Here is a 71941-nt window from a genome sequence, read left to right on the forward strand (position 1 = left end):
GGTTCAAGTTCCACTCCTTCAACCTCAACATTCTGCTTAGGCACTCAGAGACACTTCTTCAATTGAGAAACATGAAACACATCATGTACAGCTAAAAGATGTTCGGGTAGCTTCAAGCGATATGCCACTTTTCCATACCTTTCTAAAATTTGAAATGGCCTAATATATCGAGGTGCCAACTTGCCTTTAACACCAAAATGGGTAACTCCCTTCATTGGTGATACCTTTAGATATACAAAATCTCCCTTGTTAAACACTAAAGGCCTACGTTGTTTATCTGCATAACTCTTTTGTCGGGACTGAGCTATCTTCAAATTACTTTGTATTTGCCTAACCTTGTCTTCTGTTTCTTTCACAAGGTCAACTCCAAAGAACCTTCTTTCCCCGGGCTCAGACTCAGTGATGTTCTGCATCTATGACCATAGAGTGCTTCAAATGGAGCCATTCTAATGCTCTCCTGATAACTATTGTTGTATGAAAACTCAGCCAAACGCAAACATTCATCCCACTTCTTGGAATAGTTAAGAACACAACATCTTAACATATCTTCAAGTACTTGATTGACCCTTTTAGTCTGACCATCAGTCTAGGGATGATAAGTTGTACTATATAGTAGTTTGGTACCTAACAAAGTATGCAAGTGTTTCCAAAAGCTAGAGACAAACTATGTACCCCGATCTAACACTATGGTCTTTGGTACCCCATGTAGACTCATGATTCTTGCAAGATACATCTTGGCATACTAGATAGTAGGATATATACTCTTGACTACAAGAAAATGTACTGACTTAGTTAGTCGATCTACAATGACCCATATTGAGTCAAAACCTTTTGATGTCTTGGGTAGACCAACAATAAAGTCCATACTAATATCCTCCCACTTCTAAGCTGGGATAGGTAATGGTTGTAACTCTCCAGCAGACCTCAAATGTACAGTTTTCACCTTTTGACAAGTATCACACTTGGCTATATACCGAGCAATTTCTATCTTCATTTTGGTCCACCAAAACCTTTGTTTCAAGTCATGGTACATCTTATTACTTCCCGGATGAATAGATAGCCTAGTAGCATGTGCTTCTTTAAGAATTGACTGTCGCAACTCAGGAACCTTGGGTACCACTAAGCGATTCTTTAACCATAACACACCTTCATCATCTACTTTGAAGCATTCCGCTTTCCCATTCTTGATTCTTTCTTTGATATGGGCTATACCCTTATTTTCTTTCTGAGCTGCAATAATCTGATCTCGAATAGTGGCTTCAACAGTTATATTGGCCAAACTACCTTGTTGAATTACCTCTATACTCAACTTTTCCATCTCTTGGCATAAAGTCAAACCCATTGTTCTTACTGTCAAACAATTGCAATGGCTCTTTCGACTGAGGGCATCTGCAACTATATTTGCTTTACCAGGATGGTAATGTACTTCCAAGTCATAATCTTTAATCAATCCTAACCATCTTCTTTGTCGCATGTTAAAATCTGATTGAGTAAAGATATACTTTAAACTCTTGTGATCTGTGTAAATATGGCATGTATTACCAAGCAGGTAATGCCGCCAAATCTTTAGAGCATGGACAACTGCTGCTAACTCTAAATCATGAGTGGGATAGTGCTCTTCATGTTGCTTGAGTTGCCTGGAAGCATAGGCAATAACTCGGCCTTCTTGCATCAATACACATCCAATGCCAATACTCGAAGCATCACAATAAACGTTAAATGACTTCTCGATATCAGGTTGGGCTAATACTGGTGCAGTGGTTAACAATCTCTTCAAAGTCTAGAAAGCTTCTTCACATTTAGACTTGGATACTCTAGAGAAATCTAGAATAAAGCGATGGTAATACCCCGCCATTCCTAGAAAACTCCAAACCTAATGAACAGTGGTTGGCGGTTTCCAATCAAGCACATCCTTAACTTTGCTTGGATCAATAGTAACTCCTTCAGCTGACAAGACATGTCCAAGAAACTGTACTTTCTTAAGCCAAAAGTCACACTTATTGAATTTGGCATATAGTTGATGTTCTCTTAAGCGGGTTAGGACAATTCTGAGATGTTCCGCGTGCTCCTTCTTGTTCTTGGAATAAACTAGGATATTGTCAATAAACACTACCACAAACTTGTCTAGCTCAGGCATGAACACTGAATTCATCAGATACATGGGCATTTGTCAAACCAAAAGACATTACTAAATATTCATATAATCCATATCTTGTGGTAAATGCCATTTTGGGAATATCTTCAGGCTTAATCTTGATTTGGTGATAGCGTGACCTTAAATCAATCTTGGATAAAACTTTGGCTCCAGTCAGTTGATCAAAAAGCAAGTCTATCTGAGATAAGGGATACTTATTATTAATGGTCACTTCATTCAATGGACGATAGTCAACACATAACCTCAGGGTCTCATCTTTCTTTTTCACAAAAATTGTAGGGCATCCCCAAGGTGATGAACTAGGTTGAATAAATCCCTTTCTCAATCAACTCTTGCAACTGAGTCTTCAACTCGGCTAATTCCTTGGGAGGCATCTTATAAGCTCTATGAGAGATCGGAGCTATTCCAGGCTTTAACTCTATGTTAAACTGAACATCCCTATCTGGTGGTAGACCGGGTAAATCCTCAGGAAAAACATCAGGGAATTCACAAACTACTGGGATATCTCTAATCTCCTTAACAAAAGTTGCACAAACTCTTTCCACTGATCTCCTTAAGGTTGGAAGTTGGATAAGAAGCTAAGAATTACTATCAGACAAACTCACCCTTAATGTCCTATGCAAAGCATCTATAACAGCCTTATGCTAATACATCCAATTCATTCCCAAGATCACATCTATATCTTGATCCTTGAGAATAATCATGGTAGTAGAAAAAATATGCCCACCTAGGTTTATGGGTACCTGGTATACCATTTCCTTAGTACACAGACATCCCGCAGGTGACTGTATAAAGAAATTTTCCTTTATTTCCCTAATTGGAATTGCATGCTTTACGACAAAGGTTCTATTGATGAATGAATGAGATGCACTAGAATTAAAAAGCATAACAGCAGGGTGATCGGTGATAGGAAACATACCCATCATCACTGGCTCCCCTTTCGGAATTTCCCCAGCTTGAATATAGAACACCCGTCCTGTCTTCCTTTCATCTTTGCCCTTCTGAGCATTCTGATTGTGGTTCTTGTTCTGTGCTTGACCCTGTTGTTGATTGGCAGGGGCCTTCTGATAATTTTGATTAGCCTACTTGGGATACGGACATTCCCTAGAGAAATGACCGGACCTTCCATAATTGTAACATGGATAATTATGACCCTGGGACGTTGGAGCATTACCACCAGGAGCATTTGTCTATTGTGCACTCGGGTAAGTGATAGCAGGACGGACATTTGACTATTGCCCGACTTGAAACTACGGCGGACGATAAGGAGGATGATAATGGTTGACTAGATGATAGATTATCTTTTGCCTCTTTTGATTTCCACCAAAAGATCCAGATGGCACACTCTTCTTTTTCTTGATCTCCTTATGCTGCCGATACTTTTCCTCAGAAGCAATTGCAATATTCACTACCTCATGATAAGTAACATTGGCACATGCAGTCATCATTGTCTGTAATTTGGTATTCAGTCCTCTCATGAACCATTTCTTTTTTTTTTGGCATCTGTATTGACATGTTCAGATGCATATTGTGATAGGTGATTGAATCTACCCACATATTGCATAACCATTTGATCCCCTTGCTTCAAAGCAAGGAACTCATCCAGCTTCATGGCCATCACCCCTTCTAGAATATAATGAGCTTTGAAGGTAGTATAGAACTTAGCCTAAGTTATTGGAATGCCAGTTGGTTGCATAGCCACTAGATTTGCCCACCAAGCACCTGCTGCACCTCTAAGTTGTTGGGCAGCAAACACAGGTTTCTGCATCTCCGTGCATGGAATAAGATCAAATTTCTGCTCCATGGTCCGAAGCCAATCATCAGCCTCTAGTGGCTCATCTGCCTTAGTGAATACTGGTGGTCTTGTATCTGTAAAATCAACATCCATAGCCTCCTGCCTGTTATGATTTCGGCCATGGTTTCCTTGCACCATATTCTGATTATGCACCATATTCTAATTACTCTGAGCTATCTCTCAAAGCAATCAAGCATTTTCTATGGTCACATGGACCAATGCTGCTATAGCATCAGCTAAAGTTGGCAGAGCTAGTGGTGGATCAGGAACACCACCCTCTTCATGCGAAGATCTAGGAATATCCGAAGCACGAGTACGAGGCATCTGTTCATAACAAACCAAACTTTACTCACAAGCTTTTATTGAGATATAAAAGAGCTCAGTGCAAACACATTACATTGGGTTTACTTATTTAAGCACAAGCCCGCACCTAAACAAGACTACTTAACTTAACTAGATTCCCAATTTTACAACTCTACTCTTCTCCTTGACCACATCAAACCTCGTGATCGGTATCCATTCCGGAAATATTTATCACTTTCATCAACCATCACTAATTCTTCTGGATCTTCTTCTTCTTCCTCCTCTTTAAGTTCATCATCATCAGCAATGATGACACCAAGGTCCATTGCATCAGCTTGAGGTTCATGATTTGGATCCAGGAGGTTGCTCAGCCTATGAACTTCTTCATGCAAAGTAGTATTATGTTCTTCTAAATCTTCTACATAAAATTCTAGCTCATGCGTTCTAGCTCTAGCTACATCTTCCCTATGCCAAGACTCATTTCTCCCTTCCACCATATGAACTAACATACGCTCACAGTTCTTATGAGCGGTGGTGAGACACTTCAATTGATCCTTTAACTTGCCCATCCGGATAGTATCCAAGGCCCTATCTCTAGTAGCCTATGCTAATTCTGTTGAAAGCCTCTGTATCTCTACTTGGGGATCAGGCCTAGAGCTGCTACTGCTAGCACCATCATTTCTAGGGGCAAGCTAGTGACGAGAAACTCCTTTAGGTCCAACAGACTTATGGGGTGTTACCTTGGTGCGAGCCATACTGTAGGAAGCAAGATTAATCCAATTAAGACAATCTGATCAAAATCTAAAGAGCAGCCAGGATGGATTACATAACTCAACCCAAACTCACTACCCAACCCAGGCTCAGGGTGAAGGAAGTAACAAGTGAATTAATCATGATGCATGAATCGTTCTTACGAACAAAAACATCAAAGCTTATAAGGTACATAACCATAGTTATGTTTATATAGGGCATAATAAGATTACTACTCCACCACATAAAGCCTTTTTAATCAATTAAGGAATGGTGAGAATGAAATAAGATAAGCCAAAAGCAATTTGGACCAAATTACAAGTTATATTTATTTGTCCCAAATCATTTTGAAGTTTTTGTAAAACAATACAACAAAGACTTTGTAATGATGGCTCTGATACCATTCTATGGCAGAACCTCCTAAGTTATAGGACTCGCATGCACTTGTCACTGTCCAATGACCTTTGACGACTATGCATATGTTCCTGGTAACTTACGAAGTCTATCGGGTGTCCTCGGGGAACCCTGAATCATCCATGATTTCCGAGCAGGATCACATTACAGAGTCATTAAAGTATTACAACATTTATTCAAATATATACATCAGAGTAAAATAGCGAAAGTCTTACAATAACATAATTTACAAACCAGTTGTTTCAAACCTTACAAACTAAGTTCGATAATTATTACAAACCATAGTAGTAGTAGAGTGGCATAATTAACATAAACATAACACACAAAATAAGTATCCTGCCCAAGGATCACACATTCACTTATCATCATCGACCGGAACAACAGTCATGCAGCAAGGTCCAAAACAGACCTGCTCATGAGGCTCACCTGCAACAAGGGTCAACAAACCCTAAGTATAAAAGTACTCAACAAGACTTAACCAAAATAAAACTGAGAAGACTCAGGAATGCAGGCTCAGGGATTCAAGGTATGGCTTTAGCAATACTCAAAGTTCTTTTACGTAAAAGCTCTTTAGCAAAATTTTAGTATTTCAACATTTAAACTTCATAAGAACCATATATGAATTTGCCATGATCCGTAATGAGATCATGAACTTCATATCAAACTCTTTCTCAAATCCAGCTCAAGTTTCAGTTATTAACTACGATGATGAACAGTGAGTTGAGTCTCCATAACCGAGGAGCAACGATGATTCGAACCGATTATAAAACCCAGCTGGGGATTCCAGACCACACGACATATGCAGGTCCTTGACTTACATATATCAACCTACCCTCGGAAATTCTAAAACAAGAATGGGTCCGCGCCACTCGAGAATGTAGTACTCCACCAATCTAGCCCATTGCCACATGGGTACAAGCTATTCCCGCCATCTCTCCACTCCTAGTGCATGAGTAGCCATTCTCGTATTAGAATAGCCGAGTTAAGGCTTACCGGAGTATGTGGTTAGTACTACAAAGTCTCACCTCATGCAATTCAACAACGGACGGATCTTAATCGACACAGGCGGAAAGAAGCCGCTCATAAGACCTCCATGTCTTGTGGCTCTCACACACCAAGTCCGCCCGGTCTAGATTTATTACTTCCCATGCTCATATCTCATGATAACATAAGTAACCAAAGATCCATTTAAAACTCTCAGGTGACAGGTAATCACCCGACTAAGCATGACTAAGCATATCTAGTCATTTATGAATTAAAACTAGTAACAAGGTAGATATGGAAAAACATGGATGGTAATGCACCAATTAGGTTTCCACATGACTCCTAATCACTTAATGCAATATATAAAAGCAAAAGCGATAAAATTTGTAAAACACAAGGTAGGGTTAAATGCATCCGGGACTTGCCTTCGTTGACAGAAAAGTTAGGTTCCTGCGACGTTCCACAAGTATCAGATCCGACCTCAACAGATGGATTAACCTCCTCCGCAACTTGATTAACTACCATGTGTTCACCTTCGTTCACTACACGTAGTAACAATGCCATGTTTAACATGATGCGGAATACGAAACATGATGCTTGATGATGGATGTAAAATTAACAATTCGAATACAACTTTCCTTCGCGGTACAGTTGCAAGTCAACCGAACTAAACCTTTTTCGTAACACATACATCAATTGCCAAGGATCATTACCAGCTAGTGATTCAAGGTCATCACTCAATCCAAAATTTCAAACAAAACCTAAATCATTAAAGGTTACTATTTGCTTTTATGAATTAATTATTTAATTCAAAATTATGAAATAAATCAACTTATTCCAATTGAGCTCAAAATTTTTGTAAATGTTCATCACATGATAACTAAGTGGCAAAACAATTTTCATAATTTTTGGATAATTAATTAAGCCTATAAAAATCATGGGAACCCATTTATTAATTAATTGAGCAATTTTCATCACATTAAAAAAGTACTAAAAACAACATTTCATATTTTTCTTAAATAATATACATCACAGAGAGGTCACACAAAAATTTTCATAATTTTTGAAACTCAAAATGATTCTACACAAAAATAACAAAAACTATCACTATTCATTTGAATCTAAAAAACAGAAATTCATTTTGAACGGTGAGTCACTGACAAGGTGACCCCACATGTCATCTTCAACCTCTCGCGCTGACCACAGCGACGACAACGCTGACCGATGATTTCTCGCCTATGATGAGGTCACTAGAGACAGCCAAGGCACCAACACACTCCCCTCGTCACCCCGCATCAATTGAGTGCACTATCGAGACTAATTATAGCGGCGTACGAGCTTGCCGATGGCCATGGCGAGCACGGTGGCGCGGCTATGCTACGCCGGCAACATGAGACCGGTAGTAGTTAAACAAAGGGTCCAGGAAGCATCAGTAGCTCACCCCAAACGCGTTAGAGCAAAGAGCGAGGTCGGAGGAGCAACGGTGACGCGGGTCGATGCTCACAGCAGCCACGGCGGAACAAGCGACGACAACGGTGGTACTCTGGCGACTATGCTAGACAGAATGACCAATCAACAAGGTATTAAGCACCACGACATCGAGACGAAGCTAAGGTACACAGAGCAAGGACAACGGCTCACCGGAAAGCGCTGGCCACGGAGATGCGCTTGCGACGGTGGGGTTACCGGCAGCGAGGAAGAAAGGTTCGCACAGCGAGTTCCAGGCAAAATCAGGCAACCAAAGCTGGTGGGATGGATGCGCAAGAAGAAGACAGAGCTAGAACTCGCTTGGCTATGACGGTGGAGGCACTACAGCGATGGTGGGAGCTCGCCGGAGTTGAACGGTGGTGACAGGAAAAGCAGAGCAAGGGAAAACAAAAACGAACGGCGACGACGATGGCTGGCTTTATAGGACGGCCAAGGGAGCAAGGAGGCGACACGCAGTGGCCTTCTCCACGCCAGCGCGAAGCTAAGAGCAGCCACAGGCACATCTGGAACCGAGCAGAAGGACGCCGGCGGTGGGGCGGTGGTCGTGGCACTGTTCCACTTATTTATAAAATTGCCATTCGTTTTAAAATCCAAATTACTCCCAAATTTGTATAACAACTCAAAAATATCCAAAAATAAAAGTTGCTCAAAATTCAAAGTTCTACAACTTTACTTTTATAACCAACCCCTAATTCAATCTACATTTTGAAATGACATTTTGAATTTAAATAGGGGGCATTTAAAGAATTTTGCCTTTTCAAATTACTTAAAATTTTTCATAACAACTTTGAAAACTCCAAAAACAAACTTTGTATAACTTGCCAAGCTCTACACTTTTGCTTTTAGGCTCAACCCCAAAATGTGCTTAGATTTTAAAATGGGTTTTCAGGGTTGGATTTAAATACTAAAAATCAGCGTTTTCTCGAAAATTCAAATCCAACCAAAATTTTGAACTTGATTTAAATAATACAATTCAACACATACCACATAAAGGTAAACTTGTTTTAGTGTATGCATATCAAAATTTTCACTAAATGCCAAATGCTTTGCAATGCATATGATGACATGGCAGGTTTTAGTATTTAAACACCCGAGGTGTTATAGAGTAAAACTGGTCGGACCGTAAGAAACCTATGCCCCAGCAGCTACGGTGTTTTTGCTCACCAGCATAATTAGAGTTTTTGTCCCTGTACCCCAAGCTTTAGCCTCTGCCTTCCTAAGAAGGGTTTGGAGGGGACCATCAGTAGAATCTCCATCGAGGAGAGGCCAGCAGGTCGCCAAAGTCGATCGAACTACTCGGGCCACTGCCGAGAGATGGGTAGGGAGCAATAGGATGCCCCATGCGGTTTAGGCTAACTCCATCATGAATGACGGACCTAGATTCCACTTAGACATGCCTATTAGCGAGCTCGCCGAGCGTGACACTCGAGCCATCAAGGCAAGTGTCGTTAGCTCAACCCCTCTAGTTATAGAAACCATGGATGGGGCGACGCATAAAACACAGCCGACCCCTACCGAGCCCAACGGGGCTTGGGGGCTCGAGTCGCCTGACCCCAACTTGGGAATCCGACTGACTGAGGTTCGAAGGCTGGCCCGTGAAGGGCTCGAGGCCGCCTCGCGTCAAACAGAGCTAGGGGATAAAATGTGGATGTGCCCCAGCGGCCTTTGCCCCACTGCTCAGAAGTGGATAGGGTAATCTTGACCTTCTCGTTCGATCCTAACCTCGAGCCAAGCCCATAGAATCTCCATCGAGGGGAGGCCAGTAGGCCACCTGAGTCAGTCTTTGGAATGACTTGGGCATCTGTCGAGAGGTGGGTTAAGGAGCAGTGGAATGCCATATGAGGGCTATGCCAACCCCGTCACGAACAACGAACCCGGATTCCACTCAGACATGCCCGTTAGCGAGCTTAATGAGCATGTCACTCTAGCCATCAAGGCATGTGACGTTAGCTCAACCCTTCTGGTTGTGGAAACCGTGGATGGGGTGACGATCATAAAGATGAGCTGACCCTCGATAGGACCCCTGCTATGCGTAGGGGCTCAAGGAAAGTTGGACTCGCAAGGAGACCGAATGCGTGGTCGCCATACAATATATCAGATCCTAGGGAGGGGATACATATGAAAAACTAAGGATAACATTTCTAAAACAAGAGACGCTTTCTCCTACTAGTTTCGCTATCGTCTCTCTCAATCTTCAGTGACACCCAACCCCGACAACGGCAAGGGGTCAGGTCTCACTCGGGGGCTAATAAGATAAGGGTATATATATACCCTTTCTAAAATAGTCATTGTGCCCGACCCCTTCCTCACCTTAAAAACCTAGGGGCAAGGTTTGAAGAAATGAACGACTAAGTAAGGCTAGTCGAACTACAAGAAACCTATGCCCTAGTAGCTACGGCACTCTTGCTCACTAGCATGATTAGAGTTTCCCACCCACACCTCGAACTCTACGGTCTTAACAATAGGAAGGGTCAGAACGCATTAACCCATTTTTACACATAAAAAGGGAGAAAGATCAAATCTGTTCAATAGAAACAAAAGAACAGATTTGATCAAACAAAACAAAATAACAAGCTTGGTTAAAACACAAGGGTCGGAACTTGTCTGCTTATTACAAAAATGACCGCCTGACCTATTTAACTAACTAGCCCCTTTGGGGGAGAACTATGCCTTCTATCCTGTCTGCCAGGTCCTGCGAAAGGGGAGCCACCGCCATTTCCATCTCCTCTAGCTCATGGACTTTATAACCGGGCGCATAGCCGTGGCTCATCACCTCTAGATTGATGATGTCTCCATAATGAGAACGAGCAATTGCAAAGGACTGATTGACCCTGGCGCAAAGGGTATTCCTCTTGAGCTGGCGCACCCGAGCCGTGATCTCGATGACACGATCCAGGAGCGAGTTGGTCCCCTTCGACCACACCACCTCAAGGTCATCGTAGACCACTTCGAGGGCGGCACTCAGGATACTGAGATCATCACTCTCCGCCTAAAGATTTCTCCTCACCTTAGTGAGATCCACAGCCAGCCTAACAGAAATGCTCTCGGCATCCAACTTCTGGGTCATCGCGCTTTTGAGCTTGGCCTAGAGGGAGCCGACCTTCTGCTACACATTGTCGTGCTCTTGGTAGACCTAGTCACGCTCCTCATGAGCCATGCCATGTTCTGAGTGGAGCCTCTCTATGGTTTGGATCAGCTCATCCCGCTCCTTGCGTAGTCGAGCGACTGCCGTGACATCTAGGCTCACCCTTTTCTCTAGGGCCATGAGTTTCTCCTCAGCCCCTAGCTTCAGATCCCTTTCCTTCTCAACCTCACCTAGAAGGTCAAGGATCCACTAGTGGGTCTCGACGTCCTACTGGAGCAACTCATCCCACTCCTTCCTAACTCTGGCGGCTTCTTCGTCATCCTTCCATGACCTTGCCGATAGGGCCTCGAACACCTTCTCGGCCTCGTTAGCATCTCGACAGGCCTCAGCCACCCATGACCGAAGATTGGGCGCCTCCATGATGAGGGGACTTAGCTCGACCACCCTCTGCTAGGCAGCAATGAGCTGAGCTATCACCTCCCCATGTAGTCGTGCCTCCTCGATGAGGTGGTCCCAAGCTTCCTTCTGTTGATGAAGGAACTATGATTTCCCCCGGCTGCGAGCTATAAGGGACTGCAGGGAGATGATGGTCAGGATACAAAAAGTATATAAAGGTAGAAAAACACAAGAAGCCAGACCAAACAATACCCAGCTAGAGGGAACAACAACGTCGCGCAATGTGCCTGTGGCGTAGTCTAGGGCCTTGAGCACGGACGTGATCCCTACATCGAGGCTCTCCCGCTCCATGCTCTTTGTGGCATCATCAAGGGTAAAAAGCGTCGATGTTGGGTCCTGCGGATCCGTCCACTATAGCAGGGGCTCGCCCCGTGTGGGCAAGCCACTGCCCACCGATGTTAAGGCCAGGGATGATTCCCCACTGGCCCCAAGCGCCACCGACCCCTCTCGCCATGACATCCCCACCGGTATGCCCCCTCTGGTGATGGAAGGGGCCAGCGGTGTGGACATGAACCTCTCTCCCAGCACCACAACTCCCAGGGACCCCTCAACAATGCCCCCCTCCATCTGTCCTGTGCTAGGCGCCGTTGCTTGGGCCGCCGATGGCCTAGATCATGCCAATGCCTCAGGCGATGTTGTGGTCGTGCCTGACTTTTACCCATCTGTCATGGCCACCGCCACCTCCACCTACGTCAATGGGGTCATGACCGACTGTGTTGAGCCCACCATGGTTGGCGCCATGAGCACGGTCGGCAGCCCCATCCACCCTGCCGTCAGCAGCGCTATCATAGCCATCACCGACTGCTCCACGACTTCTAAGGGTGCCCCTTGAACGCCCACATTTGCCCATCCCATTGAGGGCATAGGCGCCACCGTGGGCGACACCCGACTGGCCAGCGAGGCAATCACATTGGTGCCACTCTCGCCCAAAATGGGCGCGACACCAGCCGATGGCTGCCACCCTGATTAGAGGGCGATGCTCTTCTTCGACACCAGTGCCAAAGGATTTTGGCGCCTGCCGATGCTACAAGGGACAAAAAACATAAGTCATGATGAAATCCGACTAAAACAAGAAAAAACAGAGGAATTGATGGCTCGCCTCAGTGTCATTGGGCAGCAGACGTGTTTGGGGGATGAGCCCCCGGACCATTGCTCCTTCCTCATCGGAACAAGGCCATTTTGAGCTCGCCCCCTGCTCCTAGGCAGAGGGCCTCGCCCTAGGCGGCTCCTAGGGCACATTGGTGGAATGCCCTGCTCCCCTTGGCGCATGGGACACGATGGCGGAGCCACCCGCCTCCGTTTCTACCTCGAGCGTGAAGGCAGTGCCGCCCATCTCTGTTGGCTCCTAGGGTAGGCCGACGATACAGCCCACCTCCACTGGCTCCATAGATGTGCCCTCCCCTCCATGGAACAGGAAGGGTCCCAATGCCTGCAAGGATGAACCAACACTTGTTAGCGTGTCCTCATTCTCTAGGTTGTCCCACTCAATATCGTCGGCTACCTCCATCACCTCATCATCGTCAACATCATCATCATCATTGTTGTTGTTAGTGTCCTCCCCTCATTCCCACACCTACAACTTTTGTAGCTTCTTCCTCTTCTTGTCCTCCTTTGCCTTCCTCATCTGCTCACCCTCGGCATGATTTACCACCCTCATGGTTGAATCCCTCGATAGCAGCGCTGGGTGATCCATGAGGATGAGGTCCCTCAGCTAGTCCCGCCCCTCTCAAAGTTAGTCTCATGGGGTTAGGAAATCAATTGAAGAGAAGGCAAGAGAAAGGGAAACTTACGAAGACAACGTAGTCTAGCTCCAGCCGCATCGAAGGATGCCCCCACACCAGGTAGACGAAGTTGAGGGCAACACCGGTGTTGTCTCGCAAAGGCTCCATTGCCTCCTTGATGTGTTGCGTGACCATAGAGTTGGGGAGCGTTCCCTCGGTGAGCGTCGTTCCATCGAACAATGCCTCGGGCGCCATCGCGTATAGTGGGAGCGCGCGCATCATTAATGGTGCCACCCTCCTCGCATGGTAAGCCCCGATGACGCTCGACCCTTTTAGGCCATTCTCCTTCAGGATGTGGATGGCGACAATGTAGTCTCGGATCTTGTTCTTGTCCTTCTCCAGGATGCCCCACTTCCTCCACTCCTCCGGGGCCTCTTTGATCAAGCACCCGGTGAACTCCGACAGAAGGGCGGCGGCGTCATTCTTGAGGTAGAACCACTGTGAGTGCCACCCCTTGTTGGACATCGAGAGCCGCATGGATGGGTACTCGCCGACCCAATTGTTCTAACGTTGAATGCCAGCGCACCCCATCGGCATATGTAGCTCCTACCTACCACCCTTCTCCCTCTTCTTCTAGAGGCTGGTGACGAAGAAATACCTCCACAAGTCAAAATGGGGGTTGATCCCTAGGAATCCTTCACACAGCGCGATGAACGCCGCCATGTGCTGGATCCCGTTGGGATTGAGATGCTGCAGCTCGATCTTGTAGAAGTGCAGTAGCCCTTGAAGGAGTTTGTGGGTGGGGTCATGAGCCCATGCCCGTGGAAGTGGGCAAACGACACCACATAGCCATTGGGCGGTGATGGTGAATCCTCATCACCAGGCAGCAACTACTCCTTGGCCGAGGTCCGCGCGCAGAGAAGATCGTGATGGACGAGGCCCTCCATACGCTAGGAGGTGATGTTAGAATGGCACCACGGATCCATTGGAGGTGGAGGCAGATGGATGCGAGCTCAATGGCGATGGTGGAATGGAGGCTATAGACCTAGGGTTCTGACCTTGGACTAGCAAGCATGGCAGATCCGAAATGGTGGCGGCGGAGAAACAGAGAAGGTAAGGTTGCGGTTTTGGTGTGCAGAGACATCACGGGGAAGGCCGCTATTTATAAGGTGGAGAGGGGTGAGAAGGTGAACCGTCCACCTAGATTCACGCACCCACTGTGCCACGACACAACAACTCCCTCCAAAGATCGTGCATGCGCAATCTTTGGTCGTGCCCTCAAAGGACACGCTGGATAACGATTCGCCCAATCGATAAGCCGAGAACTGTCATAGATAAGAGGGACACGAAGCTAAAAATGCTCCTACAACCCGTCTAGGCCCAGGAGTTTAAAGGTTGGCCTACCGATGGGTTCAACAACCACCCTGGGCTCGCTAGTGGCTAGTACCCGGGCTCACGAGTGCCGTAGGCATCCTGGCCCATGTTTGAGTCTCGGCCAGATACAATCTATGGTTTTTCCTCGAAGAAAGGCAGAGAGCCCTTGGGACCGATCGAATGGACCCGAGAACTATATGGATTGAGCACTAAGAATCTAGAGTCAGTCACCAGCTGACCCAAGCTGAACCCTCACGAATAGGATGCCAGGGCCCACTCGGACTAGCCTGTTAACAGCTCACCGTGAACTATGATTTGTCCATAGAGGAAAATCATGGCATGGCTCAGGCCCGTTATTTTTATCAGAAAAAACGCTTGAGGGAAGACGATCACAAAAACAAGTTGACCCTTGACTAGACCCCTGCTATGGGCGGAGGCTCGAGGAAAGTTGAACTCGTAAGGAGACCAAACGCGCGTTCATAGAACAACAGACCCCCAAGGGGTCTGATCGCAATGAAAGGGAATCACCGTCCCTAGGGCACATCGTGGACGACGAAAGAAGGCCAAGGCCCTCAGAGTCCTCCTGTTTGGAAAAGCCTCTGAAGGAGTTTACTACTCCTCCGCAGGCTCGGAGGCTACTGCCGGGGACCAATACTAGGGTACCCAAAGAGAAGGAGCTAATGGTCATCAACATTAATTCATCCGAATAGTCAAGAGCACGACTACAGCTCCAACCGACCCCCAGGTGCACGGGCTCCGCCTTACCCGACCTCTGGGGGAGGGCTCCACCTCGCCCAACCCAAGTTCGCGGGCTTTGTCTCGCCCGATCCTTGGGTTTGCACTCCACCTCGCCTGATGGGGTCCCATACCGCCGCCAACCACTCTAGGTCCAGGCGTATGGGCCTGGATCAAAACTCTAACACCAAGGAAGAGACTGGCATGCCCCTACGTAACCCATGGTCATGATGGGCCATACCTGAGGATTCACATCAAGAACAATGTCGGGCATGCTAGTGTTGTTCTGCCTAACCCTCGTACGAACGCTGATAGGCGTGTCATCTCACCACGACGTCCGCTAGGACGGAATGGAGCACCATGACCGGTAGATGATGCCTGCGCATGGCGCCAGTGATGGACAGGGCCACGATGTGGAGCCATCCCTGTTGACATCTACAGGGTTGGCGGGACTCGCGTGAAGGAGAAGAAGGACCCGGCGATCCTGGAAGCCTTCCTCTCTCTCTCTCTCTCTTTCTTCCCCTTTCCCTTCGCTGTAACCCATGCTTTCCCTTGGCCTATAAAAGGAAAAGAAGGGCGTCCCATGAAGGAGGGGCGATTCAAGCCGGATAGACCCGATCGACAGATCGAGCCAGATACACACAAGCGCATGGCTGAGCAACGACCGAGCTCTCAGCACCCGTTCACTCCTTTCACCCTTTCACCAGAGACTTGGGTCATTTCCCTCTCTCACCCGTTTGTAACCCCTACTACAAACTTTTAGTGCTAGTAACACGAGCAGCAGCAACGAACTGGACATAGGGACTTTCTGTCCGAACTAGTATAAACCTCGTGTCCCCTAAGCACACCATCCGAGCCAGACGTGCAATACTAGAAATTTACTCGTCTGTGGTGACTCGAAACACCGACAAATCTGTTTGAGGACCTTGTTTCTTCTCATGTGAATGTGGTTAAAGACAACAAGAAAGCTAAAGGAAGCAAATTGAAGACACTGGCTATATCTAGACCTGTACAGGGAAGTGATAAAGAGGACACTGATGATGAAGGTTTGGACCTTCCAGAATCAGATGGGAAGGTGATGTGGGACTGAGGTTTACATCTTTCAGTGAGGAGGATATGCAAAACCCAACCTTTCATGTCGGCTTAGTGTTCCCAACTGTCAGAAGGTTAGAGAAGCTATCACAGAGTATAGTGTCAGGAATAGGGTTAGAGAATCTATCACGGAGTGGATTATTGTAAAGCATTAGTCTTCTTTGTCCCAAAATAAGTGCAGTTCTAGGATAGAGTTGAGAAACCAATGCTAATATAAAATTATATATATATCCTTATAAAGAATTATAGCACCATTAATAGTGACACCTTGGAAATAGATAAAGTAGGGACAAGTACTAGTGTTGGTCCAGGTCTAGAAATGTACTTATTGTGTGACAAATTAAAATGCTAGAGGTGTACTTATTTTGAGACGAAAGAAGCATGTGATGTTTGGTTAAAAGATTAGATGCATTGTGGGTAGGACATCGCATGAGGCATGGGATTCACTAAGTACAAAGAGGGTATCTCTATGGCTAATTAAAAGCAATATTGAACTAGAAAATACCCCGCGTGTTGCTATGAAACTTTTTTAGAAATAAAATTATTGCATGTATAAATTAAACCTATATATGTTCTTACAGGATGGCAAAACAGATAGCAATATATGAATGCCCTCTATAATTCTTATATATGATGTGAACAACTTGCATTAAAAGATTGAAAATTAGTGGATGACATGGATATTAGTGGGATGTGATGTGGATAGGTAGTGAGAAATGATGTGGATGTCTTGCATGTTGAGATAAGCTTATAGCGGGGTTTAGCTTTATAAGAGATATAGATTAAGTGAATGGTTGCGATGGATCAATTATATGTATAGTTACCGATTATAATTATGTTTCCAAATTATCCTCACATGTATTGGTACACAAAATTGCATTATTTTGGGAACATAGAGAGTATGTTATCATAAGTTGCTTTACGCCATTGTATTAATGGTAATTTTATGATGCATAAATATTTACTTGAATTTAACCCCTCGCCACATACCTACGTTATTAACTTTATTAGTTCACCACTTCTATTAATCCACAATTGTGTAGTAATTCATAGCATCTTTACTATCACTCATGCCAACGGCTAATATTTCTATATTTTTTTTTATCTCAATTCATATGTAAATTTTTATTATCAATTAAATAGTCAACCCTTTTGGATAATTTTATTTAATCTATGTATTGTTATCAATTATAATTATGTTTACCATATTACCCTTACCGCCTTGTTTTTCCTTGTTATTAATTTAATTTCTCAAGTTATTGGAGCTCATAAGTTCTCTCAAAAACAGAGGAAATACAATCCAAGCACAAGAGCACCATGCTACAGAACAATTGAAATACATATATTTTTTAATTCGGACAAATAGGACTTGCACCTCTTCATTTTCTACAAAATGCCTCATTTTTGTTGTAAAAAACAAAATTGCACATATATATGCACATGTTACAGAATTTTGTCTATTTCACCAAAACGTCATGAACAATACACTAAAAATATCCTATCTATCTACTAGCGACATAATTCCCAAATCCATTAGTTTTTACATCCATTGGACCCGACACAATATATATGAAACACGAGCAACACTAATCCTTCCATTGTCGAAGGCTGGATCCTCCACCAATAGAGTTCACTGCTATAACTTAGGAGCCATCAAGCTTTACATGAAATTTTGTAGAGCCCAAGACAAGCACAAGAAGGATTTTTGTAGGAAGCATTCATTGTGGCATCCACAAGATGTTCTGAAGTACACTCACGGCACACTCTCCAGCACCATGTTTTCAACCAGTGTAGCCTGTGAAAGAAAAATAAAGCTTCAGAACATCTTATCGATACTTTTCAACCATGTTGGCGAGTACTGTATAGAGGTGGCTTTCAGTGACAAACCATCACTGTCTACATTACGAGGGCCAAGAAACAGATTTACAAAATATATAAGTAGGACCCACACGCATTACCGGCTACTGCAAATATAAACTATCGAAAGTTCAATCATATATCAATGCATTCATTCAATGAAACAAAAAACAAAGTATAAAAATGGCAGCAGCCGAAAAATGATAGGAACCTAATAACTCCGTTCTTTGAAAAAAAAAACGACTAGCACTTCAAGCATCAGTAAGATTTGATGAAGTTTTTTTTTAAACGAGTCCAAATATAGCACTTCAACGATCTGTTCCATAGTAGCAAATGTCACTCGAAAAATACGAGGTCTCTCATGGAAATATAACAAATCTAATAGATGATACAAAAGAATCATCCGGTAACAGTAGCATTGATGTTGCTATATACAAATCCTTAGCAAATTGGAACAATTTGTACATTAAGGCCTAACTCTATTTTATACAAGTTACCATCCGTCATCAATTGATCAGTACCCTATTGTTTTTAAATACAAAACTCTGATTAACATGTGTTTTTAGCCTTGTAAATATTTAAACTATGCTAGGCCAACGCTGTAGTCCAGATTATAACTTTAAAGAAAAATCAATGGGCGTTACCCCAGGAAATCAATAAGTACATGTGCAGTCAATCAGTCCTAGTTAAGCATTAAGTAGGAACTTTAGATGTACTAACTCTACATGTACAAAGTTATTACTTCACTATAGAAATGCTCAAACAATTCACGTTATCAGAAATCTGTTTCTAAAAAGAATTACTAACTTACCGGGGCAGAGATTAGTGATAACTGCAATATAAACTCCCTACTTTTCAACGAAACCTCGTTGCATTGTAGAAAATCCAAATTTAGCACAATCAGTATCAGTTGGATACGAGTCACATCTATTACCAGTTTAATGCAGAAAAAATTAATGATCCATATTACGCAACAGATCAATATTTTAAGTAAACAAGAAAAAAAAAACTAGGTGAACAAAATTGAGGAAATGGTTAAAAAGGGACGTACCTGTCTGAAATTAACATATCTTGCGAAAGAAAAAGCCTGAGATCTGTTTTTGGCAAACAACGCTGGACTAGTTCATGGAGCCAGACCTGCACAAGATAACAATCATATAAGAATCATACCTAAAAACTTAAACTCGGGAATAAAAAATACCGGATCTGAAGATGACGGAGTACCTGAGGAAGCAGTTAAAACACTACCGGCGATAAAGCAAAATAAACCACAGTGAAGAACAGCGATGTAGTCCAGAGAGGGATCTGAAAATTTTGGCAAGTAAAGGTTAAAATATCAACAAATATATATTTAAAGACACCCAAAAAAAAAGACAAGGTGAACAAAGTAAGCATTGGGATGAAACCACGGATCTGTAAGCTGTTAGTCGCTGAATTCTTACTCTTAATAGTAGCAGAATTCTTACTCTCATCGACAGAGGATGACACTAGGAGTTGGGGCAATTTTCTTTGTTTCTCACACAAATGTCATACCCGCCTGAGGGGTTGGGGATACATATTTATAGGCTGCTAGCCCACCAAGCATATGACAAGATGCTAGTCTAAGATGCTAGTCTAAGATCCTAATATATTGTCCTAATATGTTGTCCTCTAAGATGTTGTCCTAAGATGCTGTCCTAACTAAAGACCAGCTGCAAGGATGTTGTCCTCTCAGTCAAGATGCTGCTGCAGCCAACCCCACAAAGACCAGCTACAGCCAGCCCCACAAAGACTGCCAACAGAGACTTATCCCATCATTCTCCCCCTAAGTCTTGTGCGTCGTCTTGTGGGAAAGTTAAACCATCCCGATCCTGTAGCAGAGCTCAAGGAACTTGATCCTCCCAAGGGACTTGGTGAGCAGGTCCGCAAGCTGGTTCTTGGTGTTGATGTAGCTCGCCTTGATGCTCCCTTCCTCCAAACAGCCTCGGATGAAGTGGTACCTCACCCGGATGTGCTTGCTGTGTTCATAGAACATGGGGTTCTTTGCTAGGACCAGAGCGGACTTGCTGTCCACCCTGAGCTCCACCGCTCTAGTGTCTCTGCCGAGGAGATCACCGGGCAGTCGACCGAGTCAGAGCGCCTGAGTCGAAGCAGTGGAGGCCGCTATGTACTCGGCCTTGTAGCTAGACAGGGCCACCACTTGCTGCTTGACCGACTGCCAGCTAACGAGGCACTTGCCGAGAAAGAAGAGGATCCCGCTTGTGCTCTTGCTGATGTCGATGTCGCCGGCGTGGTTGCTGTCGATGTACCCGACAAAGTGTGCCACCCCAGGGCACCTAGGGTAGTAGAGGCCGTGGTCGAGAGTCCCCGCAACGTAGCGGACGATCCTCTTCACAGCCTGTTGGTGCTCCGTTGTCGGTCGCTGCATGAACCGACTAACGTAGCCGACGGAGAATGCCAAGTCCAGCCGTGTGTGGGCGAGGTAGCGAAGGCTCCCAACAAGACGTCGGTACTGCGTAGCGTTCACCTCCTCCATCATGCTGTCGCGGCTCAGCTTCAGCCTCTCCTCCATCGGAGTGAGAGCTGGGTTGCAGTCGGTGAGCCCAGCTAGCTCAACGATGCGCTTGGCGTAGGCGGTCTGTCGAAGCGTGATCCCGGAGTCATCCTGGTGCACCTCGATTCCCAGGTAGAAGGAGAGAGGCCCTAGGTCACTCATTTGGAAGGTGGCCTTCATCTCTTCCTTGAATGCCGCCACCTCTGCATCCTTGGTGCAGGTGATCACCAAGTCATCAACGTAGACACCCATAGCAAAGCATTTCCTCCACTGCCCCGTCGGTAGATGGCCGCCTCGTGCGGGCTTTGCTCGAAGCCCATCCCCTTTAACGTGGAATCCAACTTGGCATTCCACGCCCTCGGTGCCTGCCGCAAGCTATAGAGGGCCTTACGCAGGCGGAGCACCTTGCCCTCCTTATCAGGGATCACAAATCCCGATGGCTGGTGCACGTAGACCTCCTCCTTCAAGTCGCCGTTAAGGAACGATGACTTAACATCCATGTGATGAACACACCAGCCCTCCTGGGCAGCTAGCGCAAGGAGGAGTCGCACGGACTCCATCCGTGCCACAGGAGCAAAGGCATCATCGAAGTCAACCCCCTCCTGTTGCACGAAACCTCATGCCACCAAGCAAGCCTTGTGCTTAACGATGGCACCGGCTTCATCCCTCTTCACCTTATACACCCACTTAAGGGTGATTGCATGGTGACCACGAGGAAGGTCAGCAAGCTCCCAGGTGCAGTTCTTCTCGACCGCATCCATCTCCAACTGCATCGCGGCGCGCCATGCCGCGTGTCTCTCGGCCTCTGCAAATGACTGAGGCTCGCCGTCATCACACGCAAGGTGCAACTGCGCCTCCAGGTCATGAGGCATCGGTCCCGGCACCGGCTGGTCGCCAAGAAGGTTCTCCATCATACGATACCGCAACGGCTCACCGTCGTGGTATGCGTCGATGCGCTCCTCGTCATGAGAGAGCGGAGTAGTGAGCTCAACCGGGCTGTGCTCGACACGAGCTGGTGTTGGAGTAGACATGCCCGGAGAGGTGTCTATCGGTGCTAGAGTGTGTGGCGATGCCGGCTGTGCTGGAGCCGGCGAAGGACTCATCGCAGCCGAGGTCCTAGCTAGAGAGCGTGGTGCTGTCGGAGTAACAGGCGTCGGGGTCGGTGGAGGCTCGGGGACTGGGGTAGATGCGCCCACCGAAGAAGAGCTACCTACTCCCCTAGCTCCCTCAAAGTGGACGTACTCGATAGTGAAGTCGTCGTACGTCGGAGCCGAGCCATCGTCCACCACCTTGGCCCACGCCCATCCTCGCCCTTCGTCGAACAAAACATCGCGCGCCGTGCGCACACGCTATGTCTTTGGGTCGAGCATGTGGTAGGCCTTCGAGCCCTCCGCGTAGCCGATGAACACTCCCAGAGTGCTCCTGTCGTCGAGCTTACTGATGTCGCCAAGCTCCTTGGCGAATGCGAGGCAGCCAAAGACCCACAAGTGGGAGACCGCCGGTTTGTGCCCATGCCAAGCCTCATATGGCGTCCTGCCGTTGAGTGCCTTGGTAGGCGAGCAGTTGAGGATGTAGATGGCCGCAACACTGCCTCTCCCCAGAAGATAGCCGGCATCCCCCTCTACTTGAGAAGGGCCTGAGCCATCCCCACAACAGTCTGGTTGCACCACTCGATGACACCATTCTGTTGTGGGCTGTACAGCGCGGAGTAGTGGCGTTGAATGCCCTCATCAGCGCGGTACGATGCGAATTTAGCCGCCGTGAATTCACCACCGTTGTCGGTGCGTAGCACGCGTAGCTTGTGGCCGCACTCTGCCTCCGCAGCAGCCTGTGAGCTCCTGATGGCGTCCACAGCCTCTCCCTTGCTACCGAGGACCATCACCCACATGTAGCGGGAGAGGTCATCGATGAGCAGCAGGAAATAGCGTCGTCCTCCCGGTGTGGCCGGTGTCACCAGGCCACACAAGTCCCCGTGCACAAGCTCAAGCCTCTCCTTGGCTTGAAAGCTCACCCGTTGGGGGAAAGAGGAGTCGCCTCTGCTTTGTCAACACGTAGACGACGCAGAGCTGCTCCACATGGTCGAGGCACGGCAGGCCTCACACCATCTCCATGGCACTAAGCCGCTTCAGGGCCTCGAAGTGAAGGTGCCCGAAACGCTCGTGCCACTGCCATGCCTTGTCGTCCCGACGAGCAGCGAGACAGAGGGGTTGTGCCACCTACACATTAAGGACGTAGAGTCGATTTGCACTGCTGGATACCTTAGTGAGAAGGCGGCGACGACGATCCCAAATCCTCATGACTCCATCCTCAACCACCACGCGCGAATCGTTCTCATCCAGCTATCCCAAGCTAATGATGGAGTTCCTCAACGCGGGGATATAGTAGACTCCGATGAGCAGCCTATGCTCACCAGACATGGTGGTGAAGATGACAGAGCCGACACCCTTGATATCCACGCCGGAGGCATCCCCAAACTTGACGGAGCCTCGGACGCTAGAGTCAAGCTTGGTGAAGAACTCTCATCGATCGGTCATGTGATGGGTGGTGCCGGTGTCGAGGCACCACCCATCAGTCTTGTCATTGTCGGAGCCATCACCGAGGAGGTCGTGTGCTTTTGGCTCGTCAAGGTAGAGGGGTGCTGCTATGGCCGGTGCCGCTAGAGGTAGCTCGATGCTTGCATGTGCCATGAACAGAGTCGGCTCCTCCTCCTCCGCCTGTGCAACATGGGCCTAGCTGCGTCGTGGCTGTCGACAGTCCTTGGCCCAATGGCCAAGCTGGCCGTAGTTGCGGCAGGCGTCGTCTCATACCGGCATGTGCCAGCCGGCGGCGCCGCCCTGGGCGCCTCCACAGGCATCACCCTTAGCACGTCCTTGCGCCCCGGCCTGGGCGTCTCTACGCGCTTTGCGCGGCTTGCCACGCTTGCGGCCACCTATCGCGGAAGAATGCTCCCCTTCTTTCGGTCACCTTGGCTGGCAAGCCACTACTCTCGAGTGAGAAAGAGCTTCCTGCCAGTGGTGATGGGCCTCGAGAGAGCCTATGGCTCATCGCTGTCGATGACCTTGAGGCAACCTATCGCCTCCTCAATCGATATCGTCGAGAGATCCAGAAGAGACTCGATTGAGCGAGCCATCTGCTTGTACTTCTTGGGGACACAGCGGAAGAGCTTTTCGACAGCTCTCTCCTCGCCATAGGTGTCATCGTCGAACTGCACCATCTTCTGCAACAGAGTGTTGAGACGGAGAGCAAAGTCATCAACGTCCTCACCTAGCTTGAAGGCCAGGTTCTCCCACTCCTTGTGAAGTGCCTGCAGTGTGGACTTGCGGGCACGGTCGCTGCCGATGCGTGCTGCAGCGATGGCATCCCAAGGCTCTTTGGCAGTCCGCTTGTTGGTAAGCAAGAATTGTATCTTGGGTGGGACTGCAGCGATGAGGGCATCCAGCGCCCGTCGATCCTGGTCATAGTCGACGTCGCCATACCGGACTGCCTCCCACATGTGCCGCACCTGGAGCTTTACCCTCATCACCACAGCCTACTTGACGTAGTTGGTCTTGGTGAGGGTAGGCCACCCACCGTCGGGGCCGACGTCCCTGACAATAGGCTGGAAACCGTGGTAACCATGGTATCGATCTGGGGAGAGAGCCACGCTGCCTATGAAGGTCACGCTCTCCATTGACCCGTCTGCCACCGTTGCGGTGCGCACCTCCTCCAGGAGCGCCACCACCGTGCGCGCCTCCTCCAAGAGCACCGCCGGCGCGTCCGCGCCTGTCTGGGCTGCCGCCATGCTCGTGGGCGTGCGTGGCTCCTCTAGGAGCGCCATCGCCGTGCACGCCTCCTCCAGGAGCGCCGCCAGCGCATTTGCGCCTATCTGGGCTGCCGCCATGCTCGTGGGCGTGTGCGGCTGCCCTAGGAGTGCCACCGCCATGCGCGCCTCCTCCAGGAGCACCGCCAGCGCGTCCGCGCCTGTCTGGGCTATCGCCACGCTCGTGGGCGTGCGTGGCTGCCCACTGTGTCGCCCGTGCTCATGCTGCCTCCCTCTCTAGCAGCTCAAGGTCCGTGTCAGCGGTGTCATCAGTGGAAATGGAGCTGCCAATGCTGCCGCGTAGAGCCTCAACCTCCGCTGCCGCCGCACGCGCTGCATCCGCCGCGGCCGCTGCTTTCGCCTCCGCTCTGGCTACTGCCAGCTCCGCCGCTGCCAGCCTCGACGCCCTTGCCGCCGCTGCAGCGGTCTCTGCCGTTGCTCGCTCACGTTCCTCTGCCGCGGCAAGTTCGACCTCCTGCCGACGCCGCGTGCTCGAGGCGACCGAGCGCTAAGACTGCCATGCGGACATGACACGCTACGGGGGGCTACTGTGTGAGGAGAGGGCTGCTTGCGCAGAGGGAGAGGAGTGAACAGGAGCGGCCAGAGGAGCTGCTGCTGCCAACAGCTAGGGTTGTTGTGGGGCTGGGAGAGAAGATGAGCAAGAGATGCTCAGGCTACAGGATAATACGGCTCCGATACCAGTTGTTAGTTGTTGAATTCTTACTCTTGGTAGTAGCAGAATTCTTACTCTCATCGAGAGAGGATGACACTAGGAGTTGGGGCAATTTTCTTTGTTTCTCACACAAATGTCATACCCACCTGAGAGGTTGGGGATACATATTTATAGGCTGCTAGCCAGCCAAGCATATGCCAAGATGCTAGTCTAAGATGTTAATATGTTGTCCTAATATGTTGTCCTCTAAAATGTTGCCCTAAGATACTGTCCTACTAAAGACCAGCCGCAAGGATGTTGTCCTCTCAGTCAAGATGCTGCTGCAGCCAGCCTGGTGGACCAAAATAAAAAACGCAGTGAAGAACAAGCATATAGTACCGAAAGGTACAAAACTGCTCTGAAATTTTTTACAACGAAAAAAGGCTTTGGTAAAAAAATCAGCAATTCGATAAATGCAACGACCGAACAAGAATTGCATTAAAGTGAAGTGACCTTTTTTTAGATTGAAGTTCTAGATCTGCAATGCCAGGACAAAGCTGGTGAGGATGCATACTAAAAAACAAAGAAAATGATGAGTATTCAAACTAGAAGTTATAAAGTAAAGAAAATAACAGAAACTATAATTGGGGATCTAGAGAGACGAGCGTACCTGATGACTCAAGAGGAAGTTGAGAGAGTGGAATCCGAAATAGGAAAAGTGGAATAGGAGAGAGAGAAAGATAGAAGCAGCAAAGATTGAGCGAAGAGAGAAATAGAGATTTCGAGAGATGGAGCGTGCGTGACAGAGAGACAGAGCTACAGGAGATGGGAGAGAGAGGGGACATTTAACTTTTTATCATTATAAGAATCGCCACCTCTCCAGATCTTACTTCGACAGTTCGACAGATGGTAATACGATTTTAAAACGTAATGGAGAGAAGAGATACAGAAATATCACATTTGCACTCGTGGCACGACAGCGCGTGAGTCCACGTCGGATCCGAGGCAGCAAGGGGGTGGCAAATGACCGCGGTTGCCCCTACCCTCTGCTGCTAACCTAGGCGAGCCGCACTCAGTCGCCTCGTCCGGCCCATTTCCCCGCTCGTTCTTCGTCTTCCCGGTCTCGCCGTAGCCCTCCGCCGCTGCCGCCGCCATCCGCCGCCGCCGCTGCCTTCCTCTCCCTCCTTCCTCTCCCAGCTTTCTCGATGGAGCATTATTCGGAGTCGTCTAGAGGTGGACGGGCGAGGAGCAGGCTTCACGGTGGCCCGAGCACCCGCATTGCCTTGGTCGGTCTCGATCCCATTGGTGAGCTTAGCGGTTTCCCGTTGATCACTTGCCCGGATTGTCATCTTGCTCGAGTGGTGGAAGGGCAGACCAAGAAGAGCAGTGAGAATCATGGTCGTCTATACTTCAAGTATGCAAGGAATGGGGTGAGTGGTCTCCTGGATTTTCCTAAATTAGCACAGTTAGGGTTCTAATTTGTGTCATTTTTTTAGTTCCCCAAGTTGTGTGGGTATCGATTCGAGAAGCAGTACTTCCAGCATTTGAAGGATCTCGGCATCGTTATTGTTCGGCCATCGAACTGGGCAGAGGTGGTGGAAAAAGAAGCTTCAGTGGGGAGTCCAGATAGTGACAAGCAGCAGAGGAAGGAATTGGAGCTCAAGCTGGAAAAACTGATGTTGAAGATGAACATGTTCATTGCTTGTGTTGTATGTGTTGTCTTTGGGTGTGTAGTGATGTATGCTATAATGAAGTAATGGATGAATGAAACTGAAAAAAGTTGTCCTCATAATTTTATTGGATGGATGGATGAATGAAACTGATGGATGACTGAAACTGGATGGATGAATGAAACTGATGGATGACTGAAACTGAAATGATGAATTGACACATAATTCACAGAGGTAGCTTAAGGCCACACATAACAGGTTGCTTAAGGCCACACATAATTCATAGAGGTAGCACAAGGGTTTCAAGTGGCACATAACTTAATAGAAACCATAACAGGTAGCTTAAGGGCACACGTTACATCACAGTAGCTTAAGGCTACACATTACATAGTCATTTGGCCACTTACATCACAGTAGCTTAAGGCCACACATTACAGTCTTGTGGCCACATAAAGCACATTACATGTTCAGGTGTTTCACTTTTTCTACTCTTTCTTTGTTAGAGTCTTTTTTCCTGGACTCTTTCTGACCTTGGATGCTAGCTGCTTCCTCCTTGGTGTCATCTTCCTTGGAGCACCATCAACAGGCATGTCTTCAATCTGGTTTACAATTTGCAAATCAAGGCTTGGAGGTGTTCTTGAGCTTGATGGTGGAATTGTCTCCAGTGGTGGCACATCTAGGAGATGCCTCTCTGCTTGTTTTGCTGCTTCTGCTGTAGCAGCAGCCTTATCTGTTGCTTCTGCAGCCTCTCTTGCTGCCTTTGCAGCTGCCTCTCTAGCCATTGCTGATCTTGTCCTCGGTGTTCCTTGGTCTGTTGGTGGCTGGTCCTTCTTGGCTTCTTTCTGCCTGGTCTAGGTGTTGTCTTCTTGGTCCTCTTGCTTGGCTTCTTCTTGAGTAGTGGAATAGCCCTCTCTGCCACCCAAGCTTGTGAGGCCAACCACTCTGCTTCTAGAGGCACAAACATCAACAACTGTTGCACACTCAACTCAAATCTTTCACTAGAGCAATGCGTCGCCTATTCAGGAGGCATAAGGACTAGCAGTAGAACATGGACCTCCTCAGCTCATCTTTTGTCACTGGAAGTTGCTTCGGACCACCACCAGGAGCAGGAGCAGGAGCCGCTGCACTGCCGGAGCTTGACGCTGATGCCGTGTCAGAGCCTTGGGCGAGGTAGACGCGGGCACGCTGTGTGAGCTTTTGGGCGTAGTATGTGGGAGGAACTGCCATTACAAACAATCAGCAAAGCATCACCGTTATCTTTTTCTTCCATGCACCATGCAAAATTGTGCTAGTAACATTATATTTCTATATTGATGATACAGATATCCTTGTGCAGTCATGCTTCTGGATCAGTGCATCGATGTAGATTTACTACGAATTCAACCAGAATTGTCAAGTTTTATGAAGTACACAGCTGGAGTCTGGATGTTAATTTCACTGGATACCGTTGTTAAGCAGGAAAAATATGAGGAAAGTTTGCTTAAACTAAATCATCAGAGAAAACAGAGAAGAATGGCATACCAATTGACACCGACTGAGTGCCGCTTGCATAACTGACAGGAGACAAAAATAGGACAAACTGTCAGACACCTGGACAGCACAAACCTAAAAAACAACAAGAGCATGCTTACGTGTAGAACAGGTTATTTGTGAGAGCCTGCAGTTCGTCTCCTTTGAAGTTGTTGTCGTCTCGCAGCACAAGGTATTGCACAGGACGCCTTGTCCCCTGCATTGCCATAATCATTAAATGTTTATTCTTTAGGATACAAACTGGAAAGAAGACGGTTCAAGTTATCTGTGATCTTGTTGACATCTTACTTTCATCTCAGCATGGCTGCAAAGGAAGAAATCAAATTCTGCTGGGTGACAGATCTCGCTATCAACCACTGTGCCTACAATTTTTTCAGAAACATGTGATTAAGATGGCTTATGAAACAGGATACCATAAATTGACTGTTGCAAATAAGATTGTGGTTCTAAGTTCTAACCAGGCTCAACAATTTTCTTCGTAGCAGAACGGTGCCTATACTTGTTGTCCGTGGGAAACAGCCTTAGCCTATGCTTCTTCTGCACCACAATGAAGGTGATTTGTGGCTTCTCGTTATCATGCAGTGCTTTCCAAGCCTGAAGAAACAATTATTATTATCAAATATTATAATCAAATACGATAATGGAAAGCGCTATTTGCTCTCAAATCACTTTACCTTTTCTATCGCTGGGATTTCTTTCTCCACAACTTGTTTGAACTGACTGTTACTTATGCCATTTTTTCGCGATGGGGTAATATAGCCCGTTTTTCATTAAGCAGAGAGAAATTATACGACGCAACTACGAGAGAACCCTCATAGCACAGATTACAAACCACCAAACTAGAGGTGAGTGACCTGGAGTAGAAACTAACAACAAGAAAAAAGGATACAAAAGATGGCGACTGCCCACGACACCTAAAACCTACGAACTGAGCCTGTAAGAAAAGGATACAACATCGCAAAGGTCGCCTACACAGAAGACCGTCCAGCAGCAACGGCGGCAAAGCATCCGCCAACGAATCAAACGGCGGCAAAGCATTTGCCAACGAACCAACCAGCGGCCAAGCATTCGTCGGGAAGAAGCGAAGACACCCACTACAGCAAAGCATCCGTAGTGGGGGAAGGGCCAGGTCACTCTCGGCAGCAAAGCATCTGTCAGAGAGGAGGCCAACGACAACGGCGGCAAAGCGTCTGCCAACAAACCACACGGCGGCAAAGCATCCGCCAACGAACCAACCAGCGGCCAAGCATCCGTCGGGGGATAAGCAGTAGCAGCAAAGCATCCGCTACGGTATCCACGACAACAAACCGGGTGAGGTCAACAGCTGCAGGACAGACCAATGTGAGTGGAAATGAAGCACAACAAGCACAGTGAGGGACTCCTCAAGGAACCGACGGCAGGAACTAGGCCGATTCGCCTTCAGGATGGGGAGGACGCCCATGGCAGTGACCTAAACGCCGTCGCCGCTGGCCTTAGAGGCCTCTAAGGCAGGGCTTTCGCCTAGAATCTGGCGCTGGTGGCACAGGAGCATGGGGCTCAGAGAACAACGCCTCCAGGGAGGTATGTGGCGCAAAAGGCGTCACCGTCGTCCGCCAGGCCACCACCGGATTGAGCTTTTGCCCAGAGCACCATGCATCCAGAGGCATCGCCCCCACGAGGGGGAGAAGCGCCGAGCCACCATCCGCAAAGCAGTAGATCTGGGCCGAAGGAGGGCAGATCCGGCCACAAGAGGCCCGGATCCGCCCCGCCGCCCGATCGATTCACCGGAGAAGGTAGGTGTTGGGGGAGGGGGGCGGACGGCCGTAGGCCTACCCTAGCCAGCCGCACGGCAGCCAGCGGGTGCAGCTCGGCATCCCGGTAGCCACCCCCGTGTGCCACGAAGCCCGGGGGCAGCCACGCTGCAGCAAGGGGAGGAGGCTGCCACCAGCCGTGGGGGGCAGATCCGGACCTAGGAAGGGCGGATCCAGCCCCGCCGGCCAGCCTACTCGCAAGAGGAAGCAGGTGGGGCTTCCAGAAGCAGTCCCACGTGCGCCCCCGCGGGCACGGCAGCCGCCGGACTGAGAGGAGCCGCGTCGAAAGGGGGGGAGGCCACCAACCACCGTGTGAGGCCAAATCAGTGACCAGGGGAGGCGGATCCGCCCTTCCAAGGCCGCCCGACCACCGGAGTAGCGTGGAGCGAGGAGGGGTGGTGGAGTAATGGGGGGGAGGAAGGGAGCTGCGGTGGTTGCCGGTTGTGCGGGCCGCCACCGCTGCATGCCGGAGGGAGACGGCGGCGGCTAGAGAGGTGGCGTAAGGGGCGGTCCCGGGCGGCACCGGTGAGACGCCCCCGAGACGCCCGTTTGGAGCACTCGGGGGATTCCTAGCAACACAATCCATTTAGCAAACAAAAGGAAACCTTACTGAAGCAATAGAAGGGGCAGCAGAATCATTTACAGCAGAAGGATGAGAAACATGAGCACCAAATATAATCGTCGGCTTGTTTGAAACAACCGGTAAACTCTTCTGTACATCATCGAATACTGAGTCCCTTCCTCCAGCCTGTCAAGATGGTGAATATATCATATCATGTTGAACAGCAAGTTTTTGAAAAAATAGATGGAGAAGCGAAACTGAGGTTTACCTAGCCTTGGCATTGATCTTAATAGCCATATTTGCCAATATCTGATTACTTTTGATGAAGACATTTGACCTTCGACAACACTGTGACACGAGACCAATATCTGTCTCACAGATCCTTTTAATATTTCCTGTGGTTAGAAGTAATATCATGCATGACATATATGTAACAGAAATGAAGAAACTATGTGTCCCATCATAAACACTACACTATACCATATAAACTGCCATTTTCATCTGGCAGAATAGCAAGCAGTAAGTCAATCTTCTGATCCCTCAGCTTGTTCTGCACTTCCTGATAGCATATATGAATATCATGTTCAACTTGATCTGGACGTGCAGTGAATATTGGGAGCTTCAAATTGTCAAAGTCCTGAAATTAAAGTGAAAAATGGTAGACAAGACCATTTGGACCTAGAGACGGTGTGAAAAAGGATGATGAAAAAGCATATTACCACTCCAGTAATGTGAGACATTTCAGCCAGCTTAAAGCAAAACTCCTCAATAACTTTCTTGGATAAATCTTCACAAAAATTGACGCATGCCCAGTTGCTGATCTTAGCACCATTTATTACTTTATGCAAACAATGGTTACAAATTAAGAAGAAATATATTGAGTTATGTACAATCAAAATTCATGGAAAATTAAAGAAAACATTTTCTTGATTCATTACTTCGCTAAAGAACATAAGAGAAAGTTAATGACAGTATGACACTAGTGGAAAAGGTTCTTAAAATGGACCTTCATTGAACCTCTAACTTTAAGATTGGTTTAGCCGCTCATGACATACCTTGTCTTTCATATTCCAGTACCCATTCATTGGAAACCACGTTTTCTGAGATCCAGAATCATGATACTTTAACTACAGCAACAACAAAAGGAGAGCACATAAGGCAATCACAAACTGCATTAGACCTAAAACTACTACATCACACCTCATGGAAGTAGTACATTTGGAGGCAGCAGAACTCTAGCATCAACTGTTGTTGTAAGATTGTCATCAAATTCTATGCCAAATTCATTTGCACGTTTAGTGCGTTTGCGGTCAACAACCTAAGACAAGTGGAAGTTAGGTTAGACAAAACTTAAAGATAATTTTATCAGTTTACCGCTGACACAATATTACACAAAGTGCAGTGAGATCATGAACTTGACGACTGGATTGCTCCGGTTCAGGCTGGATGGAGGCTGACTTCCTTAGAGTAGAAACCTGACTGTTAGTCGCTGAATTCTTACTCTTGGTAGTAGCAGAATTCTTACTCTCGTCGAGAGAGGATGACACTAGGAGTTGGGGTAATTTTTTGGTTTATTTCTCACACAAATGTCATGCCAACCTGAGGGGTTGGAGATACATATTTATAGGCTGCTAGCCAGCCAAGCATATGCCAAGATGCTAGATGCTAAAATGTTGTCCTAGATGCTAAGATGTTGTCCTAGCCAGTCAAGGATGTTGTCCTTGATGGATAGCAAGACCACCATGCAGCCACAAGGACCATATGCTGCAGCCCCATAAAGACCAGCCAACATAGAGACTTATCACATCATTCCCCCCCTAAGTCTTGTGTGTCGTCTTGTGGGAAAGTTGAACCATCCTAGTCCTGAAGCAGAGCTCAAGGAACTTGATCCTCCCAAGAGACTTGGTAAGCAGGTCCGCAAGCTGGTCCTTGGTGTTGATGTAGCTTGTCTTGATGCTCCCTTCCTCCAAACAGCCTCGGATGAAGTGGTACCTCACCCGGATGTGCTTACTCGGTTCATGGAAAATTGGGTTCTTTGCCAGGGCCAGAGCAGACTTGATGTCCATCCTGAGCTCCACTGCTCTAGTGTCTCTGCCGAGGAGATCACCAAGCAGTCGAGTGAGCCAGAGCGCCTGAGTCGAAGCGGTGGAGGCCCTATGTACTCGGCCTCGTAGCTGGACAGGGCCACCACCTGCTGCTTGACTGACTGCCAGCTAACGAGGCACTTGCCGAGGAGGAAGAGGATCTCGCTCATGCTCTTGCTGGTGTCGATGTCACCGGTGTGGTCGCTGTCGCTGTACCCAACGAAGTGTGCTGCCCTAGGGCACCTAGGGTAGTAGAGGCCATGGTCGAGAGTCCCCGCAATGTCGTCGGTCGCTGCTGGTGAGGCTGAAGATGATCCTCTTCATGGCCTGCTGGTGCTCCGTCGTCGGTCGCTGCATGAACCGACCAACGTAGCCGACGGAGAATGCCAAGTCCGGCCGTATGTGGGCGAGGTAGCGAAGGCTCCCCACAAGACGTCGGTACCGCGTAGCGTCCACCTCCTCCATCGTGCTATCGCAGCTCAGCTTCAGCCTCTCCTCCATCGGAGTGAGAGCTGGGTTACAGTCGGTGAGCCCAACTAGCTCAACGACACGCTCGGCGTAGGCGGTCTGTCGAAGCGTGATCCCGAAGTCATCCTGGTGCACCTCGATTCCCAAGTAGAAGTAGAGAGGCCCCAGGTCACTCATCTGGAAGGTGGCCTTCATCTCTTCCTTGAATGTCGCCACCTCCGCATCCTCGATGCTAGTGATCACCAAGTCGTCGACGTAGACACCCACCAGCAGAGCATTTCCTCCACTGCCCCGTCGGTAGATGGCCGCCTCATGTAGGCTTTGCTCGAAGCCCATCCCCTTTAGTGTGGAATCCAACTTGGTATTCCACGCCCTCGGTGCCTGCCGCAAGCCATAGAGGGCCTTGTGTAGGCGGAGCACCTTGCCTTCCTTGCCGGGGATCGCAAATCCCGGTGACTGGTGCACGTAGACCTCCTCCTTCAAGTTGTCGTTAAGGAACGCCGACTTGATGTCCATGTGATGAACACGCCAGCCCTTCTAGGCAGCTAGCGCAAGGAGTCACATGAACTCCATCCGTGCCACGGGAGCAAAGGCGTCATCGAAGTCGACCCCCTCCTGCAGCACGAAACCTCGTGCCACCAAGCGAGCCTTGTGCTTGACGATGGCGCCGGCTTCATCCCTCTTCAGCTTGTACACCCACTTAAGGGTGATCGCGTGGTGACCACGAGGAAGGTCAGCAAGCTCCTAGGTGCGGTTCTTCTCAACTGCATCCATCTCCAACTGCATCGCGGCGCGCCATGCCGCATGTCTCTCAGCCTCTACAAACGACCAAGGCTCGCCGTCGTCACACGCAAGGTGCAACTGTGCCTCTAGGTCGTGAAGCACCAGTCCCGGCACCGGTTGGTCGCCGAGAAGGTTCTCCATCGTATGGTACCACAACAGCTCGCCGTCGTGGTACGCGTTGATGCGCTCCTCGTTGTGAGAGAGCGGAGTAGCGAGCTCAACCGGCTGTGCTCGACACGAGCTGGTATTGGAGTAGACGTGCCCGGAGAGGTGCCTGTCGGTGCTGGAGTGCGTGGCGGTGCCGGCTGTGGTGGAGCCGGCGAAGAACTCATCGCAGCCGAGGTCCTGGCTGGAGAGCGTGGTGCTGTCGAAGTAGCAGGCGCCAGGGTTGGTGGGAGCTCGGGGACTGGGGTAGACGCGCTCGTCGAAGAAGAGCTACCTACTCCCCTAGCTCTCACAAAGTGAACGTACTTGACAGTGAAGTCGTCGTACGTCAGAGCCGAGCCATCGTCCACCACCTTGTCCCACGCCCATCCTCGCCCTTCGTTGAACACAACGTCGCGCGCCGTGCGCACACGCTATGTCTTTGGGTCAAGGATGCAGTAGGCCTTCGAGCCCTCTACATAGCCGATGAACACTCCCGGAGTGCTCCTGTCGTCGAGCTTGCTGATGTGGCCAAGCTCCTTGGCGAACGCGAGGCAGCCAAAGACCCGCAAGTGGGAGACCGCCGGCTTGCGCCCATACCAAGCCTCGTACGGCGTCCTGCCGTCGAGCGCCTTGGTAGGCGAGCGGTTGAGGATGTAGACGGTCGACACCACCGCCTCTCCCCAGAAGACAGCTGGCATCCTCCTCTACTTGAGAAGGGCCCGAGCCATCCCCACAACAGTCTGGTTGCGCCGCTCGACGACGCAATTCTACTGTGGGCTGTACCGCATGGAGTAGTGGCGCTGAATGCCCTTATTAGCGCAGTACGACACGAATTCAGCCGTCGTGAATTCACCGTCGTTGTCAGTGCGCAGCACGCGGAGCTTGTGGCTGCACTCTGCCTCCGCAGCAGCCTGCGTGTGCCTGATGGCGTCCGCAGCCTCTCCCTTGCTGCCGAGGACCATCACCCACATGTAGCGGGAGAGGTCATCGACGAGCAGCAGGAAGTAGCGTCGTCCTCCTAGTGTGGCCGGTGTCACCGGGCCACACAAGTCCTCGTGCATAAGCTCGAGCCTCTCCTTGGCTCGAAAGCTCGCTCGCTGGGGAAAGGGGAGTCGCCTCTGCTTCGTCAACACACAGACGTCGCAGAGCTGCTCCACATGGTCGAGGCACGGCAGGCCTCGCACCATCTTCGTGGCACTAAGCCGCTTCAGGGCCTCAAAGTGAAGGTGCCCAAAGCGCTCGTGCCACTGCCGCGCTTTGTCGTCCCGACGAGCAGCAAGACAGAGGGGTTGTGCCACCTGCACGTTAAGGACGTAGAGTCGATTTGCGCTTCTGGTTACCTTGGCAAGAAGGCAACGACGGCGATCCCAAATCCTCATGACTCCATCCTCAACCACCACACGCGAACCATTCTCATCCAGTTGTCCCAAGCTGATGATAGAGTTCCTCAACGCGGGGATGTAGTAGACTCCAGTGAGTAGCCTATGCTCACTAGACACGGCGGTGAAGATGACGGAGCCGACGTCCTTGATCTCCACGCCAGAGGCATCCCCAAACTTGATGGAGCCTTGGACGCTAGAGTCAAGCTCGGTGAAGAACTCTCATCGACTGGTCATGTGATGGGTGGCGCCGGTGTCGAGGCACCACTTGTCAGTCTTGTCGTTGTCGGAGCCATCGCCGAGGAGGGCGTGTGCTTTTGGCTCATCAAGGTGGAGGAGAGCCGCTGCGGCCGGTGCCACTGGACGTAGCTCGATGCTTGCATGTGCCATGAACAGAGCCGGCTCCTCCTCCTCCGCCTATGCGACATGGGCCTGGCCGTGTCGTGGCTGTCGATAGTCGTTGGCCCAATGGCCAAGCTGGCCACAGTTGCGGCAGGTGTCGTCTCGTGCCGGCTTGTGCTTGTCGACGGCGCCGCCCTGGGCGCCTCTACACGCATCACCCTCGGCACGTCCTCACGCCCTGGCCTAGGCGTCTCTGTGCGCCTTGTGGGGCTTGCCACGCTTGCGGCCGCCGGTCGCGGAAGTAGGCTCTCCCTTCTTTCAGTCACCTTGGCAGGCAACCCACTGCTCCCGAGTGAGGAGAAGCTTCCCGCTAGTGGTGATGGGCCCCGAGAGAGACTGTGGCTCATCATTGTCGACGACCTTGAGGCGACCTATCGCCTCCTCGATCGACATCGTGGAGAGATCCAGCAGGGACTTGATTGAGCGAGCCATCTGCTTGTACTTCTTGGGGACACAGCGGAAGAGCTTTTCGACAGTTCTCTCCTCGCCGTAGGTGTCATCGCCGAACTGCACCATCTTCTGCAGCAGAGTGTTGAGACAGAGAGCAAAGTCATCAACGTCCTCACCTAGCTTGAAGGCTAGGTTCTCCCACTCCTTGCGAAGTGCCTGCAGTGTAGACTTGCGGGCGCGGTCGCTGCCGATGTGTGCCGCAGCGATGGTGTCCCAAGCCTCCTTGGCAGTCTGCTTGTTGGTAAGCAAGAACTGCATCTCGAACGGGACTGCAGCGATGAGGGCATCTAACGTCCATCGATCCTGGTCGTAGTCGACGTCGCCATACCAAACTGCCTCCCACATGTGCCGCACCTAGAGCTTTACCCTCATCATCGTAGCCCACTCGACGTAGTTGGTCTTAGTGAGGGTAGGCCACCCACCGTCGGGGTCGACGTCCCTGACAACAGTCTGGAGCCCGTGGTAACCACGGTACCGATCTGGGGAGAGAGAGCCACGCTGCCTATGAAGGCCACGCTCTCCATCGACCCGTCCGCCACCGTTGCCGTGCGCACCTCCTCCAGGAGCACCACCGCCGTGCGCGCCTCCTCTAGGAGCGTCGCCGGCGTGTCCACGCCTGTCTGGGCTGCCGCTGCGCTCGTGGGCGTGCGTGGCTACCCACTGCGCCGCCCGCGCTCGCGCTGCCTCCCTCCCCAGCAACTCGAGGTCCGTGTCGGCGCTGTCGTCAGCAGAAATGGAGCTGCTGATGCTGCCGCGCAGAACCTCGACCTCCGCTGCCGCCGCACGCGCTGCATCCGCCGCCGCCGCTGCTTCTGCCTCCGCTCTGGCTGCTGCCAGCTTCGACGCCCTTGCCGCCGCCGCAGCGGTCTCTGCCGCCGCTCGCTCGCGTTCCTCTGCCGCGGCAAGTTCGACCTCCTGCCGACGCCGTATGCTTGAGGCGACCGAGCGTTGAGACTGTCTTGCGGACATGACGTGCTACCGGGGGGCTGCTGCGTGGAGAAAGGGCTGCTTGCGCAGAGGGAGAGGAGTGAGCAGGAGCGGCCAGAGTTGCTGCTGCTCCCAGTTGGGGCTGTTGCGAGGCTGGGAAAGGAGATGCTATGGCTACAGGATAGTATGGCTCTGATACCAGTTGTTAGTCGCTGAATTCTTACTCTTGGTAGTAGCAGAATTCTTACTCTCATCGAAAGAGGATGACACTAGGAGTTAGGGCAATTTTCTGGTTTATTTCTCACACAAATGTCATGCCAACCTGAGGGGTTGGAGATACATATTTATAGGTTGCTAGCCAGCCAAGCATATGTTAAGATGCTAAATGCTAAGATGTTGTCCTAACCAGTCAAGGATGCTGTCCTTGATGGGCAGAAAGACTACCATGCAGCCACAAAGACCATATGCTATAGCCCCACAAAGACCAGCCAACACAGAGACTTATCCCATCACTAACTGCCTTCCAGCTTTTTCTGGTAACACTTCCTGGGAACTATCTTGCAAACCTGAAATTCAAATTGACATTCAGAAATAGCAGCAGAATATATGGAAGAGTAAGGAATATAAAAGCATAATATCATGTTGAAGTTGAGAAGTCCATAATTACCAACCTCTATAGGAAGATAAATTGGCTTCTGCTCACTGCCAACATCGATGCATGGGAGAGATTTGTATTTCAGGTCCAGGCTGTACCTTTCTCTGAAGTGATCAATGACAGTCCTTGTAGCTCCACCCGGTGATTCAAAACTGATATTTTAAGGATCCAAGAAACATTTCATTAGAAGTGCTGATTGCACAATTTGATGGCACCATATAATTCAGAAATAGAGAGTCTAAGTTGAACATAAATGCAAAGTAGAGCAATCCTACCTCAAATAAATTAGTAGGCTTCACTGACAAGCCAGTAATTCTGTACCTACGGCGTTTATTACCTCTGTGTGTGACTTCAATCTTCACACCCCTGAGGGCCTTCAACAGCTGAATTCAGAAAACAACATCATACATCTGAAGTTCTTTTGCACATTGCATTTTGTATTAAGGCAGGAGGAAGCGTGGATACCTTATCATACTCAGGTTCAGTCAAGTTCCTATCCACGATATCTATCTTTAGGGTCTTCTGAACAAAGTCAATCAGCAGCAGGGGTTGAACGAAAACTGATGAGGACACGTCTACAATGGAAAAATTACAGCACATTAAAAATTTAGCAAAGACAAGTTCTGAACTGCAATATTTACTAGTAGCCATGTAGAAGTGCAACCCAAAGTTTTTCTTTAAAGCAATCACTTGAAAGAACAGCGTCCAAATGATCTAAAATAGATATGATTTCCACTCCACCGACCACATAAATGAATTTACACAAGTACATATTTTATCCAAAATTCCCCTATCTGGCTAGTTCTGCTATCCAAACATCCTATGCCATACTGTACATAACTGAAAAGGAAAACGGAAAATCCGCATTCAGAATTGAACTGATATCTGACCTGCAATCAGAGACAAGCCGTCCTGTGTTGACCTGATGCTCTGATAGAGCCCCTTCCATGCCTCAACACCCAGTGTATGATCATTGGTGCCAATCGGGACGCGTCTGTTCACAGCCCAGACGAAGAACATTTATCATCCGAAATCATAAACACAGTGAGATACTCAGAGACGGTGAATGTTTCGTCAATTACTCTATGTCATTGCGTTCGTTGAAGAGGACGTCACCCAGCATGGTCTCGAGGACCTGCAGCGCCTGCGCGGGGATGTCAGTGGAGTAGCCCGCCAGCAGCATCCTCAGCTGCAGCAGGCTGATTGCTGAGGCATGATTGATCACCACCCTGTACTTCGTGTCCATCCTGCACAATTCGTCGAGCAATTGTATCGCATTCACATCTCCGCAGCGGCCAGCGAGGGAGAAGCAGAGTTTACATACCTTTTGTCGCCGCCTGCAGAGAGGGTGACCTCGAACTCCTTGGTGCCGAACGGCAGCGCGCCCGCGGTGAAGAGCGAGTCACGGCCGTCGTACGCGGGGAAGCGGCCGCCGAGCTCCGTGTGCTGGTTCTCGGACACCAACTTCGTCATGACCTCCCTGAACGCGCCCTTAGTCGTCGGCTCCGGCGAAATGGTCACCTACAACGAAACGAACCACCACAAACACGGGAACACACGGCAATGGCGCTAGGTCAGATCAGATCAAAGCCAACAGCGAACGAAGAGTGGACGAGAGAGAGTGGGCACTTACGTTGTACTGGTGCAGGGAGACTTCAGGTCCTCGTCGACGAGGCGGCCGAGGAAGCGGTTGGCCCTGACGACGCACGGCGTCCCCGCGCCGCCGTACCCTGGGCGCGGCGGGAACACGGGCTCGGCGCGGCGGACGTGGATGCCGAGCGCCTCGAACTCCTTCCACAGCAGCGCGGCGGGCTCCTCCGCGAGGGGTGGCCCGGCTTGGCGCGGATCGGCGGGCTGGCTCTGGCCGACGCGCGAGTTGTCGTCGTAGTCGTGCCCGTTGCGGTTCCCCGCCTCAGCGCCACTCGGGTTCGCCTCGTCTCGCCCGCTGCCGCCGGAACCCCGCGCCCTCTGCTACGGTGAATCCTCGCCATTGGCGCAACTGCTCTCGCGCGCACGCAGGACTGCAGGAGCTCTGTTACGTACTTGGAAGAGAAGAAAAAGGAATGTGGAGGAGGCAATCAGTTCAGCACGACGTGCGTGCACCCCCAGTTTATATAGAGCTAGCGTCCCACGGTAACTTTCCCAGAAAAGTAATGTAATTTTTGTTTTTTACTGTAGTACTTTTTTTTTGAAATTTGATGTGAGTTGCCCTCCTCTGATCCCCAGTATGTAGTATAACCTACGAAACGGTGAAAATAGACACGTCAGCAAATTAACTTCCTTCTTCAGGACAGGCTAATGCTCGTCCACGCATGAGAGCTTCTCTAAGCGAGTCTTTTCGAAAATTATTTTGACTCGTAAAAATTACCAGAGGAGATTCAGACACCCAGTTAAAAGCACCCCTAGGTCCTCTTGCCTAGGTTGACTTTTGCTTTTTTTACTATTAGAGATGATGAAACCAATTGGATTCGCATGGAATCGGATTCAAATATTACCTTTTATCACATTTTAATTTAAATTTGAATACGGATACAGATTTTTTCGAATACGAATACAAAATGGATGTCTCAGATTCGGGTTTCTATTAGGATATTTACTCAATTCAACTCAAAATGCATATTGATATACATGAAAAAAGTAAAATCCAGGTACACTTCTAATAATCTCCAGTATCAAAGTGAACTAAATTATAATGGATAATATTTAATAAAATAATAGGTCAAGTGAAGAAATTTTAAATAAGAATGGTAGGCAACAGGTAACCATTTTTCTTTATCAATTTTTTTGTAATTACAAAAATATTACATTGATAGAGAATAAAGTATGTGGGTATATAACATAGACAAAAGTAGCTCATTAAAAAATAATATACTTATCAATAAATAATTAATAATTAAGTATATCAACTAATGAATCATTATTTATATAATATTTATCATGAAATTATAAATATAAAATAATTCACATCAGCACAAAATAAGTTAAAATATTAAAATAATTTGCAGCAAGAAATATATTAGGTCTAAACTAAGTTAGAAAAATACTAAAATTAATTTAATATTTATGTATCTTTAATAGTGTTAAATTAATATTAAAAATTACTTATAAATATACTACTAAATAGTTTCAATGCATCATTAGTAATACTAAAATTAAATAATTACACTAGTTATGGACAAATAACTTTAAATAGATTCATTATACATTGTTCTTTGCGGATACAAATAAATATCGAAGATTCCATATTTTTGTCGAATACGGATCTAGAATCAGATAGAGAAAAATACTGAAAAATGAATTTAGATACATTCATTTAGCATCCACAATAGAAACAGATACGAATACGGATATCCATATTACAAGTTTTAACAGATACAGATTCGGATAATTCGAATTTTTAGACAATCCATTTCCACCCCTAGCTACCACGTACGGTACAAGGATAGTTATGATTATGACAAGATACGCGAGGGGCTTTCATCCTTTTTCTTATGCACTTACTGCTCGCGAAACCTCTTATATGAAAAACCAAAGGTACTGTAAATGAGATCTAATGGGAAACACCTTCTGTATTGGATCTAACAAAATTATATGGTGCACCTCCTAAAAAGAACGGGAGGGAGTATAGTAGCTACTAAAAGTTTAGCTGATAATCTATTTGGTTCCTCAGTTAATAAGGTAGCTAATGTCTTCTAACAATTCGCTATTAGTTTGCTCAAGACTAATGCCCGAGTGGATCTAAATTTAATAGGTTAATCCTCTTTTTCAATAACTTGTTGCCGTACAGAGGGAAAATTTTAGGAGCTGAAGAATCTTGTTCGAGTTGATGTCGGGCTCCGCGACGTCTCTCTACACTCTACAGTCGCGGCATCTGCGCCGTCCATGACGATCCCATCATCCCGACGACGAGCCTGCGAAACTCGCCTAGGACTAGCAGGCCGCAGTCGAGCGGGCTCTGTGAGTGCCCACGATACCGTAAGCTGCTGCACTCACCAACAATCTTGCCATGGCCCATGGGCGAGTGCAGCTAGCTTAGGGGGGATATGCTTCTAGTCCAAGCCCGACGACGGCCTCCTAATAATGACGATGCTGTCTGCTCAAAACTGACGGTAGTCTGATCTGGTGGCTCTACGGCCGCGTACTGCACTGCAGCTTAAGCTCGCGCGTTGGGGACTCCAGTTTGACCACGGCGAAGGTGTGCTTAGATGGGCCACTCGTCTGGCTGCTCTGACGACTATAGGAGGTTTTGGGGGGCTAGCGGCACGGGCGTCACGGCGGAGCTCATCGGTGCCCTGTGATTAGTGGAGGATGGGGACGAGCAGGCCACCGGTGATGGAAGCCAAGGGCGGGGACGGGGACGAGGGCGTCGGGGCAGAGTTCACTGACGGCTGTCGTGTGGTTAGGGAAGGGCAAGGTCGAGGAGACGGCGACGGGAGGTGGCGAGCCACCTGCTGCGGGTGGTGGATGCGTGAGGGAGGTGACGTCGAGGGAGGGGTGTGCGCGGTGGAGCAGAGGCCGCGAGGGAGTGGGTGTCACGACGGAGAAGAAGACAGGTCGCGACCCGTCGCACAATAACGCCGTCCATCCTTTAGTGAGGCATACTCTTTCATCCTTAAGGCTGGGTTTAGTTGCTGCAGGAATTTGGATTTTGAGGTGCACGTTCGTTTTTATTTAGTAAATAGTGTTCAAATATGGACTAATTAGGCTTAAAACGTTCGTCTCGCAATTTCCCACCAAACTATGCAATTAGTTTTTCTTTTCGTCTACATTTAATGCTCCATGCACGGGCCACAAACATTCGATGTGGCAGGTACTGTAGCAACTTTTTAGAAGTTGAGGTGGAACTAAACGAGGGCTAAATATCGGTTGTTGGAGGATTGGACTGGTTAGGAATCTATGCAAATGGCAAAAGACCTAAATACCCCTACATAGCAATGATTTATTTTCTGCATTTTTTTGATGGATATGCCATCAATCCTGTATTTTTTATGTGAAGAAGACACGCGTGCCACACATCACCGATTTTTTTTACATTAAATAAATCACCGTTCACATCCACTTTTTCACAGTCGCGCGTGAGTGCGTTGTTTTGCCTTGAATAAATCAAAGAGGACACCAAAACATGCATTTCACTTGGCGGCAAACACCACTTAATGCCAAAATAAACCCTGGCTCCATTTTTACACAAATAAAGCAAACTAAAATTTGAAACTAGCGCCATTTCTCTAACACCTGTGGCAATAAAAGCGTCGGAGAGCCATGGCAGCGTCGCGTGGAGTAGGAGCCCGCGCTACTGGCTCCCTGTAGCCCAGTGTAAGAGCGGCCTGTTCCGCTGATATTAAAGCTGGCTGAAGCTGTTTCGTTGTGAGAGAAAAATACTGTAGAACATAGGGAGCAATGGATAAAACAAATCAGCCATATTTATTTTTTATCTATTGCAGCACCATCAGAGAACTTGTGTCTAAAGCCGAATACACCAATATATATCTCCAAAGATACCGATACAATTTTTTTTCCGAGGATAGACCGGAAACGATTTGGTGGCCTATTTCGTCGTGACATCTTTTGTGTTGCAAGTATTCACAATTGCATTGCTGATCTCCTACGGAAATACTGGGACTTGCCTGCTCGTGCCATATGTAATATACTCCTTTCAACTTACAAGAGTTTTGGCTTTCTATGTATATTGTTTTTGTTATGTATTTAGCCATACACTATACCTAAGTGCATAATAAAATCTATGAATCTAGAAAAGCCAAAATATCTTATAATCTAGAATAGAGAGTATATCATCTTTATTTTGATTACCCCTAGCCGTCAAAAAAGTGATGAATAAAATTCATGCAACTACTTCAAGGGAAACCTTAGTAGGACTGCAAGCTAAACCAGTACATGCATGACGAATACACGACTGTCATTCTGAGTAACTAGATATAATATTGAACTTGAGCAAAGACTTCGATTGTTTATAAAATAAAATGCAAACCACAAACTAACACAAATCAGTAACTGCAATTATAGCAGTACTTTAAGCAACAGCGAACAGAAAAATGCATCCAGTGCAGACACTATTATCCAAGTCTCCTTCAGAGCACAGTCAAGGGACTTGAGACTTTAGTAGCTAAGCCTTGTTCAGGAGGTTTTCAGTGGTCAAGGACTAGCAGTAGAACATGAGCCTTTTCAGTTCACCCTTGATCTCCGGAAGTGGCTTCGGACCAGCAGCAGCAGCGGGAGCAGATGAACCAAAAGAGCCGACACTTGTCGCTGCATCGGAGCCTTGGTTGACGTAGAAGCGGGCACGGAACGCTAGCTTGTGGGCGTAGTATGCGGGAGGAGCTGTCAATTCAAAATAAGGTTATTTCCTAAGTTTATCCCTTTTTCCATTCATAATATGTTACGTATTTATGTTGAACAGAAGCAGTTTTATATTAAATTAAATACAAAAAAATCCATGGCAATGTTTTGCACTGGAAAATACATAACTAAAGTTCTCGATGACACAAGAGGACATACCGATTGACACAGAGCGAGTGCAGCTTGAATACCTGAAAGAAAATACAAGAGACCCGTCAGACAAATGAGTTGAGCAAAAAACAAGATGGCAGGGAAGGGCATGCTTACAAGTAGCATAAGTTATATGTGAGAGACTGCAGAGCATCTGCAGTGAACTTATTGTCATCTCGCAGCACATGGTAGTGCGTAGGTCGACTTGTTCCCTGCAATTTCGCAAGCAGCTAATCTTCAGAAGCATTTGGAAAAAAAAATGTCAAAATTAGTTGCAACATGCTACACACATACCTTGACACCAGCATGGCTGCACAGGAAGAAATCAAATTCTGTTGGGTGGCAGATATTCTTATCAACTACAGTGCCTGCAAATTCCAGAAACATTTGAGCAAAATCATTGTTAAAAAACACACTAAAAACAGAAGCAAACACGCCTGCACTCCTAACCAGGTAGAATATTTCCACTCCTGTCTGTCCATTGGCGATCATTGGGGAAGAGCCTTGTGTGGTGCCTCTTCTGCACCACTATGAAGGTTATCTTTGGCTTCTCATTGTAACGAGCTTTCCATGCCTGAAGGGTAGGTATTAAGTATGAATGTTGTAACTGAGGCAACACTTGAAGTGCCATTCTCTCAATTTGTTTTTACCTTCTCTATCTCTGGGATTTCTTGTTCCAGCACTTGTTTGAATTGGCCCTCACTTACGCCATCCCTAACGGTGAAAGAAGGGGTGGGTTTGTCAATTATCATGGCATCAGTCAGAAAACCAACAAGATACTAAGTTACTAACCTGTAGAAGATCAGCTGCTTGGGTCTCTGCTTAGACCGTTCCTCAAATGCAAGTAGGAGTTCCCTGCAAATATTTTGTAAATTAAGGAACTCTCAATCGAGTGTAAACTCTCAATGGGATGTCATTTAAATTTCAGAGATCACGATGGTCGTACTTGACAATGTCTTCCAGGCCATCGATGAGCTCTTTACGGTGACCTTGTGCACGGGCAATGCCATTATAGTTAGCCACCTTGGGCCAGTCTTGGGAGGCAACAACCTACATGGAACCAGGCAGAATGTGTTATTGTAATGAGATGATACTATCCCTATTGTAAACAGAAAAGAGCTTACAGAAGCAATGGAAGGGGCAGTATCATCTAGAGCAGCTGGGTGAGTGACATCGGCACCAAATATAATTGTTGGTTCAATCGAAACAACCGGTAAGCTTTCTTTGGGATTAGCAAATTCTAAGTTCCTTCCTCCAAACTGCGGAGAGAGTGAATATATTAGTATCATGTTGCTCAAGAAATTTTGTGAAGAGATCTAGTTGAGATTAACCTTGGCATTGATCTTAATAGCAACATTAGCAAAGTACGGAGGACCTGCACTTCTAACATTTTTATCCAGGCAACACTGCGACATGATACCAATCTCTGTCTCGCAGATCCTTTTGAAATTACCTGTTGTTCAGAGTAGTCAGGAATGACATATATGTGATAATCAGGGAAGAAAGAAAGTTTGGTGTAAGAAATATTACCATATAAGTTGCCGTTTTTCTCTGGCAGTATAGCAAGCAAAAGATCTATCTTTTGCACTCTTAGCTTGTTCCGAGCATCCTGACACAGCCTATGAAGATCAGTTTCAACTTGTTCAGGACGAACAAGGTATATTGGAAGTCTCAAGTTATCCATGTCCTGAAACCAGAGTGAAATGGTAAACTGGGAGTCATGCAAGAAATGGTAAACTGGCAATCAAAGGCATAACGTAAATGTAGATTACCACTCCAGTAGTACGAGACCATTTAACCAGATCAGAGCAGAATTTACCAACAACATCTCTGGGCAATTCATGACAAAAGTTAACGCAGGCCCAGTTGCCCACCCTTGCACCATGTACTACTTGCTGCACATAACAAAATAGAAAGTGAAGACAATGAAACAAATTAATAACATATATTTACCCTCACAAATTCCATTATTCCAGTGCAAGAAATAGGACCACTTGAGTGAACATGTAGCTAGCCTATTGGGGTAATGACAGAAGAGACCCCTAGTATAGAGAGAACAAAACTCAAGCAACGAGTCAAGTTTCACCTATAAATCATGATATTTAGCACAGAAAGGATTTACTTGTCCATAGACAATACTATGTTGACCGCACATTGAATTAGATAAGGTTTTCAAAATGCTGCAATGTCAATGGTTGTTCAACTGCTCATGACGTACCTTTTTAATCATGTTCCACTGCCCATCCTTTGGACTACACAAACTTTCAGATCCAGTGCCACGGTACTTCAGCTACAGAAATAAAAATAGAACATGGTTATAATAAAAAATGCATCACATTTGCAAAAACAAAACAAAACTGCTTGACACATGGAAGAAGGACTACAGTGGGAGCTGGCAGGACTCTGGCCTGAACTGAAGTAGGACGATAGTCAACCTCCATGCCAAATTCACTTGCACGCTCAGTTCTATTGTAGTCATTGTGCTCAACAACCTAAGCAAAAGAGATTTAGAGAACTTTAAGTTTGTTTACCCACAGTTTAAATCAGATAAAACAGAAAAAAAATGCAGAAATAGCAAAAACCTGACGAATGTTGTTCTCACGGTCAGATGGGCGCTGGCAGGTTGAGTCCATTAGTTTAGAGACTTGTTGGCTATCCAACTTCTTCCGGTATTGCTGTCCAGCTACTATCTTGCAAACCTGAAATCCAAATGGAAATTAAGAAACAAGAGCAGACAATATAGAAGGGAAAGAGTGGTGAAGCATAGGCCACAGTTCAAGGCCATAGTCAGTAACCTCCATAGGGAGGTAGTTCGGCCTCTGATCACTGCCAACTTGGAGGCATGGGAGAAAATCGTAGTGCATTTCCAGCTTGTATGCCTCTCTGAAGTAATCTGCGACAGACTTCTGAACTCCAGCGGACGATTCAAAGCTGTTGATTTGAAGAAAAAGTATCAAAATAAACGCTAACATCGAGAAGTTTGATCCCTCCATTTCTGAACTAGGGAGACAAGGATGTTCTCTTCAACATAGAGGAAAAGGAGTGAGGTCCTACTACTGTAAAGAAGGAGGACTGGTTGTCAGGCTGGCAATCCTGTACTTCCGGCGTGCGTCTCCTCGGTGTGTGACTTCAATCCTCACACCCCTGAGGGCTTTCTTGAGCTGCAAATTCAGAAGAGCCAAATCCATCTCATGCACAATGCTCTTTGTAGCTTAGAAATGAAAAAAAAACTTACCTTGACAAGATCCATGGGAGTAATACTTCTAAAGGTCCTGCTATCTTTGTTCAGAATCTCCATCACAAATTCAATCAGTGGCATGGGTCGAATGAAAGCTGTCGAAGAAATGTCTGCAATGGAAATATGCAGCCGTCAGACATCTTAATAAAACATACAAAAATTTGAACTGGAATGTGAAAGACTCCTTTCAATTGAAACACAAAAGTACAGACGTTCCAGTTCATCTCACTATATGTCAACCAGCCATATGAAATCAAATTGCACAGTGCAGATCGTTTCTACCATATAAGCATCCCAGACGTGTTTTCTCAAGATATCACAGAAAACTTAGACAGATCATAAGAATTCCAATGTACAAGTGAAATCATACCTACGATCACAGACAGGCCCTTCTGTGTCGGCCTGATGCTCTGATAGAAACCCTTCCATCCCTCCACACCCAGGCCAAGATTCTTGGGTCCCTCTGGCGCTATGAGTGGTGAGAAGAAGGACCGGCCAACTGCAACGTACCTGCGCATTGTCAAAATAACAGAATGAAAACGTTGTCATCTCAAATCGAGAACGCTGAGAGGTGTAAAATAAAACCAAGCCAAGTACTTACTCCATGGAGTTGCGTTCGTTGAGCACAATGTCACGCAGCACAATGTCGAGCACCTGCAGCGCCTGCGTCGGGATGTCCGTAGGGTAGCCTGCCATGAGCATGAACAGCTGGTCCAGGCTGACCGCCGTGGCATGCTTGATCACCACCTTGTACCTCTTTTCCACCCTGCCAGGCAAGGTGACCACGAATTCCTTGCTTTTGAAGGGCAGCTCGCCGGCGGTGAACAGTGACTTCTGGCCGTCGTATGCGGGTAGGCGGCCGCCAAGCTCGGTCTGCCTGTTCTCAGAAACCAGCTTCGACATGACTTGCCTGTATATGCCCTTTAGCGTCGTCTCTGGTGAGATGGTCACCTGCAGAAACACACAAACCACCATAGCAACGGTGGGAAACGGTGATCAGATGAACGCCACGATGGATTGACAACGCGGCGCGGAGAGCGGTCTTACGTCGTAGTGGTGCAGGCCCTTGTCGACGAGGCCGACGAAGAAGTGGTTGGCCTTGACGACGCACGGCGTCCCCACGGCGCCGAAGCCCGGGCGCGCTGGGAACATGGGCGCGTCGCGGTAGATGTCCATCGTCTTGAACTTCTCCCTCAGCGCGGCCGCGTCGGCCGCGTAGCGATCCGCGAGCGGCGGACCGGCTTGGCGCAGATCAGGACGTGGAGGTTGCAGACCTCCAAGCCCGCGCTCGCGGCCGTAGTCGCTGCCTCCCTGTCCCTGGTAGCCGCGACCACCTCGGCCCCCGCCACGGCCGTCGTTGTAGCCGCCACCACCACCTCGGCCGCCGCCACCTCGGCCTCCGCCACGTACTTCCTGGAATCCTCCGCCGCCTCGGCCCCCGCGGCCCCCTTCCGGGTACCCGCCGCCGCGGCCGTCGAAGCTACGACCACCGCCCCTGCCGCCACCACGTCCGCCGCCGCGGCCTCCGCTGTCATCGCCGCCGTAGTACTGGCCGCCACGCCCGCCACCGCCGCCGTAGCCCCGGCCCCCCTGGCCCTGAACGACGTTGGGGTTCGCCTGACCCCGGCCGCCAACCCGACCTCCTCCGCGCTGATGACTCGCCATGGCAGTTGCTCACGCCTCACGCCCCTGGGAAAGATCAAGCGCCCATGATCAACTACTAGTACAACACAGTCGCAACTCGCACGAAAAGAAAGGAAGGCAACGGAGACGGAAATAAAGATGGAAGGTGCTGGCGGGGAAATAGGGAAACAAATCGCATTTCACCGTTCGACGTTAATATCCAAGAATCCAAGAAGAAATGTGAAAGAAGACTCACATCATAAATTCCATAAATGATTGTTAAACTTTAATTCCGGGAGAAGAAAGAACCGCGACAACTTAAAGATTTTTTTTTGGATATAAAAATATGGAGCACTGTTCCTCATCGAACCCCCCACGACTCACGGAGCGGAACCAACAAAGAGCACGTGGTAGGCAAGAAAACCTCGTTCTCATCGGACAGTCTTTTTTAAATAAAAACACATATACATCTGAAAATCCATGAAAATTCTTAGATCAGAAGCTTCGAACACATGGGTAGGGATCAAGAACCCCACCGATTCAAAGAAAAGGAACCGTGTGTCCACGAGAGCTTCTTTTGTAACAGAACAAAGCCAAAACAAGAAACAGAAGTAATCATCAAGAAGAACTGACGGTGCGAGACAAAGCGAAAGAGCCAAGAAACAACCGAGCGACGAGTCCCTTTCCAATCGTCCCCAGAGGGAGACAAGAGGTCACCGTAGACCGCAGTGGCTGGACCCCGTTACCCAGCAGATCCCAAACCAAACCGCGTCGCTCGAAAAGAATTCACCGCGCGTTCGAGGAAAAAAAAAGGAAAGCTCCAAACAATCCAAGAAATCAAACGAACATCGCAGAGATGCGAAGAGGTCCGCGACAGCGATGGGGGGAACCTTTCTTCTGCGCTCAGCGACGGCCGGCGAGGAGATGCGAAGAAGTGGCCGCCGCGGCGGCAGGGGAGAGGGAACGGCCGTCTGGCTGCCTCGCCGTCTGCGCAACTTCCTTTGTCGCGTGGTTTGCCCTGCGAGTGCGGAGCTGTGTACTGGTACTGCGGCTCTGGTGCTGGAAGCCTGCACCGCAGGGCCCAATATATATAGGCGGGGAGGGAAGGAGTCATCAGCAAATCAACAGGTCAGGTGGGGGCCCACCAGGTCTTTTCGGAAGGTGCGGTGGATGTGGTCCCCAGCATCACACAACCGCCCGTCGTCTCCCACGAGCCACGAGCCCACGACTGACCACGACCATGAGTCCACGGCCCGTTTGGCTGCTCCATCTCCATGACAACAACAGTCTATGGAATGACTCCGCAGTTTAGTAGTTTTCGTTTCTATAATACTCCTAGAGATAATTATATTATTCTTAATTTTTTGTAGGATATCATCACATAGGATTTGCTTTGGCTCTTTATTTTTCTTTTTCGAAAATTACTCTGCTCTCCTTGAGACGGAGCCCTCCAACAAGCTAAGTAAAAGACTCCCCTCGGCTATTTTTTTTGTTTTAAAAAAACAATGCTCCAATAGGTGGCCAAACAAGCTCTCCCTCGTCCCATCTTTCTCGCTAGAGCCGGTCAGACGTGTTCTTCCCCAATCCGATATGACATGTGTTGTTGCCCTCTCCCAGTTCACATATCCCCTTTGTGCGCCCGACACACCTATTTAGATAGAAGCGTGGTAGACAGCTAATCTTGCCATATAGCTATTCTGACTATTCAGCGACCAAAATCAACAGCTTGGGATTTTTACCTGGCAGGAAAAGTTGCCAAACCGGTCGCCAACCAAACAACTCAACGACCTTTCTCGTGCACATAATGAAGTACTTGTCTCGAGCCAGGTAGTTGAATAGAGCCTCGTTGCCTAACCAGATTAATCGGATGATAGCTCATTCATTCCTACCCGAATATAGGTGTCTGGAGCTGGCTATGGTTGTCTACCTCTTGGTCAACTTGTTGACAATCCGTTTCTGGTTGGGATGCTACTGCTAGCTATGGTGGGCTAGTGGCGAGGCGTAGGCCGCGTGACAACGGGTGGCAGCATGTGACATGACGGTGCAACCTTTTGATCAAAGCAGGTAGACAAAATTGGTTAAAAGTGGTAGCTTTTTTAAAACAAAAAAGAGAACGGATTAAGGGTGAGTTGTTTTCTGGGGGAGTCAAAGTTTTTTATGCCTCCAAAACCAGGTTTTTGTTTAATCTTAGAGCTCCTTCTAATCTAATAAGTACAATTGTCCTAGAGATAATTGTTATTCTTAATTTTTGGTAGGATATCATCACAGGGGATTCGCTTTCGCTCTTTTCTTTTGAAAATTACTCTGCTCTCTTAGAGCGATTTGGCATGTGCTGTTGCCCTCCCCCAACTCCCCTATCCCCTTTGTGCGCACGACGCACCTGTTTGGCTCGAAGCCTCACATATAGCTAATATTGCCAAACAACGATCCTGACACTATCCAGCGACCAAAATCAACAGCCTAGGATTTTTGCCTAGCAGGCAAAGTTGTCTAACCGGCCGCCAACCAAACAACTCAGCGACCTTCTCATGCACGTAATGAAGTACTCGCCCCGGGCCAGGTAGTTGACTAGAGCCTCACTGCCTAACCAGGTCAATCGGATGAAAGCTCATTCATTCCTACCCGAATATAGGTGTCCGTAGCTAGCTATGGCTGTCTGCCTCTTGGTCAACTTGTTGACAATCCATTTCTGGTTGGGCTGCTACTGCTGGCTACAGTGGGCTAGTCGCTAGGCGTAGGCCGCGTGACAACGGGTGGCAGCATGTGACACGATGGTGCAACCTTTTGATCAGAGCAGGTCGACAAAATTGGTTAAAAGTGGTAGTTTTTTTAAAATAAAGGAGAATGGATTAAGGGTGAGTTATTTTTGTGGGGAAGTCAAAGTTTTTTTAGTGCCTCCAAAACCAGGTTTCTGGTTAAAGTGTTAAAGAGCCTCTTAGAGCTTCATCTAATATAATAAGTACAATTGTCCTAGAGATAATGGTTATTCTTAATTTTTGGTAGGATATCAACATAGGGGATTCGCTTTCGCTCTTTTTCAAAAAAATTGCTCTGCTCTCTTTGAGACAGAGCCCTCCAACAAGCTAAGTAAAAGACTCCTCTTGACTATTTTTGGGTTTTTTTAAAAAAAAAATGCTCTAATAGATGGCCAAACAAGCTCTCCATCATCCCATCTTTCTCGCTAGAGCCGATGAGACGCATTCTTCTCCAATCCGATATGGCATGTGTTGTTGCCCTCTCCCAACTCCCCTGTCCCCTTTGTGTGCATGATGCACCTATTTGGTTCGAAGCCTGGCAGACACCTAATCTTGCCAGATAGCGATCATGACTATCTAGCGACCAAAATCAACAGCCTAGGATTTTTGCCTGGCTGGAAAAGTTGCCTAGCCGGCTGCCAACCAAACAACTCAGCGACCTTCTCGTGCACGTAATGAAGTACTCGCTCCGGGCCAGGTAGTTGACTAGAGCCTCATCGCCTAACCAGGTCAATCAGATGATAGCTCATTCATTCCTACCCGAATATAGGTGTCCGTAGCTGGCTATGGTTGTCTGCCTCTTGGTCAACTTGTTGACAATCCGTTTCTGGTTCGACTGCTACTGCTGGCTACGGTGGGCTAGTCGCTAGGCGTAGGCCGCGTGACAACGGGTGGCAGCATGTGACACGATGGTGCAACCTTTTGATTAGAGCAGGTCGACAAAATTGGTTAAAAGTGGTAGTTTTTTTAAATAAAGGAGAATGGATTAAGGGTGAGTTGTTTTTGTGGGGGAGTCAAAGTTTTTTTAGTGCCTCCAAAACCAAGTTTTTGGTAAAAGTGTTAAAGAGCCTCTTAGAGCTTCTTCTAATCTAATAAGTACAATTGTCCTAGAGATAATGGTTATTCTTAATTTTTGGTAGGATATCAACATAGGGGATTCGCTTTCGCTCTTTTTTTAAAAATTGCTCTGCTCTCTTTGAGACAGAGCCCTCCAACAAGCTAAGTAAAAGACTCCTCTTGACTATTTTTGGTTTTTTTTTAAAAACAATGCTCTAATAGGTGGCCAAACAAGCTCTCCCTCATCCCATCTTTCTCGCTAGAGCCGATGAGACGCATTCTTCTCCAATCCGATATGGCATGTGCTGTTGCCCTCTCCCAACTCCCCTGTCCCCTTTGTGTGCACGATGCACCTATTTGGTTCGAAGCCTGGCAGACAGCTAATCTTGCCAGATAGCGATCATGACTATCTAGCGACCAAAATCAACAGCCTAGGATTTTTGCCTGGCTGGAAAAGTTGCCTAGCCGGCTGCCAACCAAACAACTCAGCGACCTTCTCGTGCACGTAATGAAGTACTCGCTCTGGGCCAGGTAGTTGACTAGAGCCTCATCGCCTAACCAGGTCAATCAGATGATAGCTCATTCATTCCTACCCGAATATAGGTGTCCGTAGCTGGCTATGGTTGTCTGCCTCTTGGTCAACTTGTTGACAATCCGTTTCTGGTTCGACTGCTACTGCTGGCTACGGTGGGCTAGTCGCTAGGCGTAGGCCGCGTGACAATGGGTGGCAGCATGTGACACGATGGTGCAACCTTTTGATTAGAGCAGGTCGACAAAATTGGTTAAAAGTGGTAGTTTTTTTAAATAAAGGAGAATGGATTACGGGTGAGTTGTTTTTGTGGGGGAGTCAAAGTTTTTTTAGTGCCTCCAAAACCAAGTTTTTGGTAAAAGTGTTAAAGAGCCTCTTAGAGCTTCTTCTAATCTAATAAGTACAATTGTCCTAGAGATAATGGTTATTCTTAATTTTTGGTAGGATATCAACATAGGGGATTCGCTTTCGCTCTTTTTTTAAAAATTGCTCTGCTCTCTTTGAGACAGAGCCCTCCAACAAGCTAAGTAAAAGACTCCTCTTGACTATTTTTGGTTTTTTTTAAAAAACAATGCTCTAATAGGTGGCCAAACAAGCTCTCCCTCATCCCATCTTTCTCGCTAGAGCCGATGAGACGCATTCTTCTCCAATCCGATATGGCATGTGCTATTGCCCTCTCCCAACTCCCCTGTCCCCTTTGTGTGCATGACGCACCTATTTGGTTCGAAGCCTGGCAGATAGCTAATCTTGCCAGATAGCGATCCTGGCTATCTAGCGACCAAAATCAACAGCCTAGGATTTTTGCTTGGTAGGCAAAGTTGCCTAACCGGCCGCCAACCAAACAACTCAGCGACCTGATGAAGTACTCGCCCCAGGCCAGGTAGTTGACTAGAGCCTCATTGCCTAACCAGGTCAATCGGATGATAGCTCATTCGTTTTTGTAGCCTGCTATGGTTGTCTGCCTCTTGGTCAAATTGTTGGCAATCCGTTTCTGGTTGGGCTGCTACTACTGGCTACAGTGCTAGTGACTAGGCGTAGGCCACGTGACAATGGGAGACAAAATTAGTTAAAAGTGGTAGTTTTCTTTAAAAAGGGGAATGGATTAAGGGTGAGTTGTTTTTGTGGGGGAGTCTAAAGTTTTGTTAGTACCTCCAAAACCAGCTTTTTGGTTAAAGTGTTAAAGAGCATTTACACCAAAATTTGGAAGAAGAGTCGCAGGGACTCGAAAGCTCCCAAGATCATGTCATCAAGGGATCAATTACGTGCAGATTGGAACTAGCTGATTCGGATGCAAAAATTGGAATCGGCTTTCTTCAGATAGCGCCGACGGATAACGACAAAGGCTATGTTTGGCACCAGGACGAAACATGTTGGACTCTACAAAAAGAGAAAGATTAGAGTCTAAGTTATCTTAAATTAGGAATGTTTTCTCTAGGGTCAAAAATTATAATAAGTCAAGCTTAGACAGGAGTCATGCACAGGGCCCGGGTATAAATATCAAACCCCGGCTATTGTAAAGGACAACAATCAATCCAATACACAAGTTATTTACTTTTTTGACTCTGGCCACCCCTTAGGAGTAGGAGTAGAGTAGATCTCGGCGAGTTCTTCAGCAAGTACGGCTGCATCGATCCGGTCGACCTCCACTGCTTGTTGTAAGTACCGTCATGGCTTATACCTCTGTTCGTACGGCTGCATCGATCCGATCGACCTCCACTACGACTCTGGTATAAGTTAGTTATCGATTCTTGCCTAGTTTAAGTATGGCTGCATCGATCCAGTCGACCCCCACTGCATGAACTAGATCAAGGTCAAGTTATCGGCTCTACCTTAGAGTGGCGGTCTTTAGTAGATTCATTAAGTTACCAATATTGCTTATTGCTTTCATTATTTATCTAATTACAACAATATCAGTCTTGTTTAGCCCATCATTTGTTAATCTAAAACTGATCTAATCTATACCTTAAATGATGAGTTACGTTTTATCGACTGTTTTACTTCAATCTTGATCATGCATAGCGTGCGGTTAAAGCATGTTGCGTCTTGAGTAGATTTATTGGCTAGCGAGAACCGTTTCATGATGCCATAACGAAGCTTTCGTGGATATATTCCACAACGCCATGAGAGAGACGATTCATGGATTCCTAGTTGGTCAAGGCGGACCAACTTATTACAACATTCCAGATCCATCGACCCAAGGGACTAATCAAGTCGGTACCAGCCATCAAGAAGCAGCACCAGCCGGTAGTGGTGATGTCCAGATAGTTCAGGATTTATTTGAACAAACTCAAGGAACTACTGCAAATCAGGCACAGTACAATCTTGTACCGTCAGTACAGCATGTGCAACAGCCGGCGGGGCAAAGTTAGAACCAGGTGATCAATTTTGGTACATCAAGCAACATACCGTCGATGGCTCAAAAAATAGCACCATCAATCCAAAGGATCTATAGAGATATAGATCCTTATATCTACAATTAGAGACTTCAAGCAGCAAGCTAGCAAATAACCCAGCAGATTAAGATTTCACAAGGGTATCACTATGGCACAGATTATAACACCCTTCACATGATGCCAAATCTAGGATATCAAGGCACGTGGGATTTCAATCCACAGATGACTTAGCAGGTGCAGAGGAATCCAAATCCACAGGCTGATGAATTATTGCTAAGGGTGTCGACAGAATATCATGGTAGTCCTCCGAGGGGTATCCCATGAAGGTAGATTGATTGGCAGAGGAGCGCATGATCAAGAACAAGAAAGCAATAGAGACACACGAGTTATACAGGTTCAGGCCGTCAGTACGACGTAATACCTTACTCCTGTGGTCTGTTAGTTTGTATTAGCTATCGTATGATATGTCATGATTTTAGAGGGGGTCCCTGCCCGCCTTATATAGTTCGGGAGACAGGGTTACAAGTCGGTTAGATCTGAGAGATAACCAAAAAGTAATAACTGATTATAGGAATCTTGGGATCATACATATCCTAACAGATATCGTAGTATCTTCAGGATATCTTTTCGATGTCTTGCGAAAGGCGCCGAGCAGAGTCGTGCCCCGCAAGTCTTCTTCTTGTGGGCTGGGCCACCCCTAGGGGCGTAGCCCATGTGGTCCGCCGTGGGTATCCGGGGTCATACACCCCATAGCTAGTCCCTGAGCACCTTGTACCCATTGTGCAACATTGTCTTAAGCTTATCCGAGCAGGTGCGAACAACGCCGAGTAGTCAAGCTGATGGTCCAACCACCATGCTGAACTGCCAAGCTATGTGAGCCGTCGCCGAGCAGTGTGAACCGTTGCCGAGCAGCATAACCAGTCACCAAGCAGCGTGACCTGTCGCCGAGCACCATGAACCATCGCCGAGCAGAGTGACCAAAGTATGGCTTGCCATAAGGGTGTAATGAGCTCAAGTTTAGAATCAAAAATTTCTCCATAGTGGACCAAGTGTGCCCACGTAGAGTTCGAACAAAGTTGTAGGAGTCAATCTTCCTCTATAGGCATGTAGTCTTCGAGAAAAACCCCACACACTCACCGCGAGGTGAAGTGTGCCCACTTAGTCCCTGAGCCTAACAGCAGATGATGTAGTCATGTGGTGCTAGGGTCAGAAACTTGAAGAATAGTAGAAAACCAGCCGAGCAAGAAGCTAGTCCCTGAGCATGTCCTAGAAAGAGACAAAGCACATTCACCGCAAGGTGAAGTGTGCCCACTTAGTCCTCGAGCCTGATAGTAGGTGACGTAGTCACGTGGTGCCAGGGTCAGAAATAGAAAAACAATCAAAGACCAACAGAACAGACCACCGGTCCCTGAGCTACAGGTAGAGTTATCAGAGAAATCAAATCGTGGAGGAAAAAACGGAGTGTCAGTTACTTAGCCTCAATAAATGGCAGAGATGTCGGTGATATTTCGGCGAGGAGCAACTGAAGGCAGCGATAAATGAGCGCCATGGGCTGCGGTTACGCGGAAGCCTAGGTAACGGCCCATTTACCACATCGGAGAAATTGCAGCGGCACAGATCGTGGGAACGGTTCCCAAAAAACCCTTGAATGCAGAACGGTGGGGAAGATCCTATATAATAGTGCCGCATAGATCCTGTTCCCACCTTTTCCACTTCATCTTCCTCCTCATCTCTCGCGCCGTCGAATCCACAACCACAGTTTTCTCCACCGCCGAAAACCTAACCAGATCTGAGAGATGGAGCCGAAGAGAGGAGCTGTGAAACTGAAGAAGACAAGTCCCAAGAAGGCAGACGCCGTGGCCCGACATGATGAGGAGTGGGTGTTGTCACAAATAGGAGAAGCTGAGCTGAACTGATTGGTGGAAGCCGGTGTTCTCCCTGACCATGCGACCGCCGGATGGCGGCCAGCTTCTAGTGAGTCCTTTCCCACGCCTCACACTGACGAAGCAATAGTATTCGAAGACTATTTCTAGCGCAGGTTAGGGTTTCCTGTGCACCCATTTCTAAGGGATCTGTTGGAGCTCTGGGGGGTTACTTTATGCAATCTCCACCCCAATACCATTCTGCACATCTCTATCTTCATCCACTTTTGTGAGGCATACCTTGGCATCCTACCCCACTTCAATCTTTTCCATCACCTATTCTGGCTAAAGAAGAGAGGCGGCGCTGGTTCCAAGGTGGTTGGCGGGGTGTATCTCCAGCTTTGGGATGGGATGGCGAGTGAATATCTTACCATACCACTGAACACGTCGCTGAAGGGGTGGAACACCAGATGGTTGAAAGGTCCTAATATGGCTAGAGGGGGGGAGGGTGAATAGCCTATTTAAAAACTACAAATCAACTAGAGCAATTTGATTAGTAAGACAAATAGCGAAATGCAAACTTGCTCTAGCTCTACAAGGGTTGCAAGCCACCTATCCAACAATTCTAGTTGCAATGATCAATTGGCACACAATCTACTTGACCACTACTCACTAAGAGCTCTCACAAATGCTACACTAAAGAGCTCCACTAGATATGTTTAAAGCACAAGGCAAGCTCTCAATTCTAATTATACTAAAGAGCTTGCTATATCTAGTTTGCAGAAATGTAAATGAGTAAGTAATACGATTATACCATCAGGTCGTGGAGTGAACCAATCACAAGATGAAGATTAAGCCAATCACTGAGAGAATGTAAGTAGCAAGAGACAACCGATTTTCTCCCGAGGTTCACGTGCTTGCCAACACGCTACGTCCCCGTTGTGTCGACCAACACTTGGTGGTTCGGCGGCTAAGAGGTGTTTCACAAACCTCATCCACACGATAGGACACCACAAGAACCAACCCATAAGTGAGGTAACTCAATGACACGAGCAATTTACTAGAGTTACCTTTCAGCGCTCCGCTAGGGAAGGTACAACTCCCCTCACAATCACTGGAGACGGTCACGAACAATCACCAACTCGTGCCGATCCTCCACCGCTGCACCGAGCCGTCTAGGTGGTGGCAACCACCAAGAGTAACAAGTGAAATCCGCAGTGCAATACGAATACCAAGTGCCTCTAGATGCAATCACTCAAGCAATGCACTTGGATTCTCTCCCAATCTCACAAAGATGATGAATCAATGATGGAGATGAGTGGGAGAACTTTGGCTAAGCTCACAAGGTTGCTATGTCAATGAAAATGTGCAAGAGGTCTCCCTTGAGCCGGCCATGGGGCTATAAATAGAGCCCCCATCAAATAGAGCCGTTATACCCCTTCACTGGGCAAAACACGCTCTGACCGGATGCTCCGGTCATACTGACCGGACCCTGGACACAGCGTCCGGTCCACAGATGTAAGCCATGTGTCATTTTGAGTTAAACTTGAGCCACCAGATCACAATGGCTATTAACTGACCGGACGCTCCGGCAAAACTGACCGGACGCTGAACCACCAGCGTCCGGTCGTTTACAGTAAGGGTCCAAATCTGGTTTTCTTCGATCGAATGCATCCGGTCCACCTTAACCGGACACAGACCAGCGTCTAGTGCTAAACCCTAGTCACTGTGTCGCCATGTTAGTTTGACCGGACACAGAAACCAGCGTCCGGTGCATCTCAGGTCCAGCGTCCGGTGCTAAACCCTAGTCACTGTGTCGCCATGTCAGTTTGACCGGACGTAGAAACCAGCGTCCGGTGCATCTCAGGTCCAGCGTCCGGTGCTAAACCCTTGCTCCAATGAGCCAACCACAAGAATTTGCATCCGGCGCAATAGAAAATAGGCATTCTATTTTCCTGAAAGCGCCGAATTTTCACAAACACCACCAAGTGTATCACCTTGTGCACAAGTGTTAGCATATTTTCACAAACATTTTCAAGGGTGTTAGCACTCCACTAGATCCTAAATGCATATGTAATGAGTTAGAGCATCTAGTGGCACTTTGATAACCACATTCCGATACGAGTTTCACTCCTCTTAATAGTATGGCTATCTATCCTAAATGTGATCACACTCACTAAGTGTCTTGATCACTAAAACAAAATGGCTCCTACATTTTATACCTTTGCCTTGAGCCTTTTGTTTTTCTCTTTCTTCTTTTCCAAGTTTAAGCATTTGACCATTACCATTGTCATGATCTTCACCATTGCTTCATCACTTGGAGTAGTGCTACCTATCTCATAATCATCTTGATAAACTAGGTTAGCACTTAGGGTTTCATCAATTAACCAAAACCAAACTAGAGCTTTCACCTTCTGACTTGTTGCGTGTGTCCTCGGCACGGAATGAAAATTCTGTGTCGACAAAGAGCCTCTAAGAGCTCCTTCTAATCTAAAAAGTACAATTGTTCGGTTGAGTAGTATCCCCTTTAACAAACACATCTTGCTTTCAACAAAACCGTAGAAAAAAAAGACATCATGACTAGTGTATAACATTGTAGGTCACAACGTGACACGTTATTTCTTTGGTTGGACATTCCCAGTTAATGCCTTCTATGTGGTTCTCTTTGGCTTTTCTATGCTCTAAGGTAGTGTTTAGTTGCTGGGATTTGGTGGGATAGGATGAGAAGGACCTCTTCCTTAGCTTGTTTGGTCTAGAGTCACATGGGGCTAGGACGTCCCGCTAGGAATATTCGTCGAATATCCGCATGACTCCCGTCCCTCCAAATCGAGGGGATGGGGTCATCCCCAATTCATGCCGGCAGCGCCGACAGCTAGCTTGGAGAGGACCCGTGAGAGGCGCACGGGAGCGGTCGGTGGCAGCGCCTAGAGCTTTCGGTGGTGGCACCTATGGTAGGCGGTGGACGTGCGTAGAGCGGGCGTAGGGCACGCACGTGGGGCAATCTACGCTGCAGCGGACGCGCCTGAGGCAGTCGGTGGACGCGCCTGGGCGACAAACGTGCCTAGGGTAGGCGGCGGACGGGCCTGGCCTCTCTATTTTGGCTCTTGTCCTTAGGTGGAAGAAGAAAGGTGAAAATAGATTAGGGAAGTTTTCTAGGGTTCCAGATGCAAATCCTGTAACTCATATAAATAGTGATGCAAATCCTTAGAACCCCAGGGTCCTCGGTGAAAAATGGTTTTCTATTTTCTGTTATCTTTTTCTTTATGTAGAAAATAGGCTAAATTTACTAAAATGCATAGTAATTAGTAGAAACATTATAAAATAGCAAACTCAGTTGTGTTGAACTCCTTATGATTAGGTCTATCGATAGATATATAATTTGGCATGTGATTCATATCTACAGTGGCTAACGACGTTAATCCACCATTCACCCCATTTCTATTTATCCCTTCAACCAAACACAAAATGGGTCGATCCCGTCCTTTGTCAACCAAACAGCAAATGGAGTCGTCCTGTCCCGTCCCATCCCATAAAACAAAGACAGGACCATCCCACTCCACCTTGACTCCCAACCAAACGCTACTTAAGTGTCTGAGTTGTTTGTTTTCTTTTACTTGGAACTTGTTCGAATAGTTGTTAATGTACTCATTTTCTACTATTTTGTAGAATAGTTATACAATGCGAATTATATGGGACTAACTTAGAGTATCTCCAGCAACCCACCAAAATTTTACCCTCAATAAGCAGGTATTGTCGTATCGGGGTAGTCCCATTACTGGTTTTGTAACTATTGGGAGAGTTGATGCAACAATGGCCCCGTTCGTTTCGCTGAAAAAACAAGCCGAAATACTGTTCCGGCTAATTTGTTGTGAGAGAAAAATATTGTTCCAGCTGAAAAAAATAAGTTGAAAAGTACAGATTATAAGACAAGCAAATAGGGCCAATATACTAATACAACTCTCCCAATATCCATCTGACAAATGGAGCGCACATGTCGGTCCCTATATCACTCTTCTATCTTCTCTTATGCCTTTCATCCCATCCGCGCACCCTCAAGCCTTCAACTTCTTACACGGCTCAATCATCGTCGCCACCTCCTTCCCTAGCTCAAGGATTGGGACATTGATGAGTGGCCTAGGTACCTACGACTCGGCTTGGCCAAGGGCGACAACTCCCCATCTAAGGGTTACTAGGGGTCCAGACCTCGACGGACATCCTGCTAGTGATGTTCGTGGGCTCTGTCTCTCTCCTCCTTCCCACAAGACATGTCGGCACTATGGAGGCTGATGAGCGGCTTGCCGTGGACGAGCTGGTGTAGGCGCACCGTGAAGGCCAACCTATGGCAATGTGGAAGAAGAACAACGATGTACAAGAAGGTCATCTAGTGAGTGACATTTGGGATGGGTCCTAGGCTCCTATCCTAGTGGGGGATGTAACTCCCCTTTATTTGAGGGGAGATGAGAGAGATATTAGTGGCCATAAAAAAGTAGAGCTATTAGAGGACTGTTAGAGCAATGAACAAGACTTATCTCCCCTAAGAATGAGACAAAGATTTTTGCAATATTTATAAAGATATATTGAGAATAAATGACATATGAAGACTCAAGTGGTGGAAATAGGCATATCCTTTTGATCTTGAGTGTAGGTATGTCGTATTGTTATTAAGAGGGATGCAACATGAATAGTTTGATAAGTCTCAAGTGCTCAAACTAACCGAAAGTCCAAAATCCGAGTGCTAACATGAGAGGAACACATAGCACAACGCTTGCACTTGTTTTTCTTGGAGCTTGCTCTTGTTTGGGTTGGATAGCACTCTGAATAAGCTTTCTAGAAAGTCCATGATCATCGAAATCGAAGTCCGGAACTAAAAGTTATGGCGTTTTTCGTAAAGTAACAATGTGTTGTGACGTTGGAGGTTCCAACATACCCAAAATTCCCGGGAGGCATATAACATGTTATTATGAGTTTGCATCCATTTTTCCATCTAAACACTGGGCAATAACAAAACTAGCAAATAACTAAGGGTTCATAGTTCATACAGCAGTGCCCATACATGAAAACATGAACTTATGAACAGTAATAAATGACATGAGTTGAGTAATTGTAGCTCAATGTTCATAATATTGTCAAAGTACACACAAATACTAGTAGAGAACAAGGACTCAAGTACATCACAATTCACCCAAAAAAACATAAGGACTCCAGAAAAGTATCATAGTGCACACATTCACTCGCACAATCTGTGGTACTTTGGATGGTACCAAATCCATGCAGCCTACCTGTCTCGTTACGGATACACGATCCATATAGATTCACCATTAGAATTTTATATTTGCACCCCTATCTATCAGGCGCAAGACCGACCCCACGAGTACCCACACCCTCCGTTCTTGCTGCCATCCCTATTCACATCCTCACTTTGCATGCTCTCAGATTTTAAAGCCTCCTTTGACACGACTCATCCAAAATAGCTTTATTGGTGAAGTCAAAACCGGTGAAGCAAGAAAAACTAACTTTTTTCGACTTCTAATTCATTTTAACCCCGGCTTACAAAACGGCTTCACGCTACAGTGCCTCGATTTACGTAAAATAGATGAAGCCAAAGCCAACATAAACCGTGCCAAAGAAGCCCTAAAATGCATGGCTAGCACTGGCCACACGCATGGCTGGTAAACCTGATCCACGTACGGGTCGAGAATTAAGGACATGGTATTACCGTCTGCTTTGGCGGCCAGCACCATGGCCTTGGAGTAGAGGATGAGTATAGTAGAGGCTGAACGGACGCGATGGCCGCCGCGCCAGATGCCGATATGGATCGATGCTGTGCAGGTGCAACCGGCAGCTGCCTTGTGCATTGTGATGGAGCAACTGCACCAGGTGGGCGCGCGGCATTTATAGACGGGCAACAGGTGAAGGCGGACGATCCTCCGCGGGAAGCCGGGAAGTGGGGGCCGTTCGTTTGGAGCCCGGAATGGCATGCAATTGTTCCTGGTCAACGACTATTCAATAATTTACACCAGACTAGAATCAGTTCTGACATGGAAGAGCTGGAAACGGTTAACTGAACGACGCCTTGGCGGGCTCCAGGAGCGGATTCAGGGCTCGGGCTGTCCGGGCTGTAGCCTGGGACGAGTCTATGTAGCTCCTTTAACATATGTGGTGTTTAGTCTAAAAAACTATAATCTTAATTAGACAAAAGGAGACCTAGAAAATAAGATCAAACTGTTTTAAACGTGAATTAGCAGCTCAGCCCGGAACACAGCCCTGTTCTGGACATGACGACGATGACTGACTGGACCAGTGCTCTGTTGCTTAAGCGGTGTTGGGTTTTTTCTTCTAAACTTTAGTCACCGTTTTATCAGATATTTGGACACATACATAGAGTATTAAATATAGACTAATTATGAAACTAATTATACAGTTTATGGCTAATTTATAAGACGAATCCTTTAAGTCTAATTAGTCTATGATTTGACAATGTGGTGCTACCGTAGATATGTGCTAACAATGGATTAATTAGGCTTAATAAATTTGTCTCGTGGATTACTGACGAATTCTGTAATTTATTTTTTTATTAGTATCCGAATATCCTATACAACACCCTCACGTATCACCTTCTAAATTTTAGTCACCGGATTCAAACACCCCTAAGTACGTCAATGCCAAAGGAAGACTGGCCCCGTGCTGTGTTGCTCAAGTACCTCAATCCCCAGTGAGCCTGCCCATCACTCCTACGCGGTCGTCTTCCTTGGGCTCTCAACCCCACCTTTACCTCACTCCTAAGGCTATCTTCAACAACACCACCTAAAATATAAGATCCATTCGTCCTTTAGGTAACACTACAGGTAAAAGGTTCGATACCTATTCGACATCTTCTCCAATAACAAAGACTTAAAAGAGAATCATTTCTGTAAATGGGTTTTCAGGAGAGATGATACTCATATTTGGGTTGTGCCTCTTAAGCAACCCAAAATAGGTCTCCCATATAGTTACTTTGTTGAAAGCTGATTTTGGGTTTCTTGCTACCTATTTTGGGTTTAAGTCTCCTTATTGGAGACAGTCTAAAGTCAATACGCCCGCCCTTCAACTTCAATTCCACATGTCTCTTACCTCATCTTTCTCACTCCTCACCTCCACCTTTCTCACTTTCACTCTTATTTTCTTTTTTGAGAGGATCTCACTTTCACTCTCATTTTTTTGAGAAGTTCTTCCTTTGTCTCATTCCATTTCCTCAGGCCACGGCTCGCACATCCCCAGGCCACCGCTCCTCCTTGTTTTCCCCCACAGCATCTTCTCCTCCTCGCGACCTCGCACCCGAGCAGTGCTGCCCCCTCCGCCCTCACCTTCCTCTACCCCGACCACCGCCACCCCACCACCACCTACCTTGCTCGGCGCCCCCTCTGCTCCCTAGGTCAACGAGATCTGCAGCAGTGGCCTACTGCGTGACGACGCCGGCACGACGTCTGCGGCGTGGCGTGGCGGTGTCCTGAGCGTGCGGACGCGCGGCGACGACATGGGCTGACGGGTAGACGGCAACGTCACGGGAAGCGCAGTGGCTTGGCGCGACGACGGCGCACGACGGCGTGGCAGGCCAGGGCCGGCACGAGCACTGTGGGCCGTCGTGCCGTGCGGCCGGTTGGCCATATATACCTATAAGGGCCTGTTTGGAACGCAGGAATAAAAAACACGGGAATAGAAAAAAACGTAGGAATGGGGTGAGTGTGTAGTGGTAAAACAGAGGAAAAGAAAAATGCGGGAAATAACTAGAAGGGGTGTTTGGAACGCAGGAATCCAAAACCCAGGAAAAACGCTACGACGAGCTTGGTTAGCGCACGAGCATTGTAGGATAGTTTTCCAAGAGGTCTGACCGCATTCTTTTTTTCCTCCAAAAGTACACGCCTTGTCACCGTTCCTCTGGAAAGGTTTTGCTGAATTCCTTGGTTCCAAACGCACGGGCACAATTCCTTTCCTCTGGAACCGAATCCTCTACTTTTCCTACGATTTTCCTTCGTTCCGAACATGGCCTAAGCTGTCCTTCACTCCTATGGGTCCGTCATCCCTCACCAATACTTCAATTTTCTCACTTTCACTCATATCAGCCCAAGACGTCAGCTTCATACGGCCTATCGAGAAGACCAAAGCGGTAACAGCCCAGAGCGCAAAACTCCATCAGCATTCAGCCCAAAAGTGCCACATGAAAAGCCCCAAAGTCCATCTCAACCAGCTCAAATACCACTGGGCCAAAACCTATGTACATTGCGGTTTCTCTTTTGTCCAAACAACTCGTTTTTCAAGGGACAAAAAAAAAACATCTCATACTTGTGCACTAAAATTTACACCTGTAAACTAGTAATAATTACGTGTCAAAAGAAATGCCCAGTCAGCCAGACTACTTTAGTTGCTTGGATCAAGCGTAAAGCCAAAATGATGGTAAGTGTGCGTGGATTATATCCACGGTGGGCAAACACAAACAACGAACATGTTAGGGAGGCTACTACGTACTGCTAGGCTGTGACAGTGTGGCTTGTGGTTTAGGAATAAACAGCCTGTTCGTTTGGCTGTGATTTATCGTAAACGATCGTAAATTTCTAGCCGTAACAGTATTTTTCTCTTACACAAATCAGCCAGCAGTACTTCTTCATAAACCAGCAACGATACGAACCAGCCAACCAAAGAAAACAGGAATGCCAAATTCACTCCAAATGCCTTGATTAGTTACCATAACGAATTATACCGAGTTAAGTATCAGCGACGGAGGGTGAATCTGAAATTAGGGGGTAATTTCAGAAGCTGCTACTGTAGCCACGGGCAATAGCAGGCATGAACTGCTTTCAATACCGTATCTTTTCTCCTTTTCAAGTCAGAGGATGAAAAACTTGTAACTCGCTCGAGTAGTTCATCAGTGGCTCGACTCAGAGCTCGGCTTGTTCGAATTTTTAATTAATGAGTCATCTCGAGCTAGCTCAGTTAATTAACGAGTCAGCTCGCAAGCCAAAACGAGCCAAGTTAATTCACATGACAACAACTGCAATCGGCCAATATATCTCTCGGCTCAATCCAACACAGCTTTAAACAGTCCATATATCCATCTGCCTATGGCCTAACGCGATTAAACACTACAACCCTAGACAAATAGACCCCATGGCCTTACTCGTCACCTCACCAGCCTACCCCACGGCATCATGTTTACGCGAAACGAGTGTAGCATCCGGTTTTTAGAATAAAACCAGATACGTACCATATATGAGCTCAAGAAGTCAAATCTCACATATAGCTACAAATAAGGGTAATATCAAAAGACAATGCTCAATATATAACATACTTAGTATAAAAGAAATAACCTTAGATAGCAAACAGCGGAAAAATAACTCCGATCTTCGGGTGAAGACTCTAATTCCATAGGGACAACTGACTGCTTGATCACAAGCTTAATTCCTCCAAACTCTAGCCATCTAGTACCCATCCGGAATTTTTTCAAAAATTTAAAAAGTAAAGCAAGCGTAAGTACATATCGTACTCAACAAATATAACATGGGATTCATGAGGCTCAAAAGACTGACATTGGTTTAACTGCGATTATCTTTTAATGGGTCATCTTTTAGCAATTGGTTGGCAACAAATTTATTCATAAAGTCAACATAAACATATGATCAGGTAAACATAAATAATGAAGAGCATAATCAGTAATCATTAGGAAGCAACTTCATCATCGGTACCATCAGTGTTCATCATCTATTCCGTAAGGGTCCAAGGGCACTCGTGACCGTGAGCACGATTGTTATAACAGTTTTACACTCTGTAGAGATTGTACACTTTTACTGTGAGTCGTGATTTATCATTTCGCTAGAGATAACTAATCTCTTGACCCACTTCCAAGGAAGACCGACAGGGTTCACTATGAAGCATTTCAAAGATTCATCTAATAAGTTAGGACCATTAGATTCATTCGGCAAACAGATGTAGAGCCCCCCTTTCCGATGGCACAATGACGCGCAACATATACACAAGGGGACAGAGGCCGCACTATACCTGGTTCGTCAAGCCATTCTTACGCCAATAAAGGTAACCACTAACAAGCTAGAAAAGGTCATCATACTGAGCTAAAGCCAGAGCCATGTAGCCCTCACAGCTGTACTGTAAGTTTCGGATGTTCGGTTACAGATAAGTTTTTAGGGAGAGGAATCTAGAACATCATAAAAATAGCCCAATGCTCTAGCCCTCTTATTCTATGTTGCTAAAAAGCATCTTTTAATGTTTATTGCATATTCCATTAGTCAAGTTACAAGATCATGGTTATAGTTGAGCACTGGCATCATACTAGCCAATGCAATACCCCATAGATAATAAGGAATTTAGGATATTAAATAGCTAGGAAACTTACTCCGATTGTTAAGGTAGACACATGCATATGATTAAATCATTAAAGTGAATAGGACAACAAGGAAGATCACATACTGTACTAGCCTTAAACTCAGATCCTTCTTCTACTGAATTGTAACCTCCAAAGAACTTCTGGATCACCAATTTCTTTTATATCGCCAACGCAAAGCTCACCGACTGGACATGATCATAAAACACCACACAAGCATCCATGCAATCACACATGAAGCAAACAATAGAACTAAATTAGAACAGTACACCAAACATATGAAACATCAAGTAAAAATGTTTTAAAGATGTTCTGCACGTTGCTACGAACACACAGACGCGAAAAAAACACTCTAATCGGAGCTATAACGAAAAAGTTATGAATTAAACAAGATTTCCTTTAATAAAATAATAGATTAAATCTAACCTCAAATTTCAAAAGTTGAAAATATATTTAATAGTAGTTTAAACATGTATATTACACAATTACGAATCTAAGCAACTTGAACGGGTCAAATCGGAGTTAAAACAGAGATTTTATGGCCTACCGAAGATAGTGGCAATTTTGTAAATAGATGGAACCTGATTTTCGAATCCAATTTTAAATCTGCCCGAGGACTGCGGGTACTATTTCATAAAAAGGCAGGGGGTCTTTAGCAAAACTGTAGGGACGGCGGGTTCTATATTAAAAATCCGAGGGGGGTTTTGACAAAAAGGCAAGGCGAAGGGGTACCGGTAGATCTAGACCATTGGATCTGAAACGGATGGCTAAGATTAGAAGGGAAAGAGAGAGAGGGGATCGACCGGCCAGAACAGGGATGGTGCGGCGGTGATTTCGCCGGCGAAGACAGATTTCTCGTTGGAGAAATTGGGGAAAGAGGATGCCGACCTCGGATTGGCTTGGGGTTAGCACTGTGAGCTAGATAGGACCACGGCGAACTCGGCTCTGCAATCTACGGCGGCTAAGATCGAGTAGAGGTGGTTGGCTGCGAGCAATGGCGGCGGCGGAGCGACGGTGACGCGGTGTAGGCCAAAACAGAGCGAGAAAGAGGGAGATAAAGGGCTATGCGGGTTCGAGAACTCTACGCGAAGCTTAGGGATGCTCTTACCATGACGGAGGACCAGCTAAGCAACGCGGCGACGGCGGCTTCTTCTTCGACGATATTTGGGCGATGGCGCTAGGGCACAGAATGGCTTAGCGGCTCGGTTTAGGGTTATGCGGGGGCAATGCAGGCGACACGACGCTCCTATTTAAGGGGGGTGGTATGCCTGGGAGGCACAGCAATGGCGAGGCGTGGGCGGAGCGGAGTCCGGGCGGCGGCTGCAGAGTCCCGTTCGACTTCGACCGGAGGTAGGAGAAGGGGAGTACAACTGACGGCTGGGCCCATGTCATCAGTGAGAGAGAGCGGGGACGCGGCGGCGTGGCTGCTGGGCCAGCCCAAGAGGAAGAAAGGGAGGGGAGGAAGCGGGTCGCGGGGAAGAGAATGGGTGGACGCGGCCGACGCTGCGCTGGGCCGGTGCGAAGCTAGGCTTCGACGCACGGGGAAGGAGCTGGGCCCACGAGGAAATGAGGAAGAGGAGCAGGCCGGGCTGAGGGAGAGAGAGGAGGCCTTTGGACGAGGAAGGAAGGAGGAAAATTTTCTTTTTCTTTTATTTTTAAACAAATTTTCAAAAACCAAATTCGAATAAGATTCAAATTCTTTTGAAATTTTGATCAAACCCAATCACCACAAAATAAATATGCAGCAGCATGTATGCACAAACATGTTTCTAAACCTTATAATAAATTTTAATTTCATGAAAATTTTTATTTCCTATGTTTTAATGAGCACAAAAATCCAAAATTAAATCTTTTTAACCCTATTTCAAAAAGAGCAATTTTTAGGGTGTTACAACGTGTCCAAAATTCATATATATTTTGTTTATTCCTTTTTAAATGTGCATGTGATATGTTTGTTGCTAACTTGCAGTTATAATTTCTATGTACTGTTTTTTTGTGCTGAGCTAGCTCGAGCTCACTAACGAACTGAGCCGAGCTAGTCTTCTGGCTCGTTTGTATAACGAGCCATAACGAGCCGAGCTAATCAAAACCAAACAAAAATATGCGTAGCCTTTTCGCCTTTCCCTTCAATCAAACTAGTAGTTAGTATGCCCAGCCTTTTTTTTCTTTTCCCTCACAACCAGACTTCATAGATTCACAAGCATCTTCACTATTCTTTTTCTCAAAGAATTACTTCCTGCCATACTCCCTCTATCCCTTTTTATTTGTCGTTATGATTTACGTGTCTGTCAAACTTTCTTAAATTTGACTAGATTTATAGAAAATATAAGCAACATTTTTTTCCATTGAAATCCAACCATACATGTCCTCCATAACAATAGATTCAACGATCTATCTAATGATAATAATTATGTACCATAAATATTAATATTTTTCCTATATATTTGGTCTCCCATGTTGTTATACTCCCCCTGAAAACATAGAAAAAATGGAGACAATGTAACGGCCTATTCTGAGCACATCGGCAACTGCGAGCTTTGATCATCACACACACTTTAACCGACTAAATGCCAACAAGTTGTCGATTTGGCAGTACAATTACTGATCCAAGATCATCCTAACCTATGGCAAGGTGTTAAAGGCAATCTGTCAGTTCATGAAGACAGAGACTCTATTATAAAATGGAGTACATGGATTGAATCCTCGATTATTATTGCTGGTTTAGTTGCAAGGGAAGCTCGAGAACTAAACTTTCACAGTACGAAACACATTTCTTCAGAATCTTCTTGTAGTTACATCTCCACTGGACAGCTAGTTCCCACCTTTCCAGAGATCTGAGAAGTCGAGCAGGGAGTTGGTTGTTACCAGAACAATCCAGCTCCACTTGATGGACCCGGGGGAACACAGCAAACTCCTGCTCAAAACCTGACCGCTTCACATCTGTTCTGCAGTTGCTACTGTTCTGTATTGTGCGTAAAAAGACAAGCAGACTTTCATCAAATTCTACTGTCGTAGGCAATTGTTGCAAAGTTCCTTCACATTTGCTGATTAACCATTTCAGAATCCCCATCTCGTTTTTAGTCGAAAGAATTGATCCAGAGTAAATCTGATGACTGACAGCCTTTCTACGGTTTGCGGGAGTTGACCATAGCCTTAATGCACATAACAATGCAAATGAGGGGTGTCCGTTTCGATGAATATACATCGAATCTTTTGGCCAAGTTCCAACTGAGCAAATATCCAAATCTAACTCAATGAAAGTTTTCTCGTTAGGGTTCTCGCCCAAAAGAAAGCCATAGTGTTCAAGAAGTTCCAGGTTTGTGTATGTTCCATAACCAAGGAGGACCTGAAGAAAATGACATGAGTGTATAAAAAAATGAGATGTCAAAAGAAAGAAACAAAATAATGTTATATTTGCAGAACTAAGAACAGACCTGCTCTCCCTTCTTATATTTTTTTCTTGCATACAAACAGTATGCATTAGAATCTTCATATCCACCATCTGTTAATCTCTCAGATGAATTGTTCAACTCATTCTTCTGCTGGCAATTCGTAAGTTCAGCTGTATCCT

General features: G+C 47.1%; 3 protein-coding genes and 2 pseudogenes across 4 annotated transcripts in view; 1 reads left to right on the plus strand and 4 right to left on the minus strand.

The window, feature by feature from the left end:
* Positions 1–20319: 20319 nt before the first annotated feature.
* On the minus strand, positions 20320–20760 carry LOC136548937 (secreted RxLR effector protein 161-like). The gene has a single exon (XM_066540289.1). It carries the CDS (start codon positions 20758–20760, stop codon positions 20320–20322), a length of 441 nt encoding a protein of 146 aa, XP_066396386.1.
* Positions 20761–27881: 7121 nt separating this feature from the next.
* LOC136548938 (protein argonaute 18-like) lies at positions 27882–42048 on the minus strand (annotated as a pseudogene).
* LOC136550664 (uncharacterized) lies at positions 35847–37394 on the plus strand (annotated as a pseudogene).
* Positions 42049–43880: 1832 nt separating the features above from the next.
* Positions 43881–50447, minus strand: LOC136552345 (protein argonaute 18-like). Its single transcript, XM_066543886.1, has 22 exons — positions 50296–50447; positions 48830–49471; positions 48384–48733; positions 48153–48292; positions 47780–47892; positions 47599–47705; positions 47340–47475; positions 47127–47243; positions 46929–47036; positions 46763–46834; positions 46317–46439; positions 46075–46231; positions 45876–45997; positions 45669–45803; positions 45491–45594; positions 45337–45399; positions 45195–45258; positions 44995–45118; positions 44839–44912; positions 44662–44756; positions 44554–44585; positions 43881–44376 (listed from the first exon to the last, which is right to left on the minus strand). The coding sequence occupies exons 2-22, from the start codon at positions 49445–49447 to the stop codon at positions 44198–44200; spliced, it is 3033 nt and encodes a 1010-aa protein (XP_066399983.1). The 5' UTR covers positions 49448–49471; positions 50296–50447; the 3' UTR covers positions 43881–44197.
* A 20433-nt stretch (positions 50448–70880) lies between these two features.
* The window catches only part of LOC136552346 (protein SET DOMAIN GROUP 40-like), a 2734-nt gene continuing 1673 nt past the window's right edge, over positions 70881–71941 (minus strand). For both annotated transcript variants that reach the window (XM_066543888.1, XM_066543887.1), the window contains 2 exons: positions 71805–71941; positions 70881–71716 (listed from right to left, as the gene is read on the minus strand). The exon at positions 71805–71941 is cut by the window's right edge and continues 109 nt beyond it. In XM_066543888.1, the coding sequence (XP_066399985.1) occupies positions 71081–71716; positions 71805–71941 (773 nt within the window). In that variant the 3' untranslated portion in view covers positions 70881–71080. The remainder of the gene's footprint in view (positions 71717–71804) is intronic.

This window comes from Miscanthus floridulus, chromosome 4, assembly GCF_019320115.1.
Source record: "Miscanthus floridulus cultivar M001 chromosome 4, ASM1932011v1, whole genome shotgun sequence".
NCBI classification, from domain to species: domain Eukaryota; kingdom Viridiplantae; phylum Streptophyta; class Magnoliopsida; order Poales; family Poaceae; genus Miscanthus; species Miscanthus floridulus.

Coding starts and splice junctions, on each gene's coding strand:
- LOC136552345 (XM_066543886.1), bottom strand. CDS start 49,447: ATGGCGAGTCATCAGCGCGGAGGAGGTCGGGTTGGCGGCCGGGGTCAG. Junction 48,734..48,829: donor AGGGCCTGCACCACTACGAC/GTAAGACCGCTC, acceptor GTGTTTCTGCAG/GTGACCATCTCACCAGAGAC. Junction 44,377..44,553: donor CACTCGCTCTGTGTCAATCG/GTATGTCCTCTT, acceptor TTGAATTGACAG/CTCCTCCCGCATACTACGCC.
- LOC136548937 (XM_066540289.1), bottom strand. CDS start 20,760: ATGGAGGAGAGGCTGAAGCTGAGCCGCGACAGCATGATGGAGGAGGTG.